The following is a 72,089-nucleotide window of genomic DNA, read 5'->3' on the forward strand; positions in this document are numbered from 1 at the left end:
AATTGAATTGTAATGGAAAGGCAATTATGTACCGTGCAAAAAACATATAATCATGTGATGCCGCGCGGCCTGCCGTAATTGGGATTCTCGAGAAAGATAAGATAACAGCGACAACAATACCGATCACAATACCAGGATATGCTTGTTGATTGATGGAATGTTAGTTCTGTTAATCTACTACATCGTTTTATGTCGTTCTAAGTTCATTGAAAAAAGTTTAAGCATTGAAGAGTTGTTTTTTTGTTCTATCATGTTTGTTCATATAAATTTATATTTTTGTGTTCTTCATACTGGTGTGGTCGGTATAATCCCAAAGTACCCAATATATTATAAAAACTACAAGGAACCATACTCAAACATCAAATGCTAATCCACCTTAAAGCATAATAATGGCCATAGTAGGGAAAGCTTGATATAGATGCACCATAGTGCCTTCCTGTAGGCTACACGTAAACAGAGGCGTGTCCAAAAATATTTCATTTCTACTCGTTTGAAGGGATTATGGGCGACGGCAACATAATTAGAAAGATCTAGCCAAATTATTTCATTGAAGGATAGTATTGACCTACAAAGTACCGATAGTAGGATCACCTTACAATATTTTAATGTACAATTCTGTTTAACTGTGTACAAAAAATTAAATAAATTTGAAAAGTGGAATAATTTTTTCAAAGTGACAGTTTCATAAAAATATTTTTAATCAATCCACTAGGAACTGCAGGTATGGAAAGTTCAAAATGTAAACAATTCTGTAATGTACCAAATAAACCGCTGAACATTAACATGCAACATTGTTGTAGTAGCCTACGCAAATGACACAAGCTTCAGGGAGTGACCGTTATTAATTTATGACATAAGGAGATGACATTATTATAAATAAAAATTTCACTATCTAGTTATTTGTTATATATAGCCTTCTGTAAAGGTTCTTATTTTTATTTTCAAGAGTTTTTCTGTGGGCCATGTTATAATGTCCAAAACTATGCTTCACATTCCTACCACTTTTAGACAAATAACAAATATTTCTGCATTTAGAAATAGAGTCAGGGGTATCATAATACCAACAGCCTTATTGCACCACCTTAATGGAACCTAAGTATGTATATTAACAATTTCCGTATACAGGTATCTCGCAGTATAAAGATATAAACGCTGTAAATATTTTTGACCATTCTACTGCAGTTGTACTTTTTAAGCCTAAAATTGTATACAGTGGTTTATAGGCTATAAGTATCCAAAGATACAAGAAATCGAATATTTAGACTATTTATATAATCACGTGCAAAACAGGACTGGTAAAAATGTGGCAACACTATAGGTCTAGGTATCGATGGGTACTATAAAACTACTCATTGGAGTTTATAAAATAAAAAGTAAAAATGAAAGTCCAAATATATTTATGGTTTATGCAATCGATAGTTTTATCGTTGCATCATTTTTGACCATTAGGATATATAGATTATTTAATCTAAATGTTAACTATGAACACTCGGACATTGAAGTCTTAATCGCATTTACTGTAAAGATATATTATATATGTATTGTTTATTAGGTTATAAACTACTGGTTCACAGCTTATAATAATAGTATTTAATTTACACTTTCATATAATCGGTATATCTGAGGTTTGTTGACTAAAGGGATGTGGTAATATATCATATTTTTCAATGGTAAACGTTATAAGCTAACTTAATCAATGAATACTTTCAAAGTGCATTTACACAAATCAAACCTTAACAGTGTATGAAAAACCTATTTCATAGGTATAATCAATTTGAATTACAAAACGCGCCTGCAGCTGAAGGACGCAACTACCTGCACGCGGCCTCAATGCCCCAAGTGCTGGTTTAAATTGTAAGACCCGTACTAAAAAGACCTGGGCTACATGAGACTGCTGTCGCTCAGCCAAATTCCCTGTAAGATTTTGTAAGAGTAACAATGTGATCTCTATTTAGAAATGAAGCTTCATACAACATTTAAAGTCTATAAGACATTTATTTCGTTTTCAAAATATCTTTGCGAAAGACAAACAGACAGGCATAAATCAATTTTGCCAGTACACTGAATGGCATAAAAAATATCTAAAATTCCAAGTTTGGAGCTCAACCAGCTCTCGAGATATAATGATGAAAGTTAAGCTTAAATGGCGCTCAGTCAAATACCTTGTAGGGGTATGCATTTTTATCGAATTCGATATTTCTTACATTTAAAAGAGGCTTCATAACAAATTCCAAACTTAATTACGGTAAGTGTGGGGATGGTCAGAATTGACATTTTCATTCCCCAACTTCGATTGTTTAACAATAATAAATTTATCCAAATAACTTTGTTTACATGTGTTTACTACTTATGAGCTGTAGGGGAGGACGTGTATCTTCAAGAAGAATGAAACAGTAGGTCTTTGTAAACTAAGAAAACATAGCTTGTATTTATTTTGTATCTACTAATTTTAATGCAATGCATTGAAGAATTGTGCAACTCGATACAATACTTTATTTCCTGTTATGTCCAAGAACTGAAAAACATGACGTATTGATTCAGGGATAAAAGAGTCTTATTACTTTTGAAGAATAAAGTAAAAACATAGAAATAGTTCAAAGTCATTAAACAACATAAAACATATAATAAAAATCGTGGACATGTAGTTCCGTTTATAAAATAATAACTGCCATGTCCTATTCTGATGAGCGTCAGAATGGGCCAGGATCGTCAGAAAGGTAGCACTTACGTATAGAAATCGTCAGAAAGGGAGCAGTTACTTACGTATATATATATATATATATGTGTGTGTGTGTGTGTATATATATATATATATATATACTTATGTGAACACAGTTATGATATAAAAAGTGTACTGTGTGTTATACATGTGAATTCTAATCTGAAATTGATTATAAGTATATTCCAAAAGACTGCTATACAGCTAATGGAATCATTAAAACATTAGGACACAGCATCTCTAATAATAAACTAAGAGTGTATAAAAATCAAAAAATCTTTTAACAATAAATTTAAAAGAGTTTTTACACAAACCTTTTAGCCGTGAGAGTGTTCGGTCCATTGCAACGTCCGAAATGTTTCAGGAATAAAGTAACAAAAACAGTGCTCAGAAACAATGAACTGAATTGAACTCTTTGTTCGTCGAACTGTGATAGCGCCAGAACCAATTCTTAGATGTGGAAATTCCGTTTTTCTTGAAATAAATTCCTGATGAAAGCCGTAAAATTTTATATAGATTAAAATTTTCCATTACCTCGAAGTCTTGTATTAATTGTTAGTTTTGATTAACGAACGAAGGAGAAATAAAGAAATACTTTTATTGGATGATGTTTATACGTACATATTGACCGTCGCCTGATACACCAGTAGACTTTAAACTGCTGAGGATAACTTTGAATTGCTGGTTACACAGTTATGCTTAATATTGTCAATCAGTCACCAATTTGTAAATTTTTAACAACCTATAACATTCTAGTTTAGTGCTATGTTACGCTACCTTTAACCGGAGAAACAGTAACCAGACACAAACAGTAATTTATTTATTTATTCATAGAGATTTAACAATATGATATAAACAGCCACAGCCAATTACATTATAGCATTATATTAACAGGAAATATAACAAAATATAATAAACCATACATTAACAATTTATATAGAGAATGGTTTTTAGTTAGTTCAGTCACAGACCGTCTTCATGATATAACAACTTAGTCCTACACCATTTGTATGCACTAACGAAATAAAACAAATAATATGACATCGACAACGTAACAATGAAAAAATAACAATTATTTTTCTTTGCAACATTTTTGTGTGTGAAAGAACCTAGAGCAATAATAACAGAAAAGTTATTTGTGATGTTCAAACAAGCCCTAATAGTGTCCTAGCCTGTTTCTAATTATGTTACTCTTTGTATCTTTATAGAATCAGTAATCGCCAATAACACTCCCACCCTTGCTCTTTCCTGTGCGCATTTCATCCCTATCACATCTTAAAACAAAGGAATTATCAGGAAACAGTTCTGAAATACTAATCGTACTGTTTAATCATGTTTAAGTTAAAGCTATTATTGAAAAACTAATTTAAACATTTATAAACGTAAACTATTTACTTTGTACCTCAAACCCCTTACATTTTGGTAATGTACAGTAATATTTTTTTCTGATATTATATTAGTTTAACTATATTTTATCACACATACAAAACAGTTATACCATCTAATAAGGTTGAAATAAAAAACAATCTTAAATCTAAGTATAACATACTTTATATTTATTAAAGAACTTCAAGGTCAGCCTTCTCAGTGATGTGGACAGATCTCGCACCCTTCTCTCGCCGTAGGAACACATTTCCTGCTCTCGTTATCCACGCGTACTTGTAGCCCATCCTTTCCTTGAACGCCCGCGCCTCCATCCATAGGGCTCTGGTTTCCTTTGTCAGCGACAAATTAATGAAGATTTCACTCTCGCTGTGGTATCCGTGCTCAGCAGCCGGTAATCAAGCCGTTCTTCACACGAGCCTTCCTCCTCATCTCTTCGATCTATGCGAAGAAAGATTTAATAATAATACAACGAGGATCAGTAAGAATACTTGAGCTAGACGATAGACGGCATCGATCATTCCCTATTATAAGTTAAACCAAAACCTCTGGCAACATTCTTGACGACAGCAATGATGTCGTCCTGTTGAGATTGATGCACTCCGCGAATCTCTAAGCAGTTGCTTCGGGAGTACTGATATGATGCAAGCTCAGCCTTTTTAATTACAGTTTATTGTTTCTTTAATGTTTTGTTTTCAGAAGAAAGTACTTCAAAGGTACTTTTACACTGTATTATTTTAGCTTTGTATTCCTCCAATTTATTTAAACAATCGTGAATTTGGCAATTATAAAAGTCTATAGAATCATTTGTATAAATTTTGAAATCCATAATGTCCTGTTTAATTTCCGCAATATAATAGCTAAAATTCTGGTTGTCAATTTAGTGTCAGCTACGTCGGCTAGTAGTAAATCAAGTTTTGGTCGACGGTCAGTTCACTACCACTCTTCTGTTTTATCATGATCAGTGGCGCCATCTCGACGAGTGGCAGAACACGGAAGCTAATCTGCGCAACACGTGACCTTGAACCGGCTTCCGATAACTGATTATAATCTGCAAAAATTGTTTTGCACTCCTCACTATGGGCCTCAGTGCTTTTTTCCTTAAAGTCAAACAATAAATGACTCACTAATTATTAGACATAAGCCATATTTTAATGAAAAATTTGAATTTGTAAATATCAAAAGTACAGTAAAAGAGCTTTTATAAATCGCCTCTATCTTACAGCGATAAAACGTGTACAAATATAATGGAGTAAATTACCACAATATAAATTCAACCAATAAGTAACCATTGTTACCAACAACTAGGTGCCATAAACGTTGACCTTAGTACCTCCTTTATGTACCTAGTAGACTTGCACTAACATTTAGACGTCACGATTATACAATTATTTTATATTTTTATCTTCAATAGTAATGTGAAAAATTCCCAGACATTCCACCCAGAATGACGAAATATAGAACAAAATATTTTCTCAGTGGGATTTAATAGCCATAAACTATAAGTAATTGTATGACATTCAAGGTACCATCGAACTTATTTTGGTAACTAAAGCCACATAAGTTGGTGTACTACATGGGCTGTAACTGAATTAAAGTTTCAGACAATAATGTAGCGTGATGTTCGTGCGGGTACGGTGTCTTGTACTTTTTCCTATAAAGCAGCTGACGGTCTGTCACGAACTTCCCACAGCTGTCCGCAACGTTATCTTCGATACAGCTACATGAATTATACAGGTCATATGTATGAGTAGTGGTAGGAATATTTGTTTTTATTTTACTGTATGAGAATTATCACTATGACCAATTGAGCCTATCTATGTTGTATGGCAGTTAAATTATGGCAGTAATAGAGGTCTATATTCTGAATCATTTCGTTAAAATTACAAATTATTTCGATACTGTGTTTGGAACTTGAAATTATTTTACCTGAAAGAGAAGCGCACAAATGACTCTTAAATTAAAACTTATTTCATATCAAAACCATCTGTAAGGAAGGCTGTGCTTCAGCTGAGTGGTGAGGAGCCCCTGTAAGATAGGATTGACAAAATCTTGTCATGTTATTTTTAACTGTATTTAGAACAGTTAACTGTTATTAGAACTGTATTATGTTCGCCCTACTTTTAAATTTATTCGCAGTCTGTATAGTTTGTTTTTAGATATTAGCAAGCAGTCAAGTATAACTCCTAGATACTTAGGATACTCATTATACTTAAGTTGAACATCTTCAACATGGATACTTAATTTTTATTTTACTTGTTTTTGGATACGTAAAATTTAGAACGATCACTATTTAGATTACATTTCTAAAAATATCCTTCGAAGATATAAAAATCTTCAATTGAAAAATCTTTAATTTCTCTCGTCCTTCTGCTAGTTAGTTAAGGGAATATCGTTAAGTTTCTGTTCTGTGTTAAAGGAAGGTCGGCGGCTGGATAATACATTAGAAAATCAGAGGAGTAAGGACTGTTCCTGAGACTATCCGACCATCCAAGGATATTTCTGAAAGAGTTCTTCTTGAAACTTTTTATTCTCTAACTACTGCATTAGCAAAGTAGACTCTATACAATCACGAGGCAACAGCATGGAAACGATCCGTGTGACACAAGTGGCGGAGATTGAGCTATTTCCCTTTTCAGCAACTGCATATCCTGACCTGCGCGTCCTTTCTTCCGTGAAGCCAGTATTTACACCCGTTGCTATGGTAAGGTGCATATGCTAGAATAACATTGAGGCTAGTCTTCCTTCCGTTATAATTGGCATCAGAGTCTTAAAATATGAGAAAAGTGGTTATGGCGGAAGAAGGGTAGCATTTATTTAATAAACTTGTCTTGAGGAACTGTATAAAATGTCTCTGGCCTGTAGTTTATGCTGGTGGACCTATGGCACAAGATGCGAGGCAGATTCCATATGTGCCCGCCAGAGCAGTATTTGGAATTCCATAGTTTTTTTTCATATAAGTATTATAAAAAGGATTTTTATATTTTAAGCAAATGCATTGCTACAATGTTACAAAGATCAGTATGTTAAAGTAAATACTATAAATGTGGTTGATGTTGGTTACAAACACCTACAAAGTTTAACTGAACGTCGTATCTCAGAAATAATAACGGCACGTAGACACAGTTGGAAGTTCCCACATTAACAGTTTCCCGTCAATGTATCACAAGCTGTTTATTTATTCTTGTACTGATGTTACATCAAGAGCTATCGGAACCTGAAAGTTTGCCAATCAACCCATGCTGCTTAATGTTTCCCTTCTCGGATTTTGAAAAAAGGCTTTAAAGTTTAAGGAATATATTATTAATTATGTATTATAAAAATAGTACCATGAAATGTGTCAGGTTTTAGTTACTAAAGGAATAACAGAAGATTGTGATGAATTCTATGTGATTATGAGGAAATATTGTTATATGAACCTTTACCAGAACTTTGAATATGGGTGTCCTTTGTTGTAAAAATTAACAAATAAAACTAACTGGTGTATAGAAAAGTCTGTTATGAAAATAATATTTAAACAATATTTATGAATATATGATTATAAATAATATAGCTTATTATCATGATTTTTAAATCAGCTCCAAATCTGTTTTTCGTAAGTGTATTAATCCCCCTTGCACATTTGATAAACGTTTGTTTCCTTTAAGAACTTGATAATCGTTAGGTGTAATCTCAGGTTCACAATCATGATTAAACTGTAAGTGTATTATGTTTCTTGTTGTTGGAAAAAATCGAACAAAAGTCAAGATGTAGAAATGTAATGTACTCTGAAACCATCTACGCTTCTTCCACAAAAATGGCAAAGGCACATGTCAATCTACATCGGATATAATGTACCAGATTTGCGAAATATAGCATTCTAGTAGAAATTCTCTATTGATTTATCAGTTGGCAAAAGATAAGTAAACACACTATTAGTTTCTAATTAAAGGTTGCTGTACCTTTTTCATAATTATAGAACATCGTAGGAGAATACCGCCGACAAACCAATCAGTTTGTGATGGCTTAATATTGCAACATCCTTCTAGAGCAGAAGCTCAACGATTTGAGGTTCCAGCCCTGTCTTATTGCGCTACTGAGGATGGGTCATGCAAGTCTTAATGATCAGACGTGATACGGATGGCACTCCCTTGGTAGTAAAGCCTTGCCATATTTGTGCCAATCATAACAATGGGTATAAGCACAGTCATCTTTGATTAAGCTTAAGATATTGGTAAGCATGTGGTGACTCTGTGTGGTTTGTGTTCAAAAAGTGATACTTGGTGGATGGCCAGTAATCCCAATGCTAATTTTATTTGGGACAATTTCGTCTTTCGGTTAGAATCATATCGCGCAGTCTAAAAGCCAGCGCTGTGTAAAGAAGAGGATCGGAAAGAAAACAGGAAAGCACATTACGGTATCAGACTGTAGGTAATTGATGTTTTCTTTACAACATATTTTAATACAAAATATATTCTGATTCTCGTTTACTTGATGCAGCATCAAGAGAACTCAAAAATAAGATTAAATGTACTTAAGTAACGTAACAAAGTTGTTCTTTTTAATGCGTGATCTTACAGTACAGAAGGGTTGACTATAGTTCTCAAAATCGATGGTTAAATTTGCTGAGGTTCAAGTTTATTGCTAAGTGTGTTTCTATTTTATAAATGTTAAAACTGCATATGATTGTACTCAGTTTGTTTAAAAATTGATTTATTTTACGATATTTTTTTGCCATCGTGGTTCAAATAACACCAATAAAAAAGATTTTGCTAACGCTCACCTACATCACATAAAATGACTTGCACCATCATCGAACTCTTTGTTGATTTTATAAAGTGTTGGCTTCATGCAAAACTTAAAGTTTATAGATAATATTGAGATATCGTGCAGACAGACATACAGAAATGAAATTTTTCCAGCCCCTAGAGTGCTGACGCTAACCCAATAAGATATTTGGTATGAATTAAGAACGGCAGTATACTCAAACTACACAAATTAATTTAAACTTTGTGAATTATAGCTAGAACGTATAAAACAATAAAAGTATCAAAGCCGTGTTAAATCGACGAAAGAGAACATAAACAATCTCGAACACGCAACCAACATCGTTGAGATTTAATTAAATGATGGTCGGAGAGTTTAACTTTACATGTATTTCTTACTGCAAATCAGCAAGATAGTATTCTACAGAAGGAAAACTTTTGCTAATAATTTCTGGTTATATCTACAGATAATTGATCACTCCTCGATTGAATATAAAATAATTACGGTGGATGAAAAGAATGTTATGAGTTAGATTAGATAAATACACTTGCAGTTACCTGCTGCTTCGTACGCAATTTTCTACTGAAAATAGGGACATCGTGGACATTTCCTTTTAAGTGGCATTCTAAGCACTAGTAAACTAGGTGAAAATCAATAAAGATATTACAATCTTCTAATCCGTTTTAGATTTAAGTTTAAATGTAACAAGTTTTAATAGTAACAAATGTCTTTATTTTAATATTTAAAAGAAATAAAAGTTTCATCAGTTAGAAACCAGAATATTTTATTTATTCATACGATATAAAATAGTCTTTAGTAATGTCTATTTTATATACATACTAGAGAAAGCCTAGGACCTCTACTGTCGTTTGACTGGCTGTATCAAAAGCAACTAGTTTGTTAGTTGCTGCTAGTACCGAGTCAGTCCGAGTGCATTGTTTAGTGAGCCTGTTGACGTTGTTTAGTACGGTAATACTGTATATCACTTTCTTTTTTCATAACACGTGATGTGAACTGTGAAATCATATTATACAATATATATATATATATATATATATATATATATATATATATATATATATATATATTAACCTTAAATATAATATTGATAGCTATTATTTATACCAGATTGCCTAAAAGTGATTGTGAAACGCACTAATTGTTTCTAATTATTTTCAAGTGTTGTAGTTTATGTTTTCATTCATAAATTCGTTTTACAGATCATTCTTCATAATTCATCAATTAAATTATCTCTAGGATGACCAATAAAGTAGTAATATGCAAATTCCAGCAGATATTACTTATTAAGTAAGTAGTTAAATTATGGCTTTGTTCATACAATATGTAAGGAGTTAGTAAATATGACATTTTCAGTTATTATACTGTATTACATTTTGTAGTTGGAATAAATATACAAAATATATCGTACAAGGTTTTGGCATACAATGTGCTACAAAATTTACATATTTACATCATAATATAGCTGTTTTCTAAATTTATACCACCTGATGAGTTACAACATTTTAAACATAAATTTTGGTGTTGAAACTCAATATGAATTTTCAACGCTATTCTTAAGATTTTGCATTTTTAGCAATTTAAACAATAGTTTTAACTTGTAAATTTTATTTACTATTTAAAAATACGTAATTTTTAACCAATATATAAAATTTCAGATTAAATATTCTCACGTTTGAATATCAATATAGTAAAAATAAAAAAGGCATTCAAAACATTTAAAACTCAATTACATCTGGAAATTAATTAGAAACATTGTTAAGCATGATTATGGCTATCTGATCTTGACGTTTGAGAAACAGAACTTTTCTATTCAGTTCTTCTGTTTTAACAGTGACTATTGAAGAAAATTATATAAACAAGTTTTGTGACTCATTCATAATCTATGGAATACAGATTGCAGAAATATATAGCATTTAAGGTCGTAACGTATTATGTACAATTTATTGAACCTCTGCACATGGAAAATTTTAAGTCTATATCTCCTATTATTCGTGAGATGTTCTGTGAATGGATGAACGCTCCGAGAAACCTATTATACTAAACATATTAGAGCAAGCTCTTACGTTGTGTAACTAGTTTTCCTTTTTTGCTTTAACATTATCATATGCACGTGCTTTATCATATGTTTTATACATCGTGTCCATGAATTACTCTATAAACTTTCACTATTTAATTGCTCAGGTAAAAATTAATAATAAATGTCAAATAAAATCATATGTCGCTAAGATTAACATCTTTTATGAAAAAAAAAACATATTTAACGAACAATATTAATAACATATAAATGTTGAATTTAGTAAGAAAATGCCCATCATGGTAGGATATTGTTCTATCATGTAAATTTTTGCGACTAAAGCAGACCGGAAATATAAATTACCACCAAAAACTACAAACCGCGACTCAGTGATGTTGTAAGCCGAGTATCGGGGCTGTAATGTTTATTCACTGCCGGAAATCTGCTGTCACAATATTTACCAACTGCGGTTCCGACAGCATTCGTTAGCTGATGTTTGATTTTAGCTACACGTATCCTTTTCTTAATGCGCTTTTATAGACCTTATTTATGTGGTAATAACCGTGATCAAATATTACGTCATTAATAAATGACATTATTATCATTACATTTAAATTTATAAGTTGTTTTTTAATATTGCTATTTACTAGAATCTCTTCAGATATGCAGTCCTCGTTTAATGAGATATTTGATTTTTTATGAAATATAATTCCGAATTCCTTCGGTTCTATAACAGTATCTATAAGATCACAATTGGTTGCTTGAAAGCATTTTTCGTTTTTTAAAATATATTTACAAGAATATTTACTGATTGTCTATTCAGTAACTTGCTTAAAAGATTCATACATTTTTTATGCAACAACATTTAAACTATTTAAAAGTGTCACGTAACTCTCTGAAAGAATACACTTTGTAGAACTGTTCCTTATAATATAGAAATAGGACTAAGTGTACAAGCATTTTTAACCTTGTCATGAAATTTTTTGACTTTTACGTATATCTCAATATGATATATCCTTGGAAAACCATAACTATGAAATATACGAGTTACAGTACCTCTATATGGCATTAATATTTATCTTATCAAAATTGAATTGATACGAGTAGCAAATCAATAATTTAAAAATTTCAGGCGTTACAACTATTCCAACAAAATTTTAAGATTGCCCAAGAATAAGCTAAACAGTACCATGAGGAGTAAAATAGCTCATAAAAGAAAACAAGTTTACAAATCTCATGTTTTAGGCTTATAATAATACAGTATATATTTTAAAACTTGGCATACGTATCCTTAACAAAACTCAGATTAGTATAAACGTGGAGTTTGCGGCAATCGTATTTCTCCACGGAGAGACATTTGTTTACACTCGTACTAAAATGTAACTCCCTATTCACCTCTCCTCCTCATCCATGTCAAATTGAAAAAAATTAGTTCATGTGACATATCTTACCAAACGGATTTAAAATAGAAGACATTTGGTAAAAAAAAACAAAAAAAAAAACAATTTAATTAGAACAAAAATAATTTAACAATGTCAGTTTCACGGTGTATACCTTCAAATTCGTGCTTAATATAGTATTAATAGCAATATGTATTTGAGTACATTCACATTTGCTTAGTACTTACCGGGATTATCAATTGGAAATCAACGAACAACCTTCTTATTAAAAAAATCTAAACTCCATGTGAGAAAAAAATCAAACTGTACAGATATTGTTAGAAGAACGGGTGGCTGCACTGTCAAGCGTATCTGTTGTTGGGTCTGAGCTGGTGATATAGAAGGTTTAAACCACGTCTGTTGCAGTAGTTTCGGTGTCCTTCTCCTTATTTCTCCGTTGTTGCTAAGGAAAATATTCAAGGATTACACAATGTGTAAGGCCTAGAATAATTATATTATGTTATCATTCGGTTGGCTAATTTAAAAATATCTCCACAACATCGATGTTTTCAATGAATATCCTCGGTCGATGGTTTAAAGGGAAAAGTTTTAAACATGAATTGAACGCGTCAAATACGCCTCGATTCATAATATGACAAACGGATAGATATTTATCAAAATACATAGTTTAATTGTATCTCTCTTGTAAAACTTCATCATTTGGATAGGAATGAATTTTTTTCAAGTAATGGAATGACTTATCCTTCTTTATTGTTGTCGACTACTAAGATTATATATTTCAAACCATGTTTTCCATAATAATATTTAAACAGTTTTGGTAGATTTATTAAGCGTACGCAACTTGATGAGTGACATGTGTCACCCCGGCATGTCACCTGTTTAAAGGACAGACCGCGTTGTAAGTGAAGAGGCAACTGCACCGCAAAGATAAATTTGCTGTCGTTTGCGTTATATTTGTGATTAGTTTGCTGAAGAGATTAGTTAATTAAATTTATATGATAAAACGAGTATAAGTATATTCATAAAAAGATATTTATCCTTTTTTTTAAACTAAAATTAATTTAGAACTAGAATTATATTTAGAGCCGAATTATTTTTGTACAATTGAAGAGGAAATACTAACGGTACTTACGTTATAAGTTAGCAATAAAGTAATACATAGTAATTAATAGTAGTAATAAATTTAATTAACAATTGTTATATATGGAGTGTCTTGTGTTAATGGGTTTGTATTGTTATGCTGGTACTTTCATGGCAAATTCTTTATAAAGGCTGGAATGAAATACGCCAAAATATGGCAATAAATGAAAGGAAGCATTAAAAACTACTGTGTAAAAGTAAAATACTTAAAATCCTTTACTACTAGTTTATATGATTTGATTATTTCAATTATTTTGAAGTACAACACAAGAAAACTACCTTCGCAATAGGCAACTTACATTAGATCGTGGAAGAAAAGTCACCCTTTAAATATACACAAGTTACTGTAGTAAAACGTACTTTATCAAAAGCAAGTTGACTGAAATTGTCGATAAATTCTATTACCAGGTTTCCAATCATACCCCCTAAACACGTAAACCGTTAACTCCGCACACATCCATTACATACAATCGCTGACATGCAATGCGAACTTTGTGTATTGGGAAAGTGTCAACAGGAAAATCGGAGATAACACAGGTTAATTGGCAATTTCAGCCATTTCGTGGTCTATATCTTCACCACAATGATTACCATTACCAACGATATTTTTAATTGAAAATTTTTCTTTGTTTAATTGAAAATATACAAAGTTTTATAAACGGTATTAAAAATAGTATGAATAATATATTAACTTAATATATTAAAAAAAACATGTTTAACAGTAATACACTGATATGCATGTAACAAACATAATATGAAATAATATGAAATAGGTGTATTTTATTCTTGTATATATGTTTATAATTAGGTATATACAATATTTAATGTTAGAATATAGAAAACGTTACTACTAACACATTTTAAATTAGTTTTTGTCGAGTATTAGTGAGCAACTTTAATAAAGATTCAAGTGCGCATTTTTGTTACTATTGAGTACTATTGTGTGTTCATGCACGCGAAACGTTTAACTAAGTTAATAGTAAAAGTATATAGTTTTCGAAATATTTGATGTGTCAGGAGACTCAAATAAAATTCTCCACTTATCAATAAATGTCCAGTAGACCAGAAAGAGCGGTCAAGTGGATGTGTACAGTGACGTGACAGGGATGAAAAACTACCTCCCTGTATAATGTCGATGGTCAGTTTCTTTTTAGTATATTACTCACACGTTAAAGGGGCAGCATGTTATTCATCGGTCTAATAACTTATTGTTTGTATCCTACTAAGGCAGTTCTTAGAAGAATGTTAATATATGTTAATCATTAAATTAAACAGAACGTAGATTTAAGTGTTTATTTTCATAGGAGTAACTTATTATGGTTCTTTGAATTCACCAACCAAGACTTTTAGCAAAATGGAGTACTCTGTTTAGGTAAAGGTATTTTGTTACTATATCCATACTGTCCTAAGATAGAAGTGTGTGTAACTGAAATCGACTAACTCTACACAAAACTCCTTAGCTGAATATGCGAATCATGTAACAACGCTATATTGACACGATCTTACGCTCATAGTTATGTTTGTAACGATGGTCAAACCCACTTGAGCAATGGATATGTAGAGGATAACCGATCTCTTTGTGACATAATCGCTTTGCGTAACGGATACCATTTAGGTAACCGACAAAGGCCTTTTCGCGAACGACCTACATCGAAGTGATGTAGGATACATTTTGAGCAAGTTTGTACGATCTTGTTTACGTTCTTTCGGAGTTCATCAGCATGGCGAAGAAACCATGGAACTTGGAAAATTGCTGTTTGCAGCCAGTACTACTCTATACTATTGAACTTAAAACATGTTAATTCATCAGACAAGAGGTTGAGCAAAGTGGAGTACGCAGATTATTCAAAAACAATTTATTACCATCTCCATCTTGTCCTACAGGATGTTTATGTGTGTGTAGCTGAAACCTGCTAGTTGTATACAAAACTTCTTAGCTGAATAGAGCTAAGGGTTTTACCAGAACGCGTTTCGAATATACTGTAACCTGTTTCAGCTTCAATTCTCCTTCTTCAGCTAAGGGGTTTATTGTAGAAGTAGCAAATTTCAGCTATAGCACACTTATACCTTAGAACAGGATGGAGATATTAAAAAACCATTTGTCTAAATTAATAATAGTAATAAATTAATACCGTTTTAGTTACCATAAATAAAGTACTGTCAAATGTAAACTGTTGCATAGTTTTAACGTCTTGGTAACATAATTAAATGAAATTGAATAAAAGTCAATATATTTATGCCATAATATTAGAATGTATGGCAGATTTCTATGAGCGAAATTTCTAGAGGAAACAGTTTGGAAATTAGCCGTGGTGCAAGATCGGGTATCTGTTATCGTTAATTTAATTTTTTTCTATTGTGTGTTTTTTAACAGGTAAGTTATATATATTAATCTTCAATAATAAATCTTCAAATGTATTAAACAGTTTCTATATTTCGGCTTAAGCCGTCTTCAGGAAATTACAAAAAAATAGGGCTATAAAAACAGAATAAACAAAAACATCAACACAGAAAATGAAAATAAAGAATAAATTATGTAGAATGGTAAACATATGATTTAATTTTATAAATTCACTTTGTTGAATAAGTCACCTTAAATTTAATCCACTTGGCAATTTTGATTTAGTGACGAGTAGATGGGCTTGTTCCATGGTTCTAAGACTGTTTGTACTTAAATTTTCTGATATTTTTCTAATAGGTTTCACTGAATATGTTTCTTCAAAATTTAAATTATGTATTAAGCCATGTGCCACCACAGGTTGCTCTGTCTTTTTTATGTTTATATGCATGCCTGTGCCCTGTCATTCGTGTTCTAAGAGAATTTATCGTTGAGCCAATATAATCTTTAGGGCATGACTTGCACTGAATTTGGTAAACAATATTTTTGATTTGATTAAGTCTTCAAATATACTGTATGATTTTTGTGTAGAACTACTTGTAAATGTTTTTGAGGTAGAGCACATGTTGCAAACTAAACACCTGGGTTTATTGCAAGGATATGACCCAACTGTCATGTTTTCTTGGTCTTTGTGCTTAGTTAATTTTGAATGGACTAAAATATCTTTCAAAACTGGTGGTTTTCTAAATCTTATTTTTTGAATGTATTTGAAAATGTTTTTAGTTGAAGCAGAGCTGACCAAACAACTGTTGGAATACAGCTGTTGGAATGAAAGGGGATGCAGCAAGTTATAAGAAGATTTTGACAGAAATTTCTTGTAATACAACTGATGTGGCTTTCTTTACAGATGTCCCTACTGAGGCAAGAGCAGCTAAAGAGACGGGAATTACAGCTATACCACTATCAAGAGAGGGAAATAACCCATTGACAGATGTAGATAAAGCTGAATTTCCAGTAATTACATCTTTTACAGAAATTGAGTTTGACAATAATTGTAAAAAGAGGAAAGTGTGTTCTGAAACTGATGTAACTAATGAAAATAAACAAGTTACAAACTGTGCAGTTTCATTTGAGGGGTGAGGAGTGAACCAAGTAACCCTAATATCAAATCTAATGATGATGTAGAGATGATGGAAAGTTTCTACAACAGAAGACAGTACTGTAGAACAGAAGGTTTAACTTGGAGAAGGAAAGAAAGTTGAACTTGGAGAAGAAAAGAAGGTTGAACTTGAAGAAGAAAAGAAGGCTGAAATTGGAGAAGAAAAGAAGGCTGAACTTGGAGAAGAAAAGAAGGCTGAACCTGGAGAAGAAAAGATGGCTGAACTTGGAGAAGAAAAGAAGGCTGAACTTGGAGAAGAAAAGAAGGCTGAACTTGGAGAAGAAAAGAAGGCTGAACCCGGAGAAGAAAAAAAGATGAACAAATTCCGCTCCCGAGGTGTAAGTTATATCATAATCATTAATCATAATAATTTAATTAACAACATTTTGGGATGAGAATACAGTAATGTAATTCACAAGAGATGAGTCGCCTCGTTCGACACCGAGAAGTATTGGTCCACCCGTATACAGGGTGTCCAAAAAGTCCCGGGTCAGTTAAATATTTTTCAAAGTATTTAAAATAGAGCTACAAAACCTTACACAAAGTTACTGGACAATAAAAATCTATCTTATCACATATTCAGTGATCCACTACTTCCTCAGGGGGGCGGCCCGCTAGGAGTCAGAAGAAAATCTTGAATGTAAGCATAGGTTGATATGCATATCAAATAAAAAGTCTTTATTAGTAGAGTACAGAGCCGCAAATCCGACCTCAAACGGATAACCGAGTCAAAAATGACAGCCGTTCAAAGATGGCTTGAGTTTGCAACTTAGGTTAATGTAAAAAATAAACTGATGAGCTTTTTGGTTTATCAACCTATGCTTACATTTAAGATTTTCTTCTGACTCCTGGCGGGCCGCCCCCCTGAAGAAGTAGCGGATCACTGAATATGTGATAAAATAGATTTTTATGTCCAGTAACTTTGTGTAAGGTTTTGTAGCTCTATTTTGAAAAATATTTAACCGACCCGGGACTTTTTGGACACCCTGTACACACACACACACACACACACACACACACACACACACACACACACACACACACACACACACACACACACACACACACACACACACACACATATATATATATATATATATATATATATGGGCTGAAATTAAGAACCGACAAAACACAATGTGGCTTTCACTGACGATCTTCTTTTATTAGTGAGTCAAAGCGGGATCTTCAACTGATCGCAGGTTACAAGTAAGTTAGTATAGTTAGTAAGCAAGTACAGCAATTAAGATTATAAGAGTCTCTGCTGCAACTCATCTTTAGTGTTAAAATGTAACCATAGTTCTGCCTCAGCAAAATTATCCACCACTAGTAGATGAAACATGATCCATTACATCACAACTGCATGATATGTATAAAACATAGGCCGATTTTTTGAGGAAATGAATATTTTATGTTTAAACTCACTTTAGTACCAATGTAATAGTAAAACAACAATAACTTATTATTAAATTAACTTTAGCGAACTGGTTCTTAATTTTGCAATGACTTTCCTTTTCTGCAATTGATAAGGCTCTCGGTTAATATTTGATACATTAAACATAGTTAATTGGATACGAATTCTCTTCCAATAAGAAATAGCCAGTTATTGTCGACTCACTGTAAATGATAATTTAGTTATAGAAATGAGAGTATGAATTTTGAGTTCAGGTCATTTTTACCTTCCGCTTGAAGCAAGGTCTTAGCTGTTACATTGCTTTATTAACCCACTCTTTATAGTTTCAAACCTCATTATGCTTGATGTGTCATGTGTAAAATGGGTACGTCATAAGACGTGTTTTAATAATTCTGAGTAGTTTTGAGGATTGTCATTTCTGTTGGGTTTCACACACGTAACGAATTATTAGCTCACGAAGATATCGCAATTGGTTTTGTGATGTATATTAACACTTTAAAAATGTATACAATGTAGTAATAATCTGTGTAATATAGCAATAGTTTATTGTAACCTCTGCAGCATGAGAACATTTTATACAAGTAATTTTTGACTACACATGTAGAATATAGATGTCCATATCCCATAAACGGGCATGACTGTCATAAAAAACGACGCTGCCTATGTAGAAATTAAGTTACATAGAACATTTTAAGTATGTAATCAAACAATTTGTTCTTGAGGTATTCAACGACAAACAAACATAAAAACAGAGAGAGACAAACAGTCAGACAGAAGAGGAATTGGACGCGAATCCATAGTTGTGGCTTAGTAAAATATATAAAACTTCAAGTTTATAGCTCAGTAGATTCTCGATACCTATTAGTGCTCAGTAAAATCCCATAGAAAGACATGCACTATCGTCGAAATATATCTTGTCTATATAGAAATAAATCGATACAACTATCGAAGGATCCGATAGAATGTAACTAAAGTCTCACTATATTAAAATATCATACGATTGCTTCATGTGTTTTATAAATATTTTTAACCAGCGATTTCTTCTTCTTTTCTTCTTCTGTGTTGTCATCATATCAATACATAAAACAAATCCAATACAATAATAAATTCCATGATGCAACATGTACCATCATAAAACTCGATGTTGCGTATCCCATATGGAAATGAAGATTGCACTTGCAAAATTTCAAGTGTATAGATTAATTTGTCTCGTCCCTCCAGTGATACACTTTATTAACGCTCAGTCAATAATATTACTGATCCAATACAATAAACATACAGTCACACAATATTTGTTATCAGGTAATATAAAGCTCACGTCAGAATATGACATATCCCTAGTGTAAACCGTAAATGAACACTTCCAGTTGCAAGACTACTTTGGTAATTAAATTTAAAATACAAACCACTAAAGCAAAACAAGATTTCTTCGACATTCAATTGAAAAGTATTTATTTCCCTTTGATATCGTATATTTCAATTCAATGAATTCTGTAAATTTTAATACTTTATACTTTGAATACTCAAACCAAATGGACAGGTTTCAGTTTTTTAAACTACACTATTTACACTATTTTTTAACTGTAAATCATGTATGAGTTAGTAAAATTAATAATTTAAGGCTTTCCACTCATTTCATGTATATTTGTATAACGTTTTTACAGATTAATACGTCATGTTTGATAACCTGAATTTAAAAATGGGCTTCTTAGCTTTTAGAAAATATATTAGAAGTTTGTTCCATAGGATGCGGGACTACCCATCCTATGGACTGTCCCGTAACTGTCTAGAGTAAGGCAATCCTAAATTATGGAACAAATTTGTAATAACTGGCAATCATTGTGAACCGGTTGAAGTTTATTGACTATATATGTGGACCAATTTCATCTTGCCAGTGTTTAGTTGTCAGTAAATGTATTTACAAACAAATAAAAAGTAGACAAATGCTAGTAACTATAAGAAAAATTATATAATTTTGACAACATAGCCCTGAAACCCTCTCTACCCCAATCAGTTTCAAATAAAAATTATCGAATCTGGGATATAAACTTTGAGATAATGAGTTATGAGGGAATTTTCCCGTCCCAAGATTATTTAGTTCATTAATCGCTCCAATTCCTTCGATAGCAATGTTATTGTTAACGTTGTTAACTCCGGTTCACCATTGCTCGTTTTATCTTTATCTGCGCGGGACCATGCGCCAATCCCTCTAACGATATTGTTTTTCTCTTGTAAAAATTACAAGAGGTTCTAGTGAGGAAGAAAATATATAATGTACTAGTATTCACTCAATTTTATTGTAATTAATATGTATATACTTATGTTTTTTTCAGGATGTAAATTGAACTATACGCAAATTTGTATAGTATTGTTAACCATATCTGTATCAAAAGTGCATTTATTATTCATTTATTTTTAGTATTTTGTATATTCAAAGGTTATATGCGTATTTTAAAGTATTTTGTAGTGTTACATATGTTTTAAGTTCTCTGTGATAAAGTGAAGATGAAAATAATATAACATATGTTTTACGTTGGAACAAAAGGTTTTCATTGGCTAACAATAATATTAGCACCTTGTTATCTAACATTCCTTTACATGCAGTGATTCCAAGTGCTAGAAGTTTCTACGGGGGTAAAGAAAATTAATCAATTGCATTTCTAAAATAATGTTTATTAATAATGCACTAATCATTTTCTGAGGATGTGATATCCTCTCACGAAGATTGTGAAGTGTGCAAAGGACTCAACCTTGATCTCTGGTGGGTGGCACGGCGCAACGGTGATTTCTGCAATATCGCAGATCATTAATAATTTCATACAATCAGAGAGGAGTGGTTTCAAGTAATATTCCGGCATCACTACCTCCGGCTGAGGGTCACGTTCTTGTAATGGGAAGTACTTAAATCTCCGTAAAAATGTGATCTTTAATGTAATATGGTCCAAATGTAACATTTTCTTAGTCAATTTTGAAATAGTCATATATTTCCGTATTATGCCAATCTGAGCGATAATGATTAAGTATAATTTAGTTCTTTAGTATAATTAAAATAATAAAGAATGGAGGTAAAGTAGACATTGATAATAGCGAGTCAGGTTTATCTCCTTCCTTATTTAAGAGCAGGTTCTTATTTATTTACATAAAAATACTGTATGTAAGAATATATCAAAATATTAGCATTAGAAAAATATAAACGGCTAGTATATACCCGCGGCTCTGTATTCCGTGTATTTTATTAAATACATCCTATGGTATTAGTAACACTTAATCTAATTTAGACCAATTTAGAAGAACTCAAAAGTCGCAGTTAATAGTTTTCTTGGTAAAAGCACTTCTTGTAATACGACAGGGCCCTATGATATTTGTAAAGATAAATTAATCATAATATATCATGCATCACGTACCCATTTTTTGAGTTTTAATGATTAAGAGCACCAGAGTTTTAAGAAAAATCTTTCAGTATTTCAAATTTTAGGCTTTGCATTTCTAATTAAATTTTTTGTTATTTCCAACGTAAAATTTGAATTTTATATTTTGCCCAAAGAAGCAACTTATACTTATATACAATTTTTAATGAAGTTGGATACAAAACACACACAGCTTTCTAGATTATATATATTGTTATTGATACTTAGATTATGATATTTATCCATATGTAAACGTAATACATGATGCATTAAAATAAAGGTTCTTGATTCCCCTTCGCTATGTTATAATATTTCCTCAGTCCAGTCTAGGAGTTATATCAGTATTTATTTATACAAACTGTGTCGTATACCTCATCAGTAAGAATTGGATACAATGTTCTCTCTACGACTTTCGGTTATAAGAAATGCATTTAGTGTTTCGTGTATTGCTTTATGATTCCACTTGCTATAATCACAGACTCACTGCGCTCGCTTGTTTCTTCGAATTGCATTTACAGAGCGAATGGTTTGTTAAATCATGCTAATGCCCCGTCCCTCATATTTTTTTCCTTCAGCTATTTAAATATGCCGTCCCACCATGACTAAGGAAACCAAATTCAACCTTACATGTACTCATTTAAAATGTAGTTTATAAAATTAAGAATACATGAATTGCTTTACCTTGTTGCCTCGATGTTGACATTTGTACATTCCTCTTGTGGTTGCATATCTTCTAACGTGGTTTAGATGTTCACATTGCCGAGCTATATCATTATCTTCACTCATTTCATTTCACCATCCTTATATTGGTCATTCAAAATATTTTAAAGTTATTTACTGAAACATTAATTTTGCACAGTATTTAACATAATTGCAAGCATACCCTAATCTTGATTCATCCCGAATTATCTTTCTAAGCTGAAATAATTAATATTGCAACTAATGTTATAAATTAAATCGGATATTTCATGTAAAGCAAAAAATGCCGTTTAATTAATATGCATTTAATTTTATTAATTGTCCTAAAATGTTATATTGTGCGGTGATGTTGGTACGATTTATTGGCTATGGTTAACAAGTGGCAGCAGATGTTCATCACCAAAGATTTTAAATACTTCTGTGTTCTAGTCCCTCTTCCATACCTGAGATAAAGGCTATATCATTCGATAAGATCTACAAATGAAATGAATAACATATTAAATGAAATAAATCTATTTTAAATACTTTTTATGATAATGTGGGTTCATTTTATTGTTTTCACGTTTTGTGGCTTAATTTGATCATGGAATAGCACGGTTATTAAAGGTTTTGGATTTATATATATATATATATATATATATATATATATATATATATATATATATATATATACCTAAGATCTAGAAGACTTTACAAGCCACCGGCAACTTTATGATGTTCCTTGCTATCCCATATTGGAACTACGAGTGCAAAGGAAATCGTAACATAGGATTAATCTTCAACCATTTCTTTGTAGTATGATAAATAAAAATATATTAAATTTGAATTGTGGGTAGAAGAATTTGTGAAATTAAAATTATGCCATAGGCCCACATTATTTTATTCATATTAAATTCATCCACATTCCAATCTTGTGATGAAGTAATAAGTTTTGTATGTAGTTCATAATAATAGCATCTGTTAACAACATTTGACATCTTTATTTATTTTAGGAGATAGGAGTGCCTTTTGGATTACCTGGCCTCATAAACTTGGTTCTTTTAATCTAATAAATAAATACTACATTCGTGCCTTTGTAATGTACCATTAATATCAGTATAAGGGTATGTAATAAATAGTCTCGTTTATACACAATTAGTTTATGAACAGTTATTATTATCAATGCATTAAACAATACTGTTTATGTACATATATACAGCAAGTGGTACTAGGTTACATTTACATTACTTGAAAGGTGTTGAATATTATCACCTATTTCAGTATACAGAGTGTCCGGAATATAACAAGCTGGATATAGTTCTACCAAATTAGGCAGTAAGTTATCTCTTGACCTATTGGCCACTTAATGTCAGCTGATATTTTTATAAATTATCAATTTTTAAATAAATGATGTAATGTTAACATAATCTGTGAAATGTTTCTTTTAAGCAAAACAAAACTAAAGTGTAAGTTAAACTTGTTTAACAAAACATTGTTGTTAAAACAACAAAACAAAACTTGTTGTTGTTGTAAAACATTGTATGAACATTTTCAATTTTAAAGCTTTCATCAAAATTATACTTTGAATCTATACACACTCTGTATATTGATTTAAATGTTATAGAAGTAATTTAAATACTTATTTCTTTGTTGAGAGCTAAAAAATCCATAAAGAGTGTTTGTTTTACATGTAAATAAGAAAATAGAATGTTATTGGTATTTGGTTTATTATGGTATATTTGAAGCATCGAATACACATTACGTTTGAATATTAATTTGTAATTTATATAATTTGGTTTTAAATACAGAATTCTCAATAAGTTAGTTATTAATTATTGTACTTCACATTTCTAATGTTTCAGTGTAATTTTATATTGATCAGTGAAGATTATATTGATGAAAATACACTGTAATTAAGTAATATTCCAAATATACAGAGCGTATTTAATTTGAGCAAAAATCAATAATGATCTTGTAGACACAGAAAAAACCGTTACATTTTCTTATCTGAGACAGTAAAACATTGATAAAATTTAAAATAATTGTTTATTTTAAGTCAGAATGTTAGTGAAGTAAAAAGTCTTTTAATGTACGTCTTCAAAATAAATTTAGCAATAACTGTGATTTGGTAAAATATTTAACGTGAAATTAAATATAGATGTAATTGTGAACCAAATACGTTTATGAATATTAGATTTAATCTCGAAAAAATATGATTTCAATTCAAAAGTATTTACCTTTTTTAACATAACTAGACTTATTAACTGGGAAGATGCAAATCAAGTTCTTGCACTTTAGATACGGTGACAGCAATTATACGATCTATTAATTAAAACTTATGTGGGATAAAAAAGGACTGGGAAGTTAGTAAAATATTAAGCATTTAAATTATGAAAGTTTTCCAAGTTATTGTGGTGTTTGTGACATTCAATGAATTTAATTGCTTAAATAGTGGGAATTATAAACTAATAATACATTCTGGTCATCATAGATCTATACAATTGCTTGAAATGTAACAAGTGAAATGCTCTAATAGGAAGACATTCCTTGCAATATTGATGTATGTACAGAGTAACTACACTCTGTCCGGATAGCTGTGGCTCCTCAAGGCGGCGCAAGCGCTCCCGCACGCGCACATAAAACTTATGTCACACGTCGTTTTTACGGAACCATTGAGTTATAGTAAGTATATCACACAACAACGGCAGGTAGATGGACACGGAACGGGCCCGTTCCGTGTTTCGGCTCCGTCCGAGTCTCTCCGACCTTGCTCCATATGGAACATGTCACACAGATACGGAACGGGCCCGTCGAGGGGTAGCCCGTGGTTCGCTTCTAGTCGACAGGCCCGTTCCGTGTCTCGGCTCCGTCCGAGTCTCTCCGACCTTGCTCCATATGGAACATGTCACACGGACACCGGACGGGCCCGTCAATCGCTTCACGGAGCCGTACACTATATCGTATTCTATTTAATCTAGACATGTTCATGAGTTCAAAATTGACTTAAAGTTTTAAAAATTTAACTTATATTTCTATGATTTAAAATGGAAAACAATGTCTAAAATTTAATAATGTTTGCAATTTTAGACTTAATATGAATTTTTTATTTTATTAAAAAAAGTACCTTTTTCTATACAAGAAATAATATGATTCAAGGAAACAACGGTACATAGTTAAAACAGTATTTATATATCAAATGTACCTAAATTATATTTAATTCCCTCAAAGATAAAGTAGTTCAAAAGGTCAGTTAACTTAATTTTTGAACATTTTTTGTAAACGAAAGTCAGTGTTATAATAAAGTGAAATTGAAAATCGAATGTTAAATTTAAAATGGAATTATTTATACTTCTCATGTTTGGTTCGTCAACTGCAGACGTTCGCTCAGACTAAATTCATCAATAGATTTAATTGAATGTTTATGGTTACTATTTTACTTCGTTAAATGGATAAACCCATCCTTAACGTTTTTAGAGCTTAATAAATAAAAAACTAATAATTTTTTTTATTTTAATAAAAGTTGTTAAATTTCATTCTTACATTTCAACATATAAAACATAAAAATCATCAAAAAAATATTGTACATATGAGCTTTTTACTGTAGGAATTAACGACAAAATTGTCAAGGTTGACGTGTTCACTGCATCAGTCGTACTTAAGTCGACAGTTAAGGGCTTATTTCAATATTATTTACTGTCCAGAATTTTGTTCTCTGGGTGTCAGTACGTATGTAATTATATTCAGCAGCTTTTGTTATTCTTTAATGTTTCATAATCTGATTAGTTTTTACGGGATTGGTTTAAAAATTTCAACAATCCGCCATCTTTTAAAAGCGATATGATAATGTACGACAATTATTAAGTTAATTTGGGACTAGAATAATTGTACCTAATAGGGATTATATACACATTAGGTTTTTATATAAAAAAGTAAACAATACAAATCGCTTAAAGACAGACAGCCGGTAACCTAAGCATTCATGACACATATTTTTAATGAATTTTTGTTTGCTTGAAGAACGAAGAAAATTTTCAAAATTTTCCGGAGACAAACAACCTGTATAGTATTTAAAAAATGAACAATATGAGTCAAAATACTTTTTATTTATGTATTACTAAAGCTGACATTAAATGAATAGTAAAATGAAATATTTACTCCACCCCACACACATTTATCCCATATTTAGACTCATTTAATTTACTTATTTGGTAGGATAGTAAGTTAAGTAAAATTATTCCAAAATATTAACAAACAAACAGCAGTCTAGTTATCTCAGAGCATTCAGATACTCGGGAACGGAGTGGCCAGATGTTCAAGTATGTATGTAGGCTTGTGGATCTATACTCCTTCAGGAACCACCGTTCTCCGGACAAAGTATACATTTTGAAATTGTCGTAAATTTTCTTATTTTACAAACAAATTTTTGAAAGTAATATATGAAAAATTCACATCTTGTAATATATGAATCAAATAACACCTAACCGTCAAAGGAAACTAAATGGAAAGCAATTAGCCAAAAAACAAAACATGTAATTACAAATAACAACCATTTAGAAGAAACACTGAAACTCTCAACTGATTTCAGGTAGATATGTACATGTTGACAATAATAAAATGTTATCAGTCTTGGTTGCTATCGCAAGATCACAGTTAGCTCGACTGGTAGGGTAGAGTATCGCTCAGACGCTGGCGGGAAACAACTAAGGATGTCAGCTGGTGAGAGCCAGGAGAACAGAACCCAATATCATAACAGCACTGGACCATCGGTACGTACAACTCGAGGAAGCTCTCTCGTGCTGCATCGCTGCCGGCTTCTCTCCTGGAAAATTATTTTAGTTTTAAAGATAATTTGCTTAGCCTCAAACGTTGGATTATTCTATACTATATACACAAAAGGGTATCTTGGATTATGACACATTAGAAGCTTTTTGAATGTAATTTCTTACACTTAATTGTTTGTTATGTTTAGGATATGCACACAATGAAGAAATTAATTACAATTAACTTTTAGAAGTATTTTTCTTCAATATTTGTCGTTTTATTGGCCTTAAATAAACTGTTCTACCTTAGGAAACAAAAATCCTGGTTTATAGAGAAACATTTTTAAACCTACAATTATTGATATCTTTGAAGCTGTCTAGTTAACAACTTGTAAAATAATTGCTAACTCAAATAAAATCTAGATATTTCAGGATGAATGTGAAAGTCATCATCAACCAAAGGAAGTTTAATTGAAACATCCAAGCAAAGGTGTTCCAGTTTAAAACTTATCGGTGGATTTCCGCACCAATGTAAGCGTTATTAATGAAGTTTTATAATCTGCAGAAGTACGATTTACCTTTTTTTAAAAGTTCCTATCTTATTCATATTCCTATCTTATATATTAACACCTGCGAAGTACAGTAGCATCGTTGCAGCTTCGCACTGACGGCGACGATAGAACATCGCTCGAAACAGTGTCAAACACGCAAGAACATAACATGCTACAGGATCTAATCGTAAGTTATGGAAAGAGTAATCTAATATTATAATGTATACAAACTTACAGACAATTTTGACTAGATTGGTGAGCCCTAAAATATCCGAAATTAAAAGATAGCCATTCGTGGAGGTGTGCAATATAATAATCTTGCAACATGCATCAACTTGTAGCATTTACAGATTGACGTATTTTAAAAATACGTTGGAACGTATTATTATGTTATTCTTGGCATTATCTCATGTAATTGTGTTCGGAAACTGCTTACCTTTCTGCCACGATGATAGAACGTGTTACTGTATTATTCTTTGTGGCCTTTCTCCTTGGCATGTACTTGTGTTGAGAAACGCCCTATAGTTTGGTTGTATATATATATGTATAGTCTGGATTCGTGATAATTTTATTTGAATTGCAATATTGCAGTATAATCGTAATGATTTAATATTGATAAAAACCCTCATGTGAAATATGAAATGTATAACAAGATGTTTTTTATTTGGACAGGTAAAAATTTATAAAAGTTTATTAACACTTCTGAATAAACTAAGCAGAGAGTAGTGTTCATCACACGCACGTGGTAACTTTTTGGAAACTAAATCTGACGGTAATTAAGGATAAACAAAATTAAACTGATGCGATAGATATAAATAATAGGTCAATAGATATTATGTTTTGAACTTCTATTTGATAACCTTATCTTCTTTATATTTATTTTTAGGGCTTCATAAAGGCACGAAAGGTTTGTAATTTGACAAACTCACGCTTAATGACGTGCACGGTGATGCTGGCAGGCTGAGCGTTACTGGGGACGCACGTGTAGTTTCCTGAGTCATCTCCACGGGCCCTGGGTAGGACCAGCTCGCTGGAGAATCGCTCGTGAGCAACCTCCACTCCCCGTGCTGTGTCGTAGTTGATCATGCGCGAGTCGTGGTACCAGAAGATATAGGCTGGAGGCTCCATGGAGTACCGGAGCAGGCAGATCAGCCGCAGACTGCTGCCGGTCTGTACCATCTTCACTGAGCCGCCTACGATCTCCGCCTTCGACTCTAACCGAGAAGATTGAACAGACGATTTAAACACAGATTAAAAAGGTGATTCATAAATGTATCTGCAACGAATAAAGCATTCACCACGGCAAATAAAAATACCCCTATATTATCCTAAAATATGCATATGTATATGCATATTTTAATGACAATTCCACTTAGGTTATGTTGAAAATTGGACATTATGATGGAAATTTGAAACAAGTACTTGTCAACCAGATAATGATGAATGTTAAGATATAATTGGTGATACGAGATTCTAACTAAAAAAGGTTACTTATGATTTATATGTAGGCAAATAACTGGTTGTTAGTTGAACCTCAGTGTAAAAAATTCCAGGGTACAGACAGATATCTGTATATACTTGCCTTATCTAAACAGAAATTTTAAAATCACCTGCATTTAGAGCAAGCCGGTCCTGTTGGTCTTTAAGAAGTCAGAGTAAAAATGTACGCTTACTGAAGGATTTCCTAAATACAGCAATAAAGGTTTTTTAAATTTGTCCTGAGTATGCCAAGAAGTAGAAATGTAAATAAATAAAAAGGAAATTTGAATAGTATCAGGTATTTATTTTAAATAGTCCAGTTGGACACAAAGACTCACCGACAAGTTTGAGTGTAACAAATATGCTCATGGGCGGATGAGTCGAGACTTGGCATTCGTACAGTCCCTCGTCCGTCATCTGGGCGAATTTTATGTGCAACGCCCAGTCCTGTTAAAAAAATATTACATTTTGTACCATTTAGATGAGAATTCATATTAAATATAAATGTAATACTTGATAAATTAAACTTGAGTATAATATTTGACTGTTCGTAATATTAATAAAGCTCGTGATAAACTTGAATGAAATATGTTTTTTCACATTTGCAAAAATATAATTTTAAACAACAGTCCGGTTGGTTTGAAAGTCTATCAGGAATAATAATTGGAAAGTATGGTTAACAAGAGTAATAAGTAAACTTACTTGGTCGTTATGAACATGCGCAGTAAAGAAGCGGTCGTCACTGCTGTAAGTGGCTAGACCCACAGTGAGGAGTTGGTAGTCAGTCCGGCGGATCCAAGATACCTGTGGATACCCACACACACACACATGGATAATGTAAACAAATATTTAATTGAAATAATTAATTGTTCTTATATCAGTTAAACTATATTTACCTATGTGGACCTTGTCACAGTGTGGTAACATTAGTTACATGAGAAGTATGTTTTCGGAAAGAAATGTAATAATTGATCATTAAAATGATAATTTTTTCGTGATCGACATTATGTCAATTAAAAATTTTGGAGTCCAAAATACCATTACACAATCTTCAACCCTAATTTGGCCAGAAAAATAGTATAATATAATCTTTAGTATAAAACACACACACACACACACACACACACACACACACACACACATTTATATACAAAATAAGATGCTCCATATTGAATATAAAGTATAAAACAAAAATATTAACAGTTATTGTATTTTTTTGACGTGACAACGTCTTAAATTAGGTTGCGGCTCGGAGTCACTCATGAAAAAGTGAAACGCCCGGTAACGTTACGATGCCCGTCCAGTGGGTCCGCCGCACGGGATCCGCACGGGATAAAGCATATAACTGTGGGTCCGCCGCACGGGATAAAGCAGATAACTATGTTTATTCGTGAAAATGTGGAGTGCTTAGATTCGTCATTTACAACAACTACAACAATAAAGGTAAATAATTGTACACTGATATTTCATTATCGTAAACTATGATTGATTGATTAATTGTTAGATTGACACAAAAGTTGAGAAACTGAGTTTATAGGTTATGTCATACTATTGACAAATGTTGATAGTGTTAAGTAAATTATTAGTTTAAATCACTCTGCAATCAATCGTAATTCAGTCGATTGAGAAGAAACAGCGCGTATTCCCATTTACGCTATTTACGCATGTTTGCGCTAGTCAAACATTTAAAATAACAAATTATAACCTCTAACCTGTCATAACAGTGCGACCAAACAAACGAACTAAACCGACCAATCACCACGCGCGGAGTTAGAATTTAACTGTGTTTAGCAAGAATTTCAAATTCCAATTTTAGTAAATGTTTTATTCAACTTTACCATTTACAATAACAAATTTTAATTAATTTAAAATTATGTACAATGTTTTAGTAAACAAAAATATATTTCTATAATTAAAATTTGTGCAATTCTTATTTTCATTCAATTCATTGATCCTATTGTGCAATTTAATAATATTCATATCAATAAATATTCTACCGAGAAAAAGACGTTGTCACGTAAAATCTTCGCCCGTAAAACCGACTTTACAGGCAACCATAATTTTTTTTACAGTTCATTAGCAGCCAGACACTAAAGTTTCTAATTTCTAATTTCCAAAATTTCTACAGTGAATTTCTAAATTACAAGTTTAGTCATGTGTTAAAAGTGGGGCCTTAGTTGACTTGAGGGCTCTCATAAGTTTGTTTCACATGCTTGTTGAAACATAAATGATATAGCGGATGATTATTATTTAAATCTCTTACGGTATTATTTAGTTATTTTATGAATTATTGACTTCTTTGTAAATTATAATCCAAGAATACAAAAAAGTTGTAAACATACGGGTATGTGGAAAGTGGACAAACTGTGTTGAAACTTTCAGATTATTTTTTTGATTCAAATGAACAAAACGGAATATTTTACTTTCTGGTTTCTGGGCATATTTGTGACCAATACTAACCATAGATTCGGTGACGCCGCCCACCTCACAGTGGAGCACAGAGGTGCTGCCGGTCTGGGCGGTGACCTTGGTGCAGTTCTCAGACAGGAAGACGATCTGCTCGGGAACAGCCGAGGCCGTGGCCTGAGGCAGGCTACTGTCCTCAGTGTAGGGCTGGATAGCGTTAAGCCACCAATCGTCCGTTTCGGCAGTCTCTGTAAAACGGAAGGGATTTTTACACTCTAACTTCTAATCTTTTAAATTGGGTCCGAGATGGCTTTACCAAAACACACAAGATATAGCGGTTTCAGTACCGGTAATTGCAATTGAAATTATGAATAAATGGTTGACAATACTCGTTCGTTTTATGAAATTGGTAAAACTCAAATAAATAGTTCCCATAAGATCCATTCCAAGGTAGGAGGAATATGTTTAAATGTTTCATCGTAACGAAGAAATTTGTAATGGTATTTTTAAAAACCAGATCCAAAGTAAATGAACAAATTTTAAAAATAGTTTCTGTAAACTAGCACTTTTAGCTAAACGTAGCACGTATAAACTGGCCGTCACACCAAAAAAAAAAAATGATTAAAGGATATTCTAAATCAGAAATATTGTAATATACTTACGAAATGAAACGCGCAATACAATCGAACAAACAAAAATTCTTCCATCTTTTCCATAATATCCATCATAGGACAGTAACATAACCCCTATAATTTCAAAATGAAAAGTAATTTCAGAAAATAAGCTTGCATAAGATAGTAATTTTAGTGTGGAAATGTAATAAATATGTCTTGATATATTTATTTATTATCCGTACATTTATTGTTACTTTATGGAGTAAAGCATTGGAAAACATAAACATTGTAACAAAAAAGTTTTGGAAATATTGTATAAAGCGTTATGATTTAATGAAACATCCAGTGGCTGTTAAAAGCGACAAGTGTTTTTCTATGGTCTCAAACAAAGGAGCTTTTCACTTGGTACAAAAATAACAGTAAACGAGTCTCTCATTAAAGTAGCTGTCTTTGTAAATCGTGATATAACAATATTGAATTATTTTTAAACCCATGCATATACATTAATTATTGCCTATTCAACAGTGAATTAGGTATTGAATACAACTATTAGTTAAGCCGTCATTAACATAGATATTGCCTACACATAATAACTCCTTTGTAGTAAGTTTTAAAGGATATTACACATATATGTTGATAATTGTGATACTGCCATTGAATACCACATGTAGTAATTATTGAATTCCACACGTAGTAATAATTGAATACCACATGTAGTAATTATTGAATACCACACGTAATAATTATTGAATACCACACGTAGTAATTATTGAATACCACACGTAGTAATTATTGAATACCACACATAGTAATTATTGAATACCACACGTAGTAATTAAGTGTAACCTAGCACATTTATAAGAGTATACGTGTAGGTTTGGTCTCAATCTTTTACAAACCTGGAGATAAAAATGTTTACAAATAACAGTAGTAATATATTAAATAAGATTTTGTTTCTTAAGTTTCAAACAACAGACCATACTGAAAATGTTGCTTGATTGTTTATTGTTATTTTGCTATATTTGTTAAAATGTTATACTTAACGTTAAATAAACCATCGTTAAATTTTTAAATTAAAATTTAAATATGACAACTTCAAATAAATAAATCTGATGAGATTTTTTAAGATACTTTTACTTTAAATCTATTAAAAAAATGTTAATTATATTTACGTAACTACAACCTAATTTGAAGTGTAATTAACAACAGGTTATACTAATTATGTTTTTCTTGATATGTTTATATAAATAATTGAAACAAGAATTTAATAATCCAATAATAATTTTTCCAATCATTAACAATTCAAATAATAATAGTAATAATAATCAAATTAATGAAAACATTAAAATACCTTTTATTATAAAAAGGTAAAACTGCAGCTTTGATATTGCAATATTGCAATTTCTTAAAGCAGCACTATTTATGATATTTTAAATATCTGATTTAACACCAATTAAGTTAAATTCTTGAATAATTAGGAAATAGCTGTACACAACGAAATCCTTTTTCAGTTAAAACTTATGAATTAATTTACATTTCATCATTGCTTACGTTTTAAAATGTGTGGAGAAAGTGAAAATACGAATCTGAATTACATGTTTTGTGTAAATTCATACGTTTCTGATGTACTGCAGAACAGGCTCGTCTTTTTAGATCTGTACATTTAATCTAAGCAACAACTGTTCTTAAACTAAAAATATAAATATCAAATGTGGATTTATAAAGCTCTTAATTCATTCTGTCCGTTTAAAATCAATTAAGTTCAAGTTAAGTAACTATGAATCGGCTCAGTTAGAGAGACTCGTAGCTTACATACCTGTAGGAGAGCTAAAACTCATAAAATGAAAAGAGTAAAAAAACCGCCGTTTTTGAAAGTTACCTTTACGAAAGGTTTTTCTCTATTTGCATATAACCGGTTAAAGGTCTCATCACTTCCTGTCGTACACTTGAGTATAAAACAACCGCAGTAGCTTATATTCTTAAATATATTTTCATCAATCGAGGCCTCGTAATAAATTACCTGTAGGCAAAAATCGCATAAGAATATCTCGTGTATACTATCTTGGTGAGCGTGTCGCATGCTCTAAGAAATGCACGTAAGTGAAACTCTCGTACCATCATTTAATTAGATCTCAACACTGTTGGTTGCATGTTGAAGATTGTTTGTGTTCTCTTTCGTCGATGTAATGGTTTAACACGGCTTGTTACTTATATTACTTTTTACTTTCGACCTTTACTTCGAAAACTTGACAATGTTTTTTAGTTTATGTAGACTTAACAGTTCAGAACTCCGTATATACTCATCACCAATCATCAATCTAAAGGTTAATTTTTTGTTCTCTCACATTTATATAAATATAGTTAATTTTTAAATTATTACATGTTATATACAATAAAAAATACTCCACATTAATATAGTCCTTATATATTCTAAATAACACGCCATGTTCATTTATTTAGTTTGGGAGTCTCTAACACAGTTTTAGCACATTAAACGATTCCAAATTAAACATTGAAAGTTACAATAACAGAATAACGATTGCCTCTCTTGCTACGTAAAATTTAGATTTGCAAAAAAATTATTCAAATTTGGGCATTGAAAAAATAATGTTCCAAATCTAATACAAGTTTAATATTCCATTTATTTAACAATTGACAGGTCGTTTCTTAATCATGTCGTTGTCTGGTTGTCTGTACATTATCGAATGTCCTAGAATACGTTTAGCTTGTACATCGGTTTAGCTTGTAAAATGGATTTCTAGATTTTAGGATTAAAAAGTCAAAGGGTAGTAAAGTTAGAGTTGGAAACGTTCGGGATACAGATTGGTGGTTTTAATACCATTCTTGTTCCCATACACGCATATAATTGTACAATGTGTATTTTGTTTAATTTTTATGTTCTCCGTTGAATCGGTTTAATAATCTAACCTGTTATAAATGCAAGCTTATCGATATATTCAATGACATGTACTTTACAATATTTGAAATGCATAATGATGGTGTCAGGTTAATAATACCACGTTGTATTACATTAAATTTTGGATTCCAAAAGATTATAAGATTTTTAATTCGTTATTTTTAATATCCACAGTATATTTAAAAAATCCTATCACATAAACAATATTTTCTAACAGAATTAAATAATTATAAATAGGTTTACTAATTATGTGAAGTAATTTTAGTAGCCAAATTAAGACATATGTTATTATCTGTTATATGTGTGTCAAAGATCGGGGAACGACACATCAATCGGATCAAATGTTTCCTGCCAAAAGATGTAAAGATTCTCATTAAAAATCCTCTTAATCTGTAAATAAAAATATATCGGTGAGACCTCTCAAATATTATTAATTTAACACGATTTATATATAAAAAATATATAATTTTGCTAGTTACTTGTTTAAAATTTAAAAAAATGTAGGTGATAAAACTAAGGTGTATTTGGACCGAAAATAAATTACCCACAATTAAAAACTGATAATTGTTATTTGTTTAATTGGCATATTAGTTACAGTTAAAAGTAGATGGTACTTTGAGTTTTTTTGTGGAATACAGTAAGTATCTAGGGTAATGCTCACATCAGCTCCAGGGCTCAGTTGTAACAAGACGGAGATCAATATGTCGTAAGGAGTTATTATTACTTCTTAAATGTTTAATGATGCATTTAAGGTAAAAGTACGCCACACTCTGTGTCGCGTAACAGGTTTCGCTAATTTTGCATTTCAAATTTACACATTTCTTGTCATTTAATAGATGTCCTAAGGACAGATATACAGAGAAATATACAGAGAAATCACAGAAAATTAATTGTTTGTTCCCATGGCAAACAAAAGATAAATTATGTCAGTCTACAGAGTTTCACGGTTACCAAATTTGATGGTAGGATATGTACCCAAAAATATTAAGAGTAACTCGACAGCAGAACATTGAACAGCTCAGGAGTTTTTCTCGGGGTGAATCCTGCTGCACATTTCTGGATCATTTTTTCCGTGATGCGAATGGGATGTTCAATGCGTTTAACGAACGTTTCTTATTTTATCTGAACAGTTCATGCCCTTTCAAAAATTCAAAAAGGTTTCAAAATTTCAAAAAAACATCATGGATTACTCCAGGTATTCAGATATCCAGAGAAAAAATCAGGTTCTATCACTCTATCTATATATGCACTGAAAATGAAAATTTTAAAGTTTTTTTTCCGAAATTACAGAAGAGTGTATAGAAGAGTAATTAAAGCCGCAAAGGCCTATGACATTGAAAAAACCTTAAAAACATGTGACAACTTTTCTAAAACGGCCTGGTCAATTATTAATAATGCATCAAACCTTTCTAAAAAACCCAACAAAATCAAAATTATCGACAACGGTACAAAAGTAGAGGATCCCTCGGTGGTTGCTGGATTATTCAGTCGTTATTACGATTCGATGACTGTGATGGGCGGAGGCACCGAGGGACCTCTCCCCCGCGTAAGAGTTTCCCGGCGGCCGATGACGTCCATGGCTTTGGCCCCTGTGAGTGAGGGGGAGGTGGCTCGCGTCTTGCGGGGTCTCAAGGCGAAAAAGTCCTGTGACATCCAAGGAGTATCGTCATGGTTAGTTAAACAATGCTCCAAGCAATTGTTGGCACCATTGACCAAACTGATCAATTTTTCATTTGAAACAGGCACCTTTCCAGACAAACTAAAAATTGCGAAAATCATTCCGATTTTCAAAAAGGACGATCCTTGTGTGACTAGCAATTATCGTCCAATTTCTGTTTTTGCCTGCCATCAGTAAAGTCTTTGAAAAAAATATTTTTGGCACGACTGGAAACTTTCCTCTCAAGATTTGAAATTCTCGATCCAGAACAATATGGATTCAGAAAAAACAGATCAACAGTCGATGCAGTCACAAACCTTGTTGAACTCGTTTGTCGAATGGTTGGAGAGAAGAGAACATGTGCTCAGCATATTTCTTGACCTCTCCAAAGCCTTTGACTGTGTGCACCATGCGACACTGCTGCTGCACCAGTTAGAGGAATGCGGCATTCGAGGTTTGCCGCACAAATGGGTCATGTCTTATCTCAGTGACAGGGTCCAGTGTGTACAGATCGAGAATGTCCTGTCAGACAAAACACAAGTAACCCAAGGTGTTCCCCAGGGATCAATTCTTGGCCCAGTTCTTTTTAATCTCTATGTCAACGGACTGAAATCATCTATCCAGCATGGTAAAGTGATTCAGTACGCTGATGACACGACTATTTGTGTAAAGGCAAAATCAGCTGCTGAATTAGAACTCAAATCATTTCTTGATCTAAATTCTTTGCATTCAACATTTCAATGAAATGAACTTGCAAGCAAACAATTCAAAGTCAAATTTCATCAAATTTTGTTTTCAGCAGCGCAATGAACAAAACAAAATCACTGTGATGGTGGATGATGAACTCATTGAAGAAACATCTTCCACAAAGTTCCTTGGAATACATCTTGACAAGGAGTTGACTTGGAACGGTCACATTGACAACGTTTGCTCTAGAGTTAATTCAGGCATTTATGCTTTGCGTAACCTAGCACAATTCTGCTCCCTTGAACTCTTAAGAACAGCCTATTTTGGCTTGGTCCCATACTCACTTGGAGTACGGAATCAGACTTTGGGGTAGCTGCTCTAAATACAAGCTGGAAAGGGTATTTAGACTTCAGAAAAGAGCTGTCAGAACCATCTTGAAATTGAAAACAAGAGATCGTGTAGAGAAGCATTTAGGGAGCTTAGATTATTGACTTTACCTCCCTCTATATCTTGGAGGTCGCTCTGTACTGCAGGTCAAGGTGCACTTTGACTCAAGGCAGGGATGTTCACTCATATGATACTAGAGGTAGGGACAACTACAGAATTCAACCACACAGAAGTACAGCCTTTGAACGGCTGCCATCTCAAGTTGGTGTCAAAGTAATCAATTGCCTTCCTGAATGCATCAAAAATCAAAACCTGAATCTTTTCAAGACTCGTTTAAAAAGCATCTTTTGGTGTCTAGTGCCTTTTACACGATTGAGGAGTTTTTTCAATACCGCTGGGACAATTAGTAACCCCCCTACCCCGATATTCTGGTGTTGAGAGTGTGAATTGTTTGCATGATTGTTGAGAGATGTATGTATGTTTGAGTGAGCTTCAATGTGTATGAATGGCTAGGAAGAATATGACGCTTGCAACACAATTGTAAAATTGTAACAAATGCAATAAAGAATTTATTATTATTATTATTTATTATTATTATTATTACCATCATATAACTCATTCTAGACTATGTAGAAATAATTTTCATGAAAAGTGTTTAAAGTGTACAGATAACATTTTTCTCGAGATATCTTGCCACATGATACAATCACATTTTTGATCAGTAAGTTAGGTTTTATGGCAGTGTTTAAATAATATACATTCCGGTAAGATAGCGAGCGTACTCCAATAGTGCCCTGAAGTCAAAAAGCTATCACCAATTTCAGTCACACATTGGCTTTCTATTATATTTTGTTCAATCTATGAATAGAATTATGACTTGTTCAAATCTCATACTAATGTACACAATTCGTTTACAAACGGCTATTTAAAGGGTTAGAGGTTCTTGTTGCCAGTAACCATGAGTAAAATATGAACCATGGATAGTAAAGAACAAAATAGTGGTCATTTAACCATTTCTTACATTTTAGAGGGAATAGTTAGTCCTCAGTCACGTCTAATAAATAGTAGCCTAAAATTATAAATATTATTTTATTAAAAGTGAAATATAATGAAAAAAATATTATGAAAGAGTTTCGTAAAAAATTATATTTTACCTTCACACTCCCTTCTGAATTAAATATTAACTACCTTATAACTACCATATTTTTAAACATCCGTTTTAATATAAAAGTATCTTTTAGAAACTCAGTTTAGGAAAATTTTCATTTGAAGTCAGTTAAATCCGCCGATATATATCCCCTTGAGAAGGCGAAGTGAGTTGAAACCGTAAAAAGTAGCGTCAGTCTCTATGTCAACGTCACAAGGTTTACTTTTATCACTTAAATAATAAAAAAAATACTGAGCCACATCTATAACTTTTATGTTTCCTGAATAAACGTCTAAGTAATAAATTAAAAAAAAATATGTATGTTTTAATACAGCTAATATATTTACTTTTCGGTGATTAAATGAATACATAATTGGTAGTATCCTCTATAAGTAAACAATTAAGGGGAGCGGGAAGGCAAAAAATTTAATTTTTTTAGTTTTCTGTTTTTTTTTTTCATTTTTTGTTACTCAGAATTGTACAGTTTCAGAAAATATAACACTTTTTGTTGCAAGATTATCCTAAGTACGCAAAAACAAAATTATTTACGAAGTAACTACCGGCGCTTTTGGCATGAAATTTTACTCCACACTGTGAACAACTTCATATAGTACAACCTGTGTTGTTACTGATGCAGTATTTTTACCAAGTGACATAATGGCCACAATTAAACAAATTTATAAGGATTTAGCAAACCCCGAACTTCTAAAAAAGTGCCTTCACCAAAAAAATCCTAACGAAAGTTTTAATAACGTAGTGTGAAATAAAGTCCCCAAAAATGTGTTTGTGAGACTGAACACTTTGAAGTTAGGTGTGCTGGATGCAGTGCTAAGTTTCAATGATGGATTTGCCAGTAAGTTGGATATCTACAATGAATTAGGCCTAACTTTGAGTAAAAACTTAGTGCTCGCGCTTCGTGGTTTTGATGTTTTGCGACTCAAGAAAGCCGACAAAGCTGCACAACTAATGACCAAGGAAGCCAGAACAGCTAGAAAAAAGAGAAGACTGGTTCTAGAGGATGATCAGGAGCATGCTAATAACCCTGCCTATGGTGCTGGGATGTTCTAAGCTAGCTAAAGTAAGTACAGTACCTAGTTTTAAATATAACCGTCGTTTCCCGAAAACTGTGTTTTTTTTAAACAAAGGTACATTTTTCTCAAAAACCAATGGAGGTATGACAACCAATTTTTTTCCACTTATAAAACACCTAATTACCTAACCATTGAAGCAGAATAGATAGTGTAGCACAACACACTAGCTTCAAAAAAATATTTTTCTAAAACAAACTAGAAATTTTAAATAACTTTAAAAAAATCTAAATTATCTATTAATTTATTTTTAATTTTTACCATTGTGCTTCTGTATTTAGATAAATATCATAACAATACACACACAAAAATTGTAGGCCTATAGATTTAATGGTTCCTGAGAAAAGTGTACCTAAATTTGTAGAATTTAACATGGTCGGTATAGGGCCTTCCCGCTCCCCTTAACAAATAGTTAAACTTGAGTTCAACAGCTAAAGTGGGTGCTGCCCAGGATGTTAATTGTAATCTATTATAAAAAACGAAATACCACCTATTTTTAAACGTTACTTATTGGCTGACCGTTAGCGAAGCCTATCTTACGGGGGAATATAAATATTTAATTTATGTCTGTCTGTCTGTATCATATCTCAAAATGAACTAATCTATAAACTTTCATGAAGACTCCTTTTTATATTAACAACACTAAGTTCTATGATGGCGTCTGTCAAACGCGTTAGCGAACATTTTGTCTTATGTCTAGAACAAACAACCAAGTCACCATACTTTTAACTGTTTGTTGCTAAGGGATGAGGCTCTAGCAACGTCGAGCGTGGCTGCTGCTTGGATGGGTTGCTGCGCGAACCTGTCCTTGGAAGTAGGAAGTAGCTCGTCTGCGCTCCCCAATGAAGTTTTTAAAGAATGTTTATATGCCTTAACTTCGTCTGGTAAAGTAAGCCATCACTTACTTCACTTTTTAATGTTGACCAATAAAAGAAAAAAAATAAACATAATTAATAAATTTGTAAACAAATTGTGTAAAATAGTATGAGATATGAACAAGTCATAATTCTATTCATAGATTGAACAAAAAATAGAATTATTATACTACTATATAAGTTACTACTTATATATTGTGATAAAATTAATTATAACTGTTAAAATGTTATGAAAAATAAAATCTATATTAACTTTTCTACAGTAATTAAACAAATATTAAGAACTTATAATTAAATGTAAAATATTCTATTCTATATTTAAAATTGTTATAAGTGAACATAACCATATGGAGTTTAGATTTAGTTGTAAGCACTCAGAATTATTACAAGTAAAGCCACGATGAAACTTGAAATTGTTACTGTGCGGAGTATATTGTATTATTATTTAAGTTAAGTGGATAAAGTGCAAGAGTAATAGATTGCGTTTCCCCTTTCACCGCTAGAAGTGAAAGGTCACTAACTGTGACGCCACAGAGTTGCTCATAAATCTTAGACTAGAGTGAGTGATCCAGTAACTTAGTTACAGCAGGAGATGGGTTGGCAAAGTAGTTATTTAACTAATCTTCAACTTGGAGTAGTAGTAACGTCAACATAGATACAGGACTTGTTGAGTTAGGTTTCACTTTAATTTATGGATGGTAAAGTAGAGGTCGAAGAAAACTGTACATTTATATCTGTATGAAGTTTGATTTTGACAATGGAATGATTGTGAAGGAAATAGGATTTTTTCCGGACATTTTAAATTGTTCAGTGATAAAAATTGTCCTGTGTTACTGATTTTTTCCTACTGAACGATAAAAAATGTCCTGATTAAACGTTTTTCCTCCACATGAATATCGGTTCAAACATGTATAATATATATAAAATGACATAAGTAGGCAAAAACACAAAGTACTACAGTATTTTTGGGATTATTTATGGAATGCAAGATACCTAACTAATTTATTTAATTTCATAGAATTAACAGTATCGTGAATAAAGTTTTACAGAAGAAACTCAGTCCATAATAAATTAAGGACAAGCAAAAGATAGAAACGCGGTGTTTTTAAGCTGCTTATAGAATTATATTTATACTTGGTTATTTTTATCAAGGCTAATTACTTGAATGCTTGTTTACATCGCCTTGAATGTCTCTACATAAATATGACTACTATCTTGTTCTAAGAAAGGATTTTGGAGATATGAGCTATGTACAATATTAATTTTGTGAAATCAATTAAGTTCAATTGACTGGTATCTATTTAAACATTTAAAACCTCTATACGTGAAAAGAAACTGTTATAAGGTAGAGATATTGTAAAAAAAATAGAACTAACTGCTTACACGCGTATTATTATAAAAAGAAATAAATATCATACTTAATTACTATTTTGGATAAAATAAAAGTATTTTATATATGTCATTCCATGTTGAAAATAAAATGCTACGTCCAAAACGAAAGAGTAGAGCAAATAAAATGTCAGCTGCGAAGTTTACAGTTCGCGGCGTGAGTGACGTGTTGGACATTATTGTACTCCTTTGGAGCATCTGCGATCTCTTTAACTTCGTATCTCTAGCGTTCATAGATGCTGTTTCTGTAGATAGCACTTTTCAAATATATACAGCTTTTATTTCTATCATAGTTTTCTAAAATTCGTTTCTATGAAACGATAGTACAAAAAAGAGTATACAATTTTACATTTTTAAATCGTTTACTGTATTACATCATAATCATATTTTGTTATGTATTTGTATGTACATTCGTTGTGTAAAGTTAAAATCTTACTTGATTAAATAACTCGCAATATTTAAAAAAAATAAGTTTTACACTAACTAGAATTCTTCTTAGGACTGGTTCTTAGGCTAGTTAATTTACTATTGTAGGTAAAATGTTGCTTTTCAAATAATGCGAGTGTATTTTATTTAAAACTAGCGGGCCCGGCGCGCTTTGCTGCGCATTTCAATAATTTTTTGCAAAAGTTGCCCGCGGCTTCGCACGCAATTTCCCGTTGAAAACAGTACACTATATTCACTTATTCTTTTTCTATCACATTCTAAACATTGCTGAGATAATTGATAGTCGTTCCATCGTGAGCCTCTTGGGCGTATTATGAAGGTATGTATCATATTCCTGCCTCTATCTAGCTGTTACCCACGGCTTCGCACGCAAATCTTAAGAACCGAAGTCCTTATATTACTTAGTAAATTTTTTTTTTTACTATAATAAATTTTAGATTAAATTAGTTATATCTCCGATGCCACGATTGAGCTTGCTTTGTTGTCTCGATCGAGAGAATATGTACACACGGAGTTTTGAGAACCATACTTCTGTCAAAAAAAACAACTAAGGTTGATTTTATAACATTCTTTATATTTGTAGCCAACGTAAGATAGTAATTATGATATCTGCATTACTCTTCTGATCAAGCATGAGCATGGTTTATATTAAATAAATATTGCAGTTAAAGGTGAATTTTTACGTCAAATTTGAATTGTATTATCTGGATAGTAAAGTCTATGTTTAACAGTGATTGCAAAAACAGTTTAAACAAAATTTGTCGTTTCTCTTAAGCTTACTCTATGCTTTAAAACTATAAGTGTAATATATGTTTACAAAGAACAGCTGATTAAAAATTTGAAAAGACGTTAACATATGTTTGCTGCAATGCATTTCTTATGGGTATTTCTGTAACCAGTGGGGCGGAATCCTGAATCGGGAAAGGGATGGGCATAGCTTATAAGCCTTCTCCGTGGAAAAATACATATACGTACAAATTTTCATCATGATCGGTCCAATAGTTCACGATTCCATAAAGGACAAACATACAAACATTCATTTTTATATATATAGACTAGAATTATTATTAGTAAGCTGTCTTAAAATGTCGAGATTAGTACCACTGTTCTCATAAGGAATATTGCTCAAATGTAGGCCTACGTATCGAGTTTACGTAACGTACACGAATAGACGTATCCGAAATCCCCGTCATAATATCTTTGAATAATAGTTCCTTTAGCTCTTTGAGAATCTTGACTGTGAACTAGTTTTCTAATAGGACATTAAGGTACAGAGTCTATTATCGCCAACGGACATGGACAGACCTGAATGGCTACTTATGTCCACCCCTTACTCTAACGGGTGCACCGAGATATCTGTACGGGATGTGGGAAGACTTTTGAGTTTGCCATCACTCGAATCAAGACGGCTAATTCAGGAAATCCTTTTCTCGTGTAAGATTATAGACTTAGAATTTGAGTTTCCTGAGTTGCCTCTAAAAAGGAATCTGCGATTTCCTTCTGGCGCAAGATATGAGGCCCTCTTCGCTACAGTCACAGTGTCTTCCTTCTACATGGCCAACGGTAATTTGGTCAGGATCCAACGTTCCGGAAACACTCTACCAAAAAAATAGTCGTTTTAAATTCTACCTTTAATTCTTGTTCACAAATTTGACCTACATTGTAAAGTTTTTATTTCCTTATAAGAGATATTATTTTATTATTATTGGGGTTCAATATTATAGGTTTTGCATGTTTAGTGTTAATCTTTGATAGCTTATTTATTGTTAGTAATTTATAAACTATTATTTGCTTGTTACATTTATTTGTAATCTTATTTATTCAATGAAATTTATTATTGTTTGCTATGTATATTTATAGTCTTAATTGCTTAAAGTTTATTTCTTGCTTGTTATTTTATTTATATTTAAATCTTATTTATTGCATGGTTTTTTCACTGGTATATGTGTGTATATTCTTATTTAGTGCATTTAATTTATATACTGATTTTTAAACTTTTATTTATAATCTTATATATTGCCTAATAGTCTGCTAATTGTGGCTGTCTTTAATATTTTGTAAAGTATTTATTCTGTTACAGCGTGAAACACGCCAAACTTGTTTCTTGTAGCTTCTAGCTTTTTCCTTTATCTGAAGTACTCTTTATTGCATTAAAGGATTAATTTCCATAACTTATTTCATTAAAAATAAACTAAAGCAGTTACCGTCATGGATCCAGAATCTTTTTTCTCTCATTTATAATTATTTATACGTTGTATGTAAGTTTTATTTGAACACTATTTATTATAAAATGTGTATTTTATAAAATATAATTAAAAACATACGCAGCAATGCATATCTCATACTATTATAGCTTAACAGAAGCCTACGCATAGGTTACTTAAGTTTTATTGTATTTTCTTATTGATTACTTTGTATATGTGTATGTAGTTTTGATACAAAAATCTAAAATTTTGTAAAATGTTTTAGTTATTAAAAAAACAAACATGAAATTATAAATGCAGTTATGTACTTTTTGGAAATATCATATATATATCCTTGTAACGGAAATAAATAAGGGTAATAAAATACGACAAAATGCTGGGAATAGAACGAAGCATAAACGTATTTTATTAAACATTATACAAAAAGTACTAAATAGAACATAGTTATCTTTTAATATTTTGCGCCCGTTGTATTAATATGTACTTGAAGGACTTATCAAGACTTGATAAACAAGTAAATTACATAATTTTCAAATTCTGTTTGAAATTGTTAGTTAAGAGTATCTTGTTTGTATGTGGTAATTGTTAGTTGTTTTAACGCGTCGGTAAGACGGTTGCGGATTATAAGAAGATTAAGAAAGTAAACATTACAACCCGGACCAAGCACAGCGGAGTATCCAGGAGTGGTGATATTGGACTGTATTGTGACGTATGTGTCCTCTCCGTTTTCTTTATTGCAGCACCAGTTATAGGCGCCATCTTGACTGTGCCACTAGCATTATTTTAACAACACATCCTGACAAAACACATTACAAACCGGCCTTCAGCGCAGCAGACTATCAGGAGTGGTGATATTGGACTGTATTGTGACATATGGGTCCTCTACGTCATGTTTATGGCAGCACCAGTTATAGGCGCCATCTTGGAGTGCAGTCTTCTCGCTTGCTTACGATAAAATACTTGATATTCGAGATTGCCTCCTTTACAGCATCTCTTATTATAAAAATTAAATACATATATTTCATATATATAGTTTTTTACATTGACACATTTTTTAACGAAATAGTTTTACTTGTTGGATATATAAAATGCAGTTTTTTTATGAATTACTTAACAGTAGATATTAATTGTCACGCAATAGTAGTATTGCGTAATAAGCTAAATATTGATTGAGAAACAATAATTTTAAGTTCATGAAAAACATATGAATGGGGGTTATTTGCAAATATTAACTTCACCGAAAATGCCTTGAAAGAAGAAAGAAAATTAAAATTAGAGTTTTATCACAATTAAAATGAACAAAACATGATAAATATTTTACATATGACTCATACATTTGTCAGTAAACAAAGATCGTTAAGGCCCTTATATTATTGGATATCGAATTTTGAAATGAGTACTGTATTTTTGTTATAACCCTATAAAGAAGTTAGTAATAACTTAGTAAGAAGTTTTATTATCAGTGAAACATTCTTACTTATAATTAAACATGTTAATATGCTTTACTCCATGTAGCTCTTAATCATGTAATCTGAGAAGCAACAACTCTTGATTGTTCCGTAAATATACAGTTGTATTGTCAGATATGAAAAATATCATATTTGAAATAGTTTCGTAACGTCAATATGAAATGCTTAACCTAATACACTTTGACGTAGTTAAATATAAATATCTAGTATGCATCAATGAATAATTACTCTAAGAGCTGCATTTTCATAATGGATACTATATTTACTTCATGTGCCGATGGCCGAGCGGTCTAAGTCGTTGGACTTTGAGTCTGTGTTAGAGATAACGCGGGTTCAAATCCTGTCTGTGACTATTGCACGTTTTATCAGTACCTTTGACTTTGTACTGTATCGACTCTCCCCCTTATTCTGTTTGATAAGATTCTCGCACAGGCCAGTGGCCCATGATGGTGGACAGAATACGGCTTAAAAGGGGGTCGGCCTCTCCTAAAATATGTATATATATATATATATATATATATATATATATATATATATATATACATACATATATATATATATATTTTAATATTATATTAAAAATAATTGCATAATAACTCTAAATAGCCGTACTGTAGCTATTGCAAAAAGCTGTCATTTACTTGCCCTGAGAAACAATAAGAAGTTTGAGGTAAGCGTACTGAAAAAATTTGGTAAAAGTTATAAAGAATATTTCGTGGTCAACTTAGTATCAAAACCATAATGTTCCATTTCAATTGATGTAAATTCTTACTAATTGGATTAAGATAAGAGATAATCAGCGTTAAATTAAACTAGGTATCTGAACAAATTATTTGTAGTATGTCTTATTATTACAGGATTTTCATTTCGTTGCTATTATAAAATTGAATGTATAAATGTTCGTTTGATATTTTTATAATGAAATGAAAATGTTAATTTTTTTATAAAAAGCAAAACCATAACTTCGTTAAAGGGCATCTGTTTTCCATCATTTTATTCATTTGTGCTTGACCTGCATATATGAAATTTAATACAGTTAAAATACCTAACAAAACATTAAAGCAATTATTTTTCTACTAATCACTATATTTCATATATGAAACTTCGCAAGCTAACACAAGTACCGAACAATGAACGGTAAATTAGCATACTGCTACGCATTATTAAGAGTTGCTCCTCTTCAAAAGCCTTGTCATAACTATTAAGGGAAGAAGCTTCTAGTATATTTTTGCTGATAAATTTTAAAATTCTTGTAACAAACTAGTTAGGCTATTATCTTGACCACAAGAACAAAGAAAGAAACAGACAGTGAGAGACTTTTCTGTAAGAAACGTACAGGAGAGGTTTTTAAAATATTACGCCAAAACCATAACATAAAATTATTGTTCTACAACTACACTGAAATTATTGGAATTTCAATAAGTCGAAGAGATAAGATTTACTACAAAATTTAATTAATTTAGTTATTTAATTCTAAAGCACTTGAACGAATAACTCGCACTTCACATATCATAACCGAAACTATATCCTGATGTTCCAAGCATTGTATGAATGGGAAAATAGGTTAAATTTGGTAGATTAATGTTTTATTTGTTTGAAAGTACACGAAAAGTAACAATATAATTAATAGATTGCTTAAATTTCGTTAATAATATATGTTCCCCTTCTTTGCCGGTATTCCCGTGGCGAGACTGGATAAGCTTGGAAGTATACCATTGACAAACCAATGGGCAAACGAAGATTTATTGTTATTGACAAAGAATTTGACACAAATAAATATGCCAAGCTGCACACGTAATGAAAGAACAGTATTAACAATCTATTGATGTAATTCTGTTAATAATATATAGTTTCCATGTTTTCCGGCCCCTCCGCAACGAGACTGGATACACAACGGTAAATCTTAAACTTGGGGAACTAACGTAACTACATACCAAAAAAACCCTACTACAACTACTCACAGGTTTTTAAACAGCTTTATAAATATTTATCCTTAGGAAAGTCTCAATATATTGGAAACAATGTCTAGCAGTATCTTCTCATTCTTACTTAGTCTTTAACATTTTACTAATACTAGTTTTTTAAACATATTACTAAGATACATGTGTCATTTAGAATAACAATGCCCTAAATTGTATTAGTGGTCTCAATAAATTGTACATGAAATCGGGCTGTATATTTGTATATATTTCGTTATACTAGAGTTTTTTTTGTATACGATTTTTTTGTCGTCTTCTCTTTCTTAAATGACGAACATGTCAGTAAATATCCAAATGAAACATATTTTATCATAAATAACTTAGAGAAACAAAGTTCCAAGTGTTTGTTGGTGTTCCATTCAAGTATGCCGACTCTCAAATTGAAACACGCTATTGTCTATTTAACTCCGTGGCAAACCTAATCTCCGGAGTGAACCTACCACCAAATTCTTTTTATCCATGAATTTTGCTAACACACCGCTTAGGAGTCTAGGGGCCGGCATGGGTACTTGTACTAAGAGTATGAAATGCCCCCAAGCATTAGTAATATTAGTGACGATGCCGGAGGGAGATAGAAATTTATAAATAAATTCAAAATCGCTAATCCAAATCTATAAACGGAGATCGTGGCTTCAACAAAAGCAGCCAAGGGTTTCGATACTTTAACAGTGAAATTGCTATTTTCGTTTTTTAACGCAATTTCTCTTTTCTGCAGTTCTACCTTCAAAAGACGTACATCAGTGATATGTACCTGGACATCCCTAAATAGATTTACCAAGAATCTGCCACCAAATTGTTATCATTCTGCTTCCTGTAACTCAGAGCCTAATGGATCATTTAATGACGGTGAAAATTGTATGGGAGGAACAAGTGTGCACAAAGGGCGTATCCCAATAAGTTTATCATTATTGCATACCATTTTAGTTTGTTGAAAGGCTGAAATTTACGTGTTGGATCACGGTATAATGAGTACTAATACTTTCTTATGCATACATTACATAATGAAGCTTATAAGTTGTAGCAACTTTATTTATTATTCCAACGGAAATAATTTAAGTAAAAAATAACCATCTAGGGCTAATGTTTGATGCAGTGAACGATTCTTACAGATTTATTTTCCTAAACCGTTTAAAATTCAAAATAATGTTTTATAACACAGAATAAAAATTCACTCAATTTGTAAGCAATTCATAAGTAATAATATATTTTTAATTAGATGTTTTACTACAGTGAAAACAAATTACTTAGACAAGAATGTTAAAAGCCCAAAAACAACAAAGGCTTGGTGTAATAACAGTTTTTGTGACCGTGAGTCTGGCAGTAAACTCGGACCCTCCATTCTGTTCCTTGAATAATTTAGGTAAACTGTGGAACATATCGAAATACACCTTTTCTCTAGTAGTGTAGTGTTGCATAGTTCCTAAGATTTCTAAATAAAAGCAATCCTATAAAATATCATTGTAGATTGGAAACTCATCTAAACAACACTTCTAATAACACATACTATGTACGTCTCATCTAAACGCTGGTATATCTTTGACAACGTTAACTATAAAAATCAGATAGAACTAACCAAATACTGCAATAATATACAAGTAAAACGAGAAACTCGTATAGTACTATAAGAGCTGAATAAATCATCGGTAATATTGTTTCTGCTGGGTTGATTTCAGTATCATTTAATTATAATATTACGATATGCTTATCTTATATCGTCCACAGCGGAAGAGGCTGATTACTGCCTATATCCAATGAGGAGGGATATCGGTGTTTATATATATATATATATATATATATATATATATATATATATATATCAGTTCGTTGTTTATAGTTTGTTGTTGACGACAAAAGGTTTGAAAGGATATTGTTTTGTACATTTGCAAATTACATTATACAACGTTTTGAGGATTTGAATCCACCCTCTTCATCAGGTGGGATGATATCACATTAACGATAAGGAAAAGAGAGATACAAAGAAGAGAAAGAAAATATGTAAAACATACCCTAAACCTAATTGGACTGAAGAAAATTAACTCAGGCGAGTCACTGCACAGCATGCAAGTCAAGAGAGCACAAGAAATCAAGAGCAATATCACGCGTCATAATATCTCAGGCGTAAGTGGGATACATTATTTTATACGGTTGGAAAGTTCTGTATATTTTGAGTTTCTATGGAATATAACATTTTTAAGTCGGATGACATGAGAATCCGATTTTAAGCCATAATCTACCTGTGCTCATGGGCAACTGACCTTGGCAAGGGTCTTATCAAACAGAATAATTAGGAGAGTCGATAAGGTACAAGGCAGGATTTGAACCTGTGCTATCTCTAAATCATTTAAAGTCCGACTTTTTAGTAGGCCACTCAGCCTTCGGATCTCTCTAAACGTACTCAATAACTTTAGTAGTAAAATCTTCTGCAACGGTTACAAATTCAATGAGTCATTAAAATACACTGTACACGCAGTTGATGATAGACGTAGAAAAAACGCTTTTAGAGGGTTTTAATGCTAAAATAATATCTGGTCGTACACATATCTAGTATATCGTAATTAACAGCGTTCGGATGTCCTAATTAACTGTTGTTAACTTCTAGTTTGAAAATTTAAAAAGTTTTTATGGGTAGTCTCCATTATCATATCAGAAAATGCTATTTTTTACTGAATACCGTCACTGGGCCAGTTTTATTATTATTAAGTACTAGTATAAGTTAATACTATTATTCCAACTGCCCTCTAAATTATGCTTTTAAATAGATTATTGAAAAGAGATAATATGAGTACATCACTCCTTTTAAAACTCTGAATTTATATTTTTTCAAACGCTACAAAAACTATGCTACACGTAAAATTGATACGTTTGTTATACTGATAAGGAATTTGTCTCAGAAAATATCAAAATTTACGGCGGGAAAGATTTAGCAAATATTTTCAACGTATAAAGTAAACGTGAAACAGATATGTACAAATTATTTATGGTAGTATGATATTTACATTTTTTCTTTCCAACATTATTATTTTAATTACATTCACGAGAAGGAAAATGATGTAAAATTGATCAAAATTTCAGTATCTTTTAGCTTCAGATTTGTTTATTTGCCTCATGTTGAAAGCAGCCACAGTAACAATTTAACTTCAAGAAACATTTTTCATATTTTCATTGACTCTTAAAAGGTTACGTATCACTGTTACCTAAAATATATTGCAGTGCAACAGCTTACAATGTCCATGACATAGATAACTTAATAAGTATTTTATGAATCAAATCATAAGATATGGCGTAGGTTTTATTGCGGTCTTATTTTATTTTTTACCCAAAAGCGTACTATTGTAACCATTCTGACTTCATGTTGGGTACAATTTTTTGTTCGAAATTTCTTAGAAAATACATATTAAAATACATATAAAGGACATATTGATTTAATAATTATTCAATATAATTACCACTAAATAATTTAATAACATTTCTTTATTAGAAAAACTAAAAGAAGAATTACGAAATATACTCTAAATAGAACACTTTCGTTATAATAATCTGAAGACGATCAACATGCTATTATCGAATTCATTATTGCCGGACTAATAAGTTTGATGAATTTAATTATCGGATCATTGGTTCGTAGAGCGACTTGCCATCGGATTCCTCACTGCAAGTCAATGGCATGTAATTGTTTAATTAATCCTTTTAATGTTTATAGAGCGTTGTAATTTAAATAGTTATTTACTAGCCTGTAAACGTGTATATAATTTTATTTGTAATTTATTTAATTTTAATTGGAATTTAATGGTTGACTACAATGCAAGTAATCTAGCTGTACAGCAATGTTGGCAGGTTTAACATATTTACTTTAAATATATTATTCTATACCTAACCTTTAAATGAAGAATGAAATTGGACTAGGGAGAATCATTCTTCTATCGGTTGACAAAACTTACCAGTAATCCATACATATTTGTAAATATGGCTTTTTCCTCTAGAATATAAGTATATTGACAGCATAGTCGGCAGAGATTATGTTATATAACATAAAAACATGTTTATTGTATTACCTCGGCAAGAAAAAAAAAAAACAAAAAACATAAAAGCCTAGGATTCTTACAAGAAAAAGTTTTCTTTTTAATAAATTATTGAATACGAATTAACTATAATTTTTTGAACTACGGGTAATAGTTGTACTGAAAGTAAACAATTTTAATCACTAAATAAATACAACTTAAAAACTATTACACTTATAAATATATACTACTACAACACGTCGCACCTTTGTACAAAAATATAGTCTGTTTAAAAAAATAGTTATGTCACTGACTTATTAAAAAATAGGAAAATTAAACTTGAAATCAAAATATGACAAAAGCAATAAGAAAGACATGGTAAGCAAAGCTTATGTTACAGAATTTTAAAAACACTCATTAGTAAAACAAAAATAGCTTATAAATCGGTGAAAGTGGAAAGAAAACAGCGAAAGCCCGTCACTGTATCAGGTATCAGGCGGTTGGTGTTTTCATTCAAAATATTTAATGCGCAAATTATACTCTGTGGAACCTCTTTTACTTAATGTAGAAAAAATATAACTCAAGAATGTTTGGAAATGTGATAAACCTAAGTGAACTCGTCATAGCAATACTTTGTCTCTCAGGTATTAGTATCATGAGTATGAAGAAATATACGTCCTATTATAATACATATATGTATGTCAATGTTTTGTGTTGTACTCTTCTTTGCAATCACTAATATTTTCAAATAAGCGTTTTCAAGTACCATACTTTTCGTAAACTTGAAACATGTAAGTCCAATTATATGTGTTTATAAGGAACATGTGTGAATAATATTTCTGAACTTACTAGAAATTAACTAATGTCATGACTAAAATAAAAATTTCCGTTCAACTTACATTATAAAATGTTGTTTGGCAACAGGAACTTCTAACTTTGTGAATTAACTTGGTGATTTTAATCATATAGATCTCCAATGAATGTTTTTTACATTTTAAGAATATGCTTCTTCAGAAGTGGAATATAATTTGTATGAATCAGTGAAAAATACGTAATATAGGTTTTTATACATATTACCTCCTGTCTCTGTGTCGGACGTTGGTCAGTGCACATTGACATATATTTGTATTTAGACAACCAATATAATATCTTCAAAATATAGAGGCTTGGCAAAGTTAACAGTTGCAAACTTTTAAAAGCTGGCTTGCACGACTCTCTGAACTTCAAATTTACAACTATGTGAATTGATGGTTTTTGTAATATGAACACTCTCAGGAACTGTGTGTTGGAGCAAGCATCCCACAACACCAGTCCGTAAATGAGGTGTGGTTAAATCGAGCCATAATAAGCCGTCTTCAGAAACTGCGTAGAGCAGTATTTGGCTAGGGATCTCAAAATATGAATGCTTGAGGTTAGTTTGGAGCAGACGTGGTCTATGTAAGCGCTCCATGACAAGATTCGATGTAGGTGAATTCCAAGAAATGTTCTATAGTAAACTTCATATTGTTAAGTATCAGCGATTTTGGTCAAACAGCACTCGAAGTCCAACGAGTGCATAGAAAAATTCAGAACATTGGATTTCAAAGAATTTGTCTTCAGATTGATACTGTGTAAATGTTAGATGCAGTCCTTGACGCCAATAAAAGAGTTTCGTTCAAAATTTGAATTTGAAATATGGTTGAAGCAAAGATTCGTATCATCTGCGTATTGTACGATTGCACCGTGCGTCAGTGATGATTTTATGCCATTGACATAAAGCACAAAGAGAATGGGAAAATTATTTCTGGGATTGTTCCTAACCGCTCTGACTGGCAGATGACTGATAATTCCCGCTGCCCTCTTTATAGGATCTCGAAAGTAAGGGGCCCTAATCCCAGTCTAACTCATCCTGAATATCCTGTCACCTCCGTAAGCAAGCTTAAATGTCCTCTTAGGAATAATTGTAATCAGATGATTCCCGGTTTCTTATCCTCACTTCCTCACTTATATTAAATGAACTGAAATCCGTCATACACGCAAATAAAATAAAATTATCATCAACCGACTACCTAAATACTAATTTAACGAACATGGTATGATATGTGTAACGGTTAGTATTAATTAGTAAAATCCTTCATTTACCTTTTTAAAAGCCTTCCATACCAACCTCCGCCTAAAATGGCAGTAGACCAGCGTCTGCCATGAGAAAAATATTGCTATCTACTTGACGAAACACTAGGTTATGTGAAAATAGAATGCACATTATTTTTCGGTTTTTTACTACTTAGAATACATATTTGCATGTTACTATGCATTATCGCAAGATATGACGTCATACTTCATTTATGAGATATTAAATAACGTCTCATTTAATTAAAGTATGGAAATATGAAACTGTTGAAAATTCATGCGTAAAATTGCCACAAACTATACCTGAGGTTAATTATCCATTAGCTTCACACTATTTCGCATAAAACTGTTGGCTGTGGAGATTATAATCCTCAAAAAGACAACATCCCATAACCTATATCTGAACAAAGTCCTAATTTATACAATTTCAAAAAAAAATTTAAACTTCGACGATTATGGACCGCAGGAATTGCATCAACATAAATTCTAATCTGCAATATGGTATACCACCAAGTGTGTCTAGCTAGAATTTAAATTGAGTTTACGATTAGGGCAAGATCCGAATTCCTTCCTCAGACATAAATTAATTTCAGAATTCCTAAAACTCATGATTTTTATTTGAAGAGAAATTTCTATCTTTAATAACTATTTCAGCTTTATATAGTGTATTCACAGGATAAGACCCTTTAAACTACAATATTTAAGTTATGGTTATACTATAATGTACCTGTGCGAAAAATACCAAATTTGTTCTTCGATGTACCTACTAAGTATGGTAGTCATGTTAGATGACGAGTAAAATGTATTTTACCTGTTAATTATTTTATTATTTCACTCCGTGGCATATAACAAAACGATAATATTTTCTAAGCCCGATATTTCCTTTAATAATTTAATAGAATATAACATTTTATGATATACACTACCTTAATTTATATATATATATATATATATATATATAACTTGCTCCGCCGGGAGCGTACTTTTTGTGATTCAATGTTTATTGAAATTAAATAAGGCTATTTCCATTTATACAATTTAATGTAAATAAAAGTCGTTTGACAGGTATTTGGTCTTCCGATCATATGTTAGTTTGCTCATTTAAACGCAAATGTGAAATAATTATAAATATAATTCCATTCAAATAACCATAACATCAAACGCTATTATGTAGTATGAGTAAAGAATATATAGTAGAATATACAATCTTACTAGTCGTAGTTTTCGATAAAATTCAACTGTTGATATACGAGGATATATTTTATGGAAACGAAATCGGAGTGCTCAAATAAATGTTATTAAAAGCTATTAATAATATATGGTACATATTGTCCACTTGGCTACTAATAATTTAATTGCTAGATTCATTACATGATGACAAGAATTCTTGTCTATACACAAATTGTGCAGCAAATGGTGTCAAAAGTAGAACAAAGGCAGCGACTGTCGATAGATAAATGGGCCGCAGTGTGAAATATTGCCACCGCAGATTATCACTGATGAATAAAACATCGGCAGCTCTGCAGTACTGCGACTTTTCAATTATTGCATGTATACAAATCTCTCAGTTGTTCTTATGCCAAAAATCCCTTCCTAATACTTGACCTACCTGTATTTACTATGATACTCGTTTAATAAATACTAGTTTTCTCACAGTGGGAAATTCGTGTAATACCCATATGAGTATGTGTGTTTTTTCAACAGTGATTAGAAAGATATAAGAATTGTAATATGCGATATTTCATAGTGCCTCTAGATCCCGACACACACCAGTTTTTATGGCAATACAAACTTTAGATGACATAAAAAAGGAAAGGAATAAACCGCTAAAATATATTTTCATTAAATTTTAAGTTATCCTACCATAAAATGCATAATTCTACTTAAATGGGTATAGCAATAAATATATACAGCGTGAATAGAACAGCCAAAGATTCGTCAGGTTAAGCTGTATCAAACCTCTTTGGTACCATTTAGAGATGAAACAAACACAACATTTTTTATAAGCGTAAAAGAACAGTTAACATATTTCCCATTGTTGAATGCCTGGGGAACGATAAACAAAGGTGTTATGTTATTAGAAGTAAGCGTAAAACAAGAACAATTTGCTGCCGTGATTTACACTACTAATGTCTTGCTTGTATTGCGGATTAACATAATTTACGAGTTTACTTCGTTATTATGCTCACAGGGGAAAAAACTAAATAAATAGTTCGCATTTCAGAAAAAATGAAACCGCATTAGTTTATCTATTGTATTTTTCTGTCTGCAAAGTGTTTGGTCGGATTAATATAATTTATTTCAACATTTTCTGGATTTTATTTTTTTAGATAGTAATAGTAAGTCAGATGTTTTACAAAATACTAAAAACAAAACAAAAACATTAAATGTATATTTAATTTCATAAAAACTCAAATTTCATTATTTAATATTAACAAATTGAGATATAGATATTTAAACAATGTATATTTTAACAATGTGGACATTATAACTTTAATAAACGCCAGGGAGTAACTGCACGTCGCGTCGATTGTACAGGGTAAATTTAAATATTTATATGACCTCAAAAGATAAGAAAAAAATGCGATATTTTAACACGTCATACTGGTCACTGCAGGGTCAAATATTGGTTAATGTCTTCTCCAGCCTGGAATAATTTCACGTCATACGTCCTATCCCTGTCAACAGCAGATATTTAATTTTGCATCAATAACCGTATTCATATTTATTATATAATATCTATTAATATCTATTCATTATTTTATATATATATATATATATATATATATATATATATATATATATACTGTATATAATACTAAATACTTATTAAATATTTTTACATTTTAAATATGACATTAAACTATAGAATACGATTAAACATATTTTATTTGAATTCAACCATACACAGTAAATAATATAAGGAACGTTATGTTAACTCTTGTAGTACCTAAACAATGGCAGTGCAGATGTTAATACGACTTTTATAAATAGACATATTTATACAATTTGAAATAACTCATATTACAGATATATTTTCATTGCAAATATATACACGGTATCAAAGAGCACTCTTTTTACACAACATTCTATAGTATCATTTCCATACAATTAAAAAATAATTTTTAAATATTCAAACATGTACAATTTTGATTTTTCATTTAAGAACTATTAATTTTAACTATTAACTATTTTTAGGGAACTTAATATATATTAAATGAGACAAAGTTAAAAAAATCAGTTGAGCAATAAAGGAGAATTCATTCTTTTTTTTAAGATGAGTGCTAAATTATAGAAACTGTCATTATGTAACAGATCTATTGACTTACAACAATCAGTTGTTTTAATTTTAGCTGTTCAAAATCAGCTGATAAAATATCACATTGGTGAAATGTGAGAATAATATCCTTAACATTTAAACAGTTAAGAGTCTTTTGATTTGTTTAATAGTAAGTTAAAAAAACGAATTATACATCTTATCTATCAACCAATTTTCTTTTATCAAATATTTCTTTTCATAAGCGTCATTCAGTATTCCAAATTTCAACACCTTTATAAAATTGATACTTTCATTATTCAAAGTGATCTCTTTTCTAATAACCCAGAACATATAAGACAAAAGTAGTAACCATAAAAGTTTTTCAATATTAAACACATTTAAAAGTCACCATTGTGCAATAGTTAAAGCTTGTGATGTGTCGCTTAAATCATTGTTTTAATAATAAAGACCTTTCAAAATATATGAATTTTAACTGTTGGTTTCTTTTAATATTTCCAAGAATCTATTCAAGGGCTATCCTCCAAATGTAAGCGTTTGATGGTTATGCACAGTTTATTAAGATAACAGCATAACATTCTGCGGAGATTCTAGATTTTATTGGCTATGGTTGAAAACTGGTAAATGATACAAGTTATACACATCTGTTAAAATCTAAGTTGATACGCAATAGAATCGATTATCCTTGTAAACTGCTGCTATAAATTCAAACTGCCTTTATTTAGCATTAACTAAGTTACTTTTGACTAATTTGATAGAGGAAAACTGTAACTAGTTTTTTGGACGTCAGGTGATCAATGATTCAAAATACGACGATAATGGTTGATTTATTAACCATAGAACATTATGTATATATATATATATATATATATATATATGTATATATATATATATATATATGTATATATATATATATATATGTATATATATACTCTTCTTCTTCAAGGGAGATCTATATTTATTTTAGGGTAAAAATGATTAGGAGAGCCTGTCTGTTCGTCCATATTTACGCAACATATTTCGATGCGTTCTATCTTATCCTTCATCGCCAATTTATATCGGTTTATTTTTCGTCAGAAGGATAAAATTAAATAAACCATGGGAGAGCCATCGATGAACACTAATTAAACCAAATTTCGTAAACTAATCTGAGATTTGAAAGTTTGGATAAATGTTTCTGCATTTCTATAATAGATGCTGCAATCAAATCATTCGGAACACGAGCAATTTGAAAATTAATTGTTCAGATGACCACACCAACGGAAGAGATACCAGGAGTTTTGACATAATCAGTCCTCCTAAAAAGATATTAAAATAACCTGGAAGCAGTGCTGAAAATGAGAAATGTCTATGTCTGAAGTAATGTAAGGAAATTTCGTGCATATGGTGCCCATTCACATGGTTTTTATGTCCTTTTTCTCTAAAAGAAACTTCTATTACGAATATTTCAATTGGTTAATACAGTTAATATTTTAAGACAGCACTTTATGCATTTTTTATTTATAAATTAGAACCTTAATTGGTCTACACTTTGGAACATACATACGTACTAACATATTCCTTTCTCCTGGCTTAACGTGATCCCTTAAAAGTTTGTTCAAAATTTACATTTTAATAATTGGATAAAATTAAAGGTATTGGGAAATTATAAGCTATATATGTTTATTGATTAACATCAACAAGCGATGTAACTATTATAGTGCACACTAAAAGCAATGAATGTTTTTAGAGGCTTCAGATACTGCTGCAAATTGTATGTACGAGGATTATATGTTCCATTAAAATAATTACGCGTTAATTCAGTATACTCATAATGAAATAATGCAAAGGTTTACATATTATCCCTACATGTATAGATATTTAAATATATTTAATGTATTAGTGTAAAAATTTTTAACTATAACAAAATAATAATTATATGTGCGTACAAAATTTAAAATAATGCTAATAATCCAATTTTACTTACTTATACCCAAGTACATCTATAACTTAGTTTATATTTAGCTGCACCAATGTGTCATCCATCTCGACATACCTTCTGCATCTTCCTCTGTAGCTTCATTAACCTCATCTTCCCCTATAGGTATTATATCCTTATCAGATTTTACATGGCTCCATCATCTCTGTCTTGGCCTTCCTCGGGATCGTTTCCCTTCGCAAATTATTTTTATAAGCAGTTTTAACCATTGCTCCTCTTCTGTTTACGTTTAGAGCACATTTCGTTTTTGCACACATTATCTCCCTCACCATGCCACTGGCATAGTATATAAAGATCCCTGATTTATCTATTGTGCTTACTCTTAGATTCACTTTGTTCGTATGTTTTTCCATAAAATTTCCATAGTATTTCGTTTTCAAAAACTATAAAATGTGTTCACTTATTTTATTCCAAGTGTTAGATCCATTAAGAAAGACGGCATAGTATTATGTTATATAGTGTAATTTTTGTTTTGTGTAGTAAGGATTTTGACGGCATTATTCTGCCGTTGGTTAGTAACGTTAAGTATGTTTTATCCAGTTCTTCTATATTGTTATTTGGTATGATCACTCCCAAGTATTTAAAACCAAATACTTTTGTAAACCATGTCTATCTATTTCCAGTTTATCTATTTGCATTTATATTTATCGTTAAGTGTATTTATTTCGTTATTTAATCATTCACTCTCAATTCAATTTTCTTTGTTTTCTCAATACTTGCTTATATCTTTACGTATATCGTGTACGTAAAAGCTTAGAACTTCTATGTACACTGCTAATGTAACATCATCTGCGAAGGCTATTATATTGATTTCATACCCATGTCTGTACCTGCGTTTATTTCTGTGCCTTAAAGGCAGTGTCGTATTATTTATTATTATTATTATTAATTCATATTAAAAAATAATATAATATATAGCATTTGATATTATTTCGATTGATCAAGAAGCAATGATTATGATGATTTGAAAATGTAATATTTTTGAAAAAAGGAGTATTTATAAGACATGAATATAATTTAAACTCATAGATGAGAACTATAGACGTGCGATCTGAAAAATCACTCTTTTAGCAATTCAATATTTGTCTCAAAGTGTAAGCCTAATCAATATTACTGTCAGGTACAACTGTCAGAAAATGCAACACAAACATGTAATCTTACACCGTACAGAGTAATATAACATGCTAGCGCGTGATAAGTTTCTGAACTAATTTCATCCGTTCAATTATCATCCCAGTATTATATAGTTGACTGGTTCCAATTAGTTCTCACTTTGTCAGTCCATTTAATTAATTGTTCAGTCGCTTCGAGTGCCTCCTATTGTTCCTGTGCTAGACTACAGCTGGTGTGTACAACTCGATATCTCACCCAGAACTGTTGATTTAACTTAGAACTTCGCTGATCAGTAGAACCTCTCTCTCTCTCTCTCTCTCTCTCTCTCTCTCTCTCTCTCTCTCTCTCTCTCTCTCTCTCTCTCTCTCCTCTCTCTCTCTCTCTCCCCCCCCCTCTCTCTCTCCCCCACTCTCTCTCCCCCCCCCCTCTCTCTCTCTCTCTCTCTCCTAATTTTAACTATTGGGGAATCATTTGCGGACAATATTTATACAAGCCAAAGGTTTCAATATATTCACAAATAAGTTTCATTATAAATTTTTACCAAATTTTTAATGTTACGTAAAGTAGAAACAAGTATTTAGACGCTTACCTTTTTATAAATATTAAAAGTTTAATATTCTTTATTCCTAATTTCTAGATTTTCTATGACAAATTATACGAACCACTACACAAACATGAATCGAATATACGAGTACATGACATCCCATGTTGAATGTCGCAAGATTATTGATTTTAATGGATGGAAAACTGGAGTTTCATGGGCAAATTAGGAGCTTTTATGATAGCTTTAGGTTGTAGTGGCAGTGGACTTACAATTTTGATTAAAACTACGCCTCTCTGATTGAGTCTAGTTATTAATGGGTTCAGTCCTGACAAAACTAGAGTTTTTATCAGCTAAAATAAATGTGTTAACACTTAATAGTTTATGCCGTTTTATTGGTATGATTACTTTCTGGTCCAATAATTGCAAACTGTACTTTCATAAATAACTGTACAAACTATTTTTTTCACTACTACCACTTTATCACGGTAAAAACTGTTTTAATGTGGGTATATTATAAAAAAATTCGAGTATTTAATACACCCATAGACGTATAAGAAATAAAATAAAATTTCTTAATTGCAATATTTTCTTTTCTTTACGTATATTGTATTCGGTAAATGTGTTTTTATTTTTTTTCATAAACGAATGATCTATCTGTTTCAGGTGGAAAGAGGTTTAGTGTATATACCAGTATGTATCATAAACACGTATTATAACATTGTTTGTATTAGCATGAGAACAAAACCACTATTTTCTTACTGAAAGAATATTCTTCCGTAAGGTCAAACTGTATTACCTTTACCACCAAACAAATATCATAACTAAGACGTTCTTAATTTGTTGATTTAATCTACTTATAAATATTGTTCAATGAATTAACCTAAGGTTTAACACTTATGGTTTTAAATCATAGAAAAACCATATACACTTGAATTAAGTTAAAGAATATTTATTCAGTAAAACTAACAAAAATAGAACCATTGTTCTTCCCAAATGTAATATTTTGAGAAATAGAGATTCATGTAAAGACTTCATGATGTGGACAGTTAGAGTATCAGCAACTCTGTGTGGCAGACTGTGTCCTGAATCTATACTGCGTATGTTCCATCAGATTGGCGTGTCCAGTTTAATGTGAGTTGACATGTGACACTCAGATGAGATAACAGAGTATTTATTTATTCATTTTAAAACATTGTAGTTACGAAAGGCAATGAAGTTGCTATTAATAATGAAATCATTTCTTATTATGTTCTTTAACCTTGCTAAACCACTAAACCAACAGAGAGAGACACCACTTTGAATCCTTTATTCAACTTCCATATATAGTTGAACTGCAGCATAACTTTCAGTACTGCCAAGTACGTAGCCAACATAGAATATCCCAGCAAATAACTTTAAAATAAACTCAGCGTGAGTAATATTTTCCAATAGTAAATGGGAAGTAACAGTTAAAATGCCACAAAGGCTGGAATACATTAAAGTTCAACAGAAAATAAAGTAGGTTGGTACGTCGCCAGCAGAGGATCATTACGCTTACTGCCATTCAGTGTAATTGCATCCGTTGAACTACGCTCTCTGGCGGTAAGTTAAGGTGTGCATAAAAAGGACATTAAGTGCCGATTACATGCGATAATGGTTCTACATTAGAGACGACGATCATTATACAACGCTGTTCATTTTCATACGTAAAAGCTTCTGTTTAGCATTCAGAATGGATCCATATTTGGTTACAGAAAGTGTAAACAGATATTCAAGAAATAAAATTATATATTTTTATTTATAGATTTATACAGAATCTTCAAAGGAATGGTGCAGTTTCGGTAACTCGTAGGAAGATAGTAGGGACATTTCTAGATGTTATATTAGTATATCCCTAGTAAGCCTCCAACTCAAAAGTTTGTTTATAAGCTGCTTTAGCCTCAATATAAGTTCTTATATTATTATTGTGGTGAGTTTAATCAGTTATTATATTTTCAGATAAAGATAAAGAAAAGAGTGTTTTATTGTTGGTTGGATTATAATCCGTAAGTTTAGTTCAACGTAAGTTCGGATGTGAATTCGTAAGAGATCCACCACACAAAAAATAAAATAACACCTTAATTAAAAAAATTCGAAAAAAGTGGATAAAATAAAAAACAAAAACAGAACTCAACCAGCAAACCAGGTGTACCAGAAGAGACGGTTTAACTAATTAAACAACAGAAGTCCTGAGAAGTGAATCCCTTGTCGAAGCGTTGGATCAGGTATTACAAAAACAACAATGCATAAAGTTTGACATAAAAAACTCAAATTACATGTATATAAAATCCAGATACTGCAGGAATTGTAACCCAATCACTATCTAAACCGTTAAATTAATAGCTGTTTGAATGTTGGACAGAATAAGTGAACACGAATTATTTTTAGATGATATAATTTTTACAGACGAAGCTACTTTCCATGTTAATGGATGTGTTAACAGACACAATTAACGAATATGGGGCTCTGAAAACCAACACGTAATTGTTAGGAAACAACGTGATTCGCCTAAAGTTAATGTTTGATGAGATGTGATGATAAATTGCTTAATAGGACCTTTCTTCTTGCTAAAAAACAACTAATTGGTTGAAACGTTAATCAATTATTGCATTCCTCAGCTATAAGAACTTGAAAACATTCATCAGCTTCATTTCCAACAAGATGGTGCTTCCCCACACATCAGTGCATTGGTCACGCATGCTTTCAACGAAACATTTGGAGGTCAATGGATAGGCAGGCAAGGACCTATACTTTGGCCTCCAAGGAGTTTAGACCTGATTCCTTATGATTTTTTTCTTGTTGGGATACATCAAAAGCGTTGTTTATTCACAAAACATTTGGGACCCAAACCTCTTAAAACGCAGGTTTAATGAGGCAATGACAACCATAACCGAAGAAATATTAAAAGATTTCTGGAGAAAAATTAAGTATCTTTTGGAAATTTGACGAGCGACTAAGGGCGCACATATTGAAATTTTTTAAATATGTAAAAAAACTGTTTGACACGAAAATTTAGATGATTAAACAACATTAACTGTAAGTAATTAGGGGTTTCTTTAAAAAATGATAGAAACCACACCATTCTTTTATGATATCCCTGTATAGTGAAATAATAGCTATATTGTGACAATTGCAATGACAACGAAACTAAAACTAGTTAGGTTTTTGGTTTGATAATGCCTGAAAATTAATCGTATGTTTTAATAATCAGCTGTTTTATTCTAAGCAAAAGAAGTCTAATAATATTATCGTTGGAACTTCTGATGCCCGTGGGAAAGAGCCGTACATTCGGGTGTATTTCAAAACCCTAAAAGTTACCGCTTGGTTTTAATAGCTTTTGATTAATACGAAATATGTTTATAATGCAATAGTTTTATCTACCTAATATCGCCGTACAAAAATCTAAAGCATGTTATCCTTAATAACCTAGGTTTAGAAAAGAAAGTTCCACAAAAAGGTGTAAATATCAGTAAGTACATTGGTCAGTTACGGCTTAATATAGATACTCTTCACTAGTATCAATCACATTAGTAGTACTTATGTGAACGACAATAGTGGTCGACCTTTCTAAGACTATTATGTTAATAGAGCTATTTATCAAGTTATATAAAACCATTTTTCGTATGAAGCCATTATTTAACATGTGCAGTGTAAAGTTGAAACCAACGTTTGCTATAGATGAAGGAACCAGTTTATCCGTCCGTTTATCTCCAACAGTCGGGACTCTGGGGAAATCTAACCATTCCTTTACAATGGGTTCTGATGGAAGGAGGTGAAGCCATTAGTCACAATATAACAAAGGAACAAGAATATCAGTGGTGGACTTGCTATTGTTTGGATAACTGGATACATTCCCTTTGTTGCTATGCTGAATAACTTATTCCAATTCACACTCACTGGATTATTTATTTTGCCCGAAAGCAACTTTAGTCTCCTTTCAATAAATATTCACAAGTTTAGTAATACATTGTAGCTTTTAAATTTAAGTAGATACTAAATTAAACTAGTATCAATACAAACAAGATTATTACGATTGCCTTACTTTGTGTAAGAAGTATGATGCATGTTACCTTTTTTAGTTATATTTATGAGATCTTGCAGAATAATATTTAGTCCCAGTCAAATTAAATGCATTTATATTAAACATTATCGCTATTAATAGCTTGATACAGTTCCTCTAGGAGAAAAATTATAATTAAAGGAATTAATATAAAAGTCAAAAAAGATAATAATTTCAAGAACAAGTATATACGGCTAAATGCGTGATATAAGGCAAATGTGAATATAACAATATTTTTGTATTTACATATGATATAAGCTATAATCTGATAGCTATATGCGTAATTGTAATCGAGATATCTCTTATTTACTGTATAGGAAGGCAAACGAAATATATTTCCCTGAGCCCAGTTCAAATGAAACATGTAAAGCAAAGAGGTTAAATCTTATTAAATATGTTAATTCACTATCCTATTGCATTATGTGAATCTATGTTTTTTTAAATTTTATTACGTTTTACACTTCAAGATCACATCCGAAAAGTAAAAACAGAAACTTAATTTTTATATAAAAGTCACATGTAATGAAGTAAATTGTTCAACCTTTAATATTATTTTTTCAATGATAGTACTGTAATAGTATTTACGAATGGGACATGTTCCAGAGAGCTGGACCCGATCTGAAATAGCGTAATTAGCAGACTTTTTCGATAAATCTTACGTTAACTGGCCTTATTGGAACATATTTCTTGTAAGGGAATCATAAAAACATACAATTACTATTACTAGCTATTAAAAGTACTATTAAATCTTAGAAAATATGTATTACTGGTACGTGCACCGTATGTAATATAGGAGTGTACTGGAACTCCTTTAAACGGAGTCATTCAATTTACAATGTTTATACAGAATCTTAAGATATAACAATTCTTAAACTACCATACAAATCTGTGTATGATTGCATGATTGATTCTACACACCATGTTAATAGCTGCCTTCATTGTGTAAAAAGCTTTTATGAACTGTTTCAATACTTATAGTCTCAAGAATGGAATAAGCTATTGATTTGAAATGTTTCAAGATAACACAGCGAAGATAGTTACACATCATGGGGTGTAGCGTATTCCTTCCTTCTTTAATAAATATACACTATTTATTAAATTGATTTTTATGTCATCATTGTCTTTATTTTATTTTATAATATACAAACTAATAACAAACTTTTGTAAAATTAATATATGGTACTTTGCATTAACTATTAAACATATTCTGAAACACCGTGACAATCTTTAGCCAAAATTCACTAATTTTATTGTGAAACTTGTTCTAAGGAATAAACTTTTAACTGGATATAAGTTATAACCTTGTACGTTCTAGTGATTGCTGAGACATATAATATCAGAAAATATTTAAATACGCTTTCTATCTTTACCACATACGTGCACACACACACACACACACACACACACACACACACACACACACACACACACACACACACACACACACACACACACACACACACACACACACACACACACACACACACACACAACTAATTCGAAACAGTGATCAAGCATCGTTTACATACCATGAAGTGGTTTTAACAGAGATCAAGTGATTTGGACTAAAACGGGTTGCATTCTGCCGCACGACAGAATGTACAAGGGAAGTGCCCTCTTGGGCCTCCTCATAAAATTTTAAAATTCCAGCAAAAGAAGATAGTCATCCGCTTTAAATAAACATCTAATGGGTTTTTGGTATTCTATAGTAAAATGATTTAACTAAATATTGCTGAATGTGATCTATCATTCTAAAACTAATAGTATGTACAAAAAAAAAAAAAAACAAAAAAAAAAAAAAACAAATATAGTGGGGAAAATTAATTATGACTTCAATTTATATTTACATTTACTAACTATACTTTTCACTAAAGTATATGATTATAATAGTCTAAAACATAGGATTTCATAAGAAATTCATTAAATAATAATTAACTATGATTACAATGAAATTTCAACAAATATTAAATCACAAAAAGTACTTGCTCCATCGAAACTTCAACCAGGACATATCGCTTACTGAGCGAGTATACCACCACTATAAAACCGAGGTCTTACATTTTACGGTTTTAATTTTGTATTTGACCGTATCTGTCCCACGTGTGTACTTAAACGGAGCTGGAACTTTTCATGATTATCTAATTACTACTTTACGCTTCGTAAAATAAAAAAATAACAAAACTTGTACAAAAAATTACTAAAATGATTTCATGATAACAATTCTTGTACATTACCCGAAAACATAAGATCCCCCAGTTAGAGCCGGTATTTTACACAAATTCAAGAAACAAATCGAAAAAAGAAGAAATCACTAAAACAGACGAAGTGAGAAGCTCAGATTATTGTGATGCAAGCCTTGTCTGTGAGCTGTGAAGTGCCGTTGGCTCACTTCGTCTTATTGCTTTGTGCAGGGAAATAAATGTTTCCGGTGTGATTGTGTTTTGTTACCGTTAAATTGAACATTTCGTAGATACAGTAGAGTATTCAATTTCCTTTTAGTGACTTAATGGTTGATGGTATCCAATTTAAAGCGAAGTGGTTTAGAACATTTATTACGTTGCAGAGTATACTGACTTATAGAGATAATTTTAGTTTAAATGGTTTTGAGCTTGATAAATGTCTGAGAATAAAAACAAGATAACCACAAACATTTTGTACAGGTTTAATTTAATCGACATAAATAAACATAATTACTAAAACACATATTTTTAGTACTTTTCGCTTATTGATTTTTGTCTCTTTTTGATTAATAATTTTCTTGACCGATTTGTTAGTAAATATAAGTATATCTGATTTAATAAAAAATGAAATGAAATAAAATTTATTGCTTTATTTACCATTAAATTTAAAAATATAAAAACAGAATGACGTTCAAGTACTGCCTTTGTGCCAAGTTGAGTCTGTACTACTTGAATTTTTAAAAACCAAAACTTTTAATGCAAAATTAGATTAAAAACTAAAAATCTTGCAAAAATAAATATTAGATCTGTTAAAAAAACCTATATCCATGTATATATTAAAAAACGTATTTAAATTTTTTTAAAGCCTACTTTATAATTTGTTAAAAATAATAAAACATCTGTCTTCACTAAACGAAAATACTGTTACGAATAAATGTTTGGGAAATTCAATTAAAATTTCATTGAATAAAAACTCTCTTAAATATAAAATAAAAACTCTTTATTCTACAAAAATAATTTTGAAACCTTATTTATATGAGTTATCATTTTACTAAAAATAATCAAAGTTAAATTAAATTTTTTATATAATTCTTGAATATTTTGTGGTCAAAAATCTTTAAAAATCTATTTGTTAATGCACTTTGAAATCCTCTAACTATGCAATATTTGTTAAATCATATTAAATTTTAAATTTTTTCCATATTACTAATTTCATGTTAATTTTCTATTTTCTTTGAATTCAATACATGTATCATATATTGTTTATCTTATTTCTCCAGCACTGTTCTGCACTGTTTTCTATTACTTTACATCGATTCATTTGTGGCGTTTAGACAGACATTGCACATTAAATTCATACTGTCCCTAGAGTTGTCCTGGATATCCCACATTATATATATATATATAGTAAGATAATAGTGGTTTTGTGTTCTGGGGTCCGTGGCTAGGAAACATAAAATATTTTCCTATAAATTCGAATACTATTATTGTAATAGGCAGATTCCTGTAAAATATATACAACCCATTCAATTATATAAAATCTCAATTTAATTAAGAGGGTTTCTGTTTTCAATTAAAACTATTCATTTCCTTTCATAAATAAAAAAAAGTGCAAACAAAATTGTTCATCCATGAAGATAAACAAAATAATTTAATTTACGAAAGATAAATGTAATTAAACTGGTTTATTAAGCAAAGGCCATTAATAAAGTTCATTTGTGTGGAAGAGAGAGATAACAGTATTTGTTACCTTAGGGACTTATCTGGTCCTGAAATTAGTAAACAAATAAATTAAAACGAATTCATAGGAAATCGTTAATGTACCAATTACTACGAACTGTAGATTAAATTATATAAAATTATTGCTCCGTTATATTAGGGCCTTTAGGTATATACTGTCTGTTGTATTTAAAAAAATAATTTAATACATAGTTCTGTAATTTTGTCAATAACATTTTATGACTTTAAATTATTACCTAATAAAAATATATTGATATTTCCGTACGTACATTGATAGGCGCAAATCTATAATTGTGACGATCAAGTAGACTACATTTAGTTTTTAATATATATATTATGAGAGTTAAATGTAAATAAAAATGAACAATAAATATTAAATACCTTCAGTTTTTACAGATTAGACGTAAGTGTTGTTTTTCTTATAAAACGTTTTAGTATAGTGAATCAATAGTTATACTATGTCTAGAATTACAATATAATTAATTAATAGATTCCTTAGAGAGCAAATAATTTGCCAATTAATTGATAACACGCTGGCATACTGGTAGTAAAAGCCAGACAGACGTACATGTTTTCCCAACATCTCTGAGTTACTGTATTTGCTTTGCCAAATTCACCCAATGAGCGTTAAAACTTTTTTTAATATTGTCCTTAAGCATGTCAGGCGAATATGCCAGAGTTAAATTTTAGTGCCAGAGACTAAACTTAAATCCTATTCGTACAAGGAACGGCTGTCAACATAGTACTTTAACGAATACAAGAAATTACAAAAAACGAAAATTAAGTAGTTCACGTAATCCAATTACGGTCGGAAAATGTATTTTCAGATCGAAACGTGACAGTGCTTCCCAATTTCGTAACGGATCTGTGATGAATGTTAAGCGCTCTTTGTGGTCTGAATATTAACATCTCTAAAGCGAGCCAAGCACGTTCTTTTTGAGATGACATTCAAAATTATCATTCATTTCGTATCAAATCGCATTATACGAGTGGTACCCTATAGAGAGTAAAAGAGAACGAACACAAACGTTATGTGAAACGTCTGCCTTAATAGGGTTTATGGAATAGGGGGCAGATTTATGAACGTTACATGAGTAGCAATAGTCGTATTAGGTGCTTAAAACTCGAAGATTTATATTTTAATTTCAATTTTTAAACAATCCGTAACACAAACCCTTAATAGGATTTTATATATCACCGTTTTAACTGTTGCGTTATAAAATAGCTTAAAATAAATTATAAAACATTAAATGACTCATACACTATCCCGTGAAAACCTCGACATTATAATGTAATATGTTATAAAATTTCGCTAAACATACTACTTAAAAAAAGGATGAAACTCGAATTTCACATTTTCTGTAGGGATATAAGAGGAGAAAACATAGTACTGGAGCTATTAGTCAAAATCATTGTTTAGCACGATTCTTTTAATTATTAAACTTTAATATACGAAAGAACACAATGAAAACAGATAAAAGGACTAACAAAAGAGTAAAAATGTTATATCAATACATAGGGAAACTAATTTCTTGAAAGAAAATTAATCCAGGTTTCATACATTCAATTAGTGCATCAAATGGCCAGTTAAAATTATGCTTTATATTTTATTATACCAGTTCTGAAAAATGAAGTAACAAGGAATCCTTGAATATTAACGAGGTGTGAGATTTGACTGATTTGTAATAAATCAAAGAGGAATAACATTAGAGTTCATCAATTCAACTAAAATAGACCGATAATAAAAAAGGTGTTATTGTATGTTTATTGTTACGATACCTACAACAGCTTATTTATTGTTTGTTATTTATATTAAAATCTGATTATTATAAATACAAATAACAGGCCTAACTTAAAAAGGGGTAGATTCTGTACATACTAATGTATCCACATGGCAGGGCTGTTACGGGTTAAACTATTGATATAAGAGTAATAGCTAGATTAAGTAATAATGTCAGAGGTGAATAGCTGTCTTATGACGCTTACAGCCATAAACAGTATTAAAGTTTTAGATTTGGCCATATCTTACAAGTGTTATATGAAGTTAGTCGGAAGGTAACTTTTAAAGTAGCGTGCAATAAGACAAGTTGAAGGCAGGTGGTGACTTATGCTTTGACCTACTTTATAATCTGTATTTAACCTGCACTATACTACATAATTTCAAATTTTTTTCTATTTTCATATCAGTTATATTAGTAAAAAGTAGGATTCAAACATTGTTTGCGTCTTGTGGTTAAACTGAATAAATAAGGTTACAAAAAATTAAAATGACTTAATGAAAAAAAGGTTTGACAACCAAATATTTTATTATTATTTTTTATTTAACAAAATATAATGTTCTCATAATCAACCATTATTATAAGGAACAGAAGCAATGCACGTATAATGTATTTAATTTGCTACATTTGAAATATTGTATCATTATATATTATATTGATGTGATTCCTTGCAAAGTCGCAACCTCTTACATTTTGAATTTTTATAGCATATAGATTATTGAATATGTTTAGTCTCAGACACGTTATGCTCATGGTTCGTAATCGGTCAATATGACAAGTAAACAGATGAAAAATTATTTTGTTTAACATATTATATTA

The 72,089-nt window shown here is 31.3% G+C and overlaps 1 protein-coding gene across 1 annotated transcript; it reads right to left on the reverse strand.

The window, feature by feature from the left end:
- Window positions 1–25,530: 25,530 nt before the first annotated feature.
- Window positions 25,531–36,211, reverse strand: LOC124355904 (zwei Ig domain protein zig-8-like). The gene is made up of 6 exons (XM_046807058.1): window positions 36,155–36,211; window positions 31,670–31,897; window positions 29,912–30,013; window positions 29,548–29,656; window positions 28,660–28,944; window positions 25,531–27,238 (listed from the first exon to the last, which is right to left on the reverse strand). The coding sequence occupies exons 1-6, from the start codon at window positions 36,209–36,211 to the stop codon at window positions 27,129–27,131; spliced, it is 891 nt and encodes a 296-aa protein (XP_046663014.1). The 3' UTR covers window positions 25,531–27,128.
- Window positions 36,212–72,089: the final 35,878 nt, after the last annotated feature.

The sequence above is a fragment of the Homalodisca vitripennis genome, chromosome 2 (assembly GCF_021130785.1).
Source record: "Homalodisca vitripennis isolate AUS2020 chromosome 2, UT_GWSS_2.1, whole genome shotgun sequence".
NCBI lineage: Eukaryota > Metazoa > Arthropoda > Insecta > Hemiptera > Cicadellidae > Homalodisca > Homalodisca vitripennis.

Coding starts and splice junctions, on each gene's coding strand:
- LOC124355904 (XM_046807058.1), bottom strand. CDS start 36,211: ATGATCCAGAAATGTGCAGCAGGATTCACCCCGAGAAAAACTCCTGAG. Junction 30,014..31,669: donor GCGGCGTCACCGAATCTATG/GTTAGTATTGGT, acceptor GGGTATCCACAG/GTATCTTGGATCCGCCGGAC. Junction 27,239..28,659: donor CACCGTGCACGTCATTAAGC/GTGAGTTTGTCA, acceptor ATAATTTTCCAG/GAGAGAAGCCGGCAGCGATG.